The sequence below is a fragment of the Nymphaea colorata genome, chromosome 10 (assembly GCF_008831285.2).
Source record: "Nymphaea colorata isolate Beijing-Zhang1983 chromosome 10, ASM883128v2, whole genome shotgun sequence".
Taxonomy (NCBI): domain Eukaryota; kingdom Viridiplantae; phylum Streptophyta; class Magnoliopsida; order Nymphaeales; family Nymphaeaceae; genus Nymphaea; species Nymphaea colorata.
In genome coordinates, this window is record NC_045147.1 from 4,243,669 (window position 1) to 4,309,988 (window position 66,320).

Below are 66,320 nucleotides of genomic sequence, written 5' to 3' on the forward strand. Positions count from 1 at the left end.
TTCAGGATAGTTGAAATCTTTGACAATTTTTGAAAATTGTATCTTGGCATTGGTAGAAATTGAAATTTTGGATTTGAAGATAGTTTTGATTTAGAAATTCCTTTGAGCGCTAGCAATTTCAGTGATTTGAATTGGGATTTGAACTTGGATTTGAAAATTTTGATAGTTGAATTTGGGCAATTTGGAAAAATTGATTTGATTAGTTTTGATCTTGATATAGAAATTGGTGAAATTGAATTAATTTTGAAATTGAAATTGAATTCGATTTAAGGAGGCTCAAATTCTAAACTAGTTCGATGATTTTGTAATTCTATCAGATTTTGAGTTTTCTTTTGGAAACTGATTTTGGAATCCCTTTTGGGAGAGTTTGACCTTTGACATGAAACTTACTTTTAGAAAATTCTGATTTCTTTGAAATATTTAAATCATCTTGGAATTGATTCTTTTTTGTGTTTTCACCATAAAATAAACGGGGGACCCAAATTTTTGTCGCAATATGGCTTGGTCACAGTATCCACACCAATTTGACTCACTTAGATCTTGATGATAGTGATTTATGTGCTTGTGAAGTGATTCTATGTATGACTTCATGAAGTAAACTATATGTTTGCTCTCTTCTCTCCATGCATAATTTGATTGGATTCCATAGAGGTATAGGCATTGACTGGTTTTGGGGGGATACAGAATGTCCAACGACCTCCAAACCCATTCTTGGTATGATAAAGAATGTACTTTTAGAGTGTATCTGTGAGCTTGGTTGGACTTTGGAAACATTTGAGGTCTTGGTTTCAAAAAAATGATAAGAGTTTCAAGACTCTTTGGATCAACTTGAACCAAGTCGTGAGAAATTAGGAGAGCCTTGATGAGCTCTTGTTTACCATTCTTTTGAGCATGGACTTGACCCATGTTGATTAAAACATAGATGTTTTGAAGATTACTCCAGTCCCTTAAAATCCAATGTTTGATAATTTAGGGACCGAGCCTATGTAATTGGCAAACTTTCTTTTGAGTAAAGGTTTATGGATTTGATTTTCAGATTTTCTTGAGACAAACCAGTCTCTCTTGATAATTGTTTTTTTTTGGGGGGTGGATATTTGATTTTTTTAGAAAGTTGATAGACTTGGGTTTTGGAATAGCTGATTTTAGGATCTGAAAATAAGTATTTTCAGATTTTCATGTACTTGCTTAAAATAGGAAGATGAGTAGAAATATGATTATTTCTCATGGCTACCGATTTCAACTATCAATTAGGCAAAAGTTCTTGTATTTAAATAAGAGAAATTCTTGAACCCAAATAGATTAGGCATTGGGTTTTCATTAATCTTGGTAAACCGGATGTTGAAAATCACAGGAATTTCTGGAATTTTTGGAAATATATATATTTATTGAATAAGAGATGACTCGCTTAAAAAATAAGCTCATTTTGATTATTAAAAGGTGGACTAAACTCAAGATTTGAGTGAGTCCAATCATTAATGGACTGGGTTTGATGGGCTATAGAACTTGATTCGCGACACGTTTGTGGAGTAGAGTCACCATTCATCCATCTCTCTCTCTCTCTCTCTCTCTCTCTCTCTCTCTCATATCATGACATTAACAAGAATATCAAATACTTAAACAAGTGATCCAATCATCATCTCGTGACTTTGGAGTTTCTCTTACCATGGGTTCACACAACTTAGGATTTTTCAAGATTGGGCATTGGTCCATCAGTGAGCTGGTTTAGAAAATATATAGCTTTTAGCTTCCAAAACAAAGGTTTTGGTTTGGGATAGTTGCTGAAATGGCAAGAAGCATGCACACATGCTTTATTTAACATGTACATGTTATGCATGACGACCCAGCTGGACCTCATTCGCAACTTTAATGAAATGAATGAAAAATCCCAGCCCGCATGTTGGCTCGTCCTTTCATCATTCACAAGATAATAAAAATAAAATCACATAAAATGTTTACCTTGTTTTTGATGAAAAGAAACTGAGCAAACTCACCTATGACCAAGATTATCAAGTCTGATTTTAAGTGAGATAAAGCTGAGCTGCTGCTGGTTATGAAATGATAAAAGCTAAAGCTTGAAGATAAACCTAACTGCCAGTCTAGTCCTAAGGACAACAAAGAAAAACCGCAGGCTCGGAGGTAGAGTCGCACTTAGTTTTGGTCAAGAGTGTCCGGGTTGGAAGATGATAATTCTTAATCTGGATCAGCGGGTAAATTGTTGTGAATTTTCTGGTTGGAACAGCCGATCGAATGGTGTAGATTGGAAATGGCTACCACGGTCCCCAATCAGGATCAACGCTAATGGTTGGAAATTAAACATGGTAGCTCGGCTACGACATTGGGCGTAACCTAAGAACGCCTTAAAGGAACAGCGAGACTACTAGTTGGGACTCGCACCCTTGGGTTGTGATTGAAGGAACAGCGATCATGGCTGCTCTGGTAGAAGGCAGTAAATCTGTCAATGTGAGCAGCGGGGCTGCTAATTAGGACGTCTGAAGCATGTTTGAACCCTACGGTAGTGAATAGCAGGGATTACGACTTGACAAAATTGTTATGATTGTAGAAGCCAAAACTAAGCTACTGGCCAAAACGATAGAATCACAGCTGGAAAACAACCAGCGGATGGGACACTCAGGTTTCTTTCTTTCTTCTTCTTCTTCTCTTTTTTTTCTTTTTTTGAATCAAAAGCAGTAATGGCACCAGCTCAAATAGGATTAAAGTTGAAATTGCAATTGATTCCTAGTCTCACGTCTAGGATTGGATTGGATAGGCATGAAAGTGGATTACTTCAAAATTTGCCTAAAATATTTTGTAAAACTTTCAAAAATTGCAACCTGTAAAATTTGAGAAAATTTGGAGTGTTAATAGATGCCCCTTTTTGCTGCTGAGCAAGCTTTGAGATTGCTTTGTGGTAAAGACACACACTAAATTTTTGCAAATTTTCTCAAATTTGATTTGAAAGTTTGCCATTCGGTATTGAGTTCCATTACACTTGCAAATGCAAAGAGCGATAGTTGAGGGCGAGGGTTTGAATAGAGTTTTTCCTCCATTTCACAGGGAGCACTATAAAGGAATAGATATTGATTAGGAAATCATGCAATTGTAGTAAGCTTTCACACTTCATGCTTTAGAGGAATTTGCACTTCATACATTGCATCCCTTGGCAAGTGTCTGTTTTTCTTTTGTTCTTGCTGCCTTTTTGGCTTTTCATTTGAATATTGGTTTGCCTTTTGAACCACCCTTCACTTTTGAAAGAAATTCCTCACCACCCCAAGGGCTACTACAGGGTTCCACAGCCCTGGTCGTGCTGTGTAGTTTTATTTGTGCAACACCATGCCTATCAGGCTTCCTTCAGAATCCATGTGGGAAGTTTAGCAGCTCTAGGTTTGTTTTCAGGTGGAAGATTATGCGATCTTATGAGTTTGATAATATGAATAATGTTCAACATGGATTTCTGTTTGTTTATCTGCTGATTCTTTTGAACTTATGGAAGGAGCTTATCCGTGTGGACTTTCTTTATAAGAGTTTTTAAATTTTCTTTGTGCCATAGAGATTTGTGCATGTAGGATGCATATTCTTTTTCCAAATTGAGTTCAATTTTTTTGCTGCCAAATTCCAGATGTCATGCCTGGTATCAATGTTTTGTTTCACGAAATTCAGGGTCTTTAAAATTCACAATATTTTGAGTTATAGTTAAGTGCCTAATGGTTTGGAGCTCCAAAAAGCCAATGTATGTTGAATCAGCCCAAGCTCTTTTAGCTTGGTTATTGATATTCTTGAAAATCAAGCTTCTTATTTTGTTGTTTCAGTTCAAAATTCCTCTTTGACTGATTATATTTGTTCCCATGTTTCCTTGTTGTTATGTTTGTTTTTCATTCTCTTGTTCTTCCTTGTTTGGTTGTGAGTTTCTAATCTTTTCCTTTGTTTGTCCTTCTCTGTATATTTCACATGCTTCTCCTTAAAACCTCTTTTCATTTGTTTTAATCATAAGGGCTATTATTAAGATCCTTATATAATCCATTTTTCTTATTTTTCTTGTGCAACGTTTGAGTCATCTCTGATTGGAAACATTTTGCCCATTGTGCTTATTCAGAAGTACAAATGAGTAGTCAACATGTGAAGTATGAAGCAACTAAGAATCCATGCTATTCATGTTCTGTTTTTTGGTATTCATTTAAACCACTCAAAATTTCTTAATTTTCATAAAATGCTGAATTATTTTAATTTTTTGAATGGCACTGGCATCATCCATCTTATGGTTATATTTGTTGGTTGGTTGAGAATTTTTCAAGTTTTTCAATAAGTGAAAAATAAAATCCAAAGGATTGTGCTTGTAAAACAAACCTAAGATGCAGCTCAAGCTTCATTCCCATGATTGCTGAACCTAGTTCCAGTGCTTCACTAAAGTTTTGGATACCATAATAGAATTTAAGGGAAAAGAGTTTGCGAAATGCAAACATTGTGGTGAACGATTTGCTGCACATAGTAGCAGTGGTACGAGCCACTTAAAACGACATAGAGATACATGTGTCAGAAAACAAATACTTGATGAAAAACAACAAACTTTGTCATTTAGAGTTGGTGAATCTGGTACCACAAATTTAGGTCTACATAAATTTGATATGGACACTATAAGAAAAGGTATGGCGAAGTTGACAATAATGCATTCTCTTCCTTTCAGTATTGCATAATATGAATATCTTAACGATCTTCTAAAGTCATGCAATCCAAGGTTTGTGTCAATTTCTATGAAAACACTTACAAAAGAGGTACAATCAATGTTCTTGACTGAAAAAAAAGAGATATCAAGAAGTTTTAAATAACCAAGGGCAACGAGTTTCATTGACATTTGATATGCGGTCCTCACAACAGACATTTGGGTACTTATGCTTGACCGCCTCTTATATTGATACAGATTGACAATTACACTCTCATATACTTAATTTTAGACATGTGCCTCCACCACATAATGCAAGTTGTATATGTGACATTTTATCGGATTGCATTACTACTACGTGGGAAATTCAATTGAAGTTGTTTTTCATCACTGCTGATAATTGTTCAACAAATGATAGTAGAATAAGTTTATTGAAAATGACCATAAAAAGAAAAAATAATATTTCATTTCCATTGAGAGGAGAGTACTTTCATATTCGTTGTGGTGCACATATCATCAATCTGATAGTTAAAGATAGTATGAATGATATGGATGATACAATTTCAAGAATTCGTGACAGATTATTATTCAAAGATGTCTTTCAATATTTGGCATCGTGTGATCCTAGCTATACATGTTCGCCTTCTGAGAATGAGTGGTATCATGCATCTGATTTATGTCAGTTCTTAAAGATCTTCTACGATGCAACAAATCTTTTCGCTACCACTAAGCATGTAACAGCTAATCTTGTTTTTGAAGAAATCGTAACAATTTACCATCATTTGTATATGCATCGTGGAACTGATAATGATAATGTAAGGGCATTGGCATGCAAAATGCAGAAAAAGTTTGACAAATACTTTAAGGGCTACAATATTCTTTTTGCAATTGCAGCTGTTTTGGATCCTAGGTTCAAGTTGTCATACTTGAAGTATTTGCTTGACAATTTAAATAAACCTGATACAATAGTGAAATATGAAATCATAGAGAGCACTCTTCATAAATTGTATGCTGAGTACAAAAATATGTATGAGGATAGTGACACGTGTAATATGCAAAGGACCAATGCATCCACTAGCACCACGATTGCAACAAAAAAGTATAAAAGTTTGTCTAGATATGAGTTTAAAGCATATGTCAACTTTGCATCTCCTGTAGTGATTCACATAGATCTAGACAAATATTTGATTGATCCAATGGAAGAAATTACATCTACTGTATAGTTCAACATATTATCTTGGTGGAAAACACATGAAAGCAAATATCAAATTCTAACAAAGATGGCTTGAGATGTGTTAGCTATTCCTGTATCTACAATTGCTTCAGAATCTGCATCAGTATATCAAGAAGAATTCTTAATGATTATCGATGTTCAACTACCCCTGAACATGTTGAATCATTAATCTGCACAGAAAGTTGGATTCGTGATGCAAACAACTTGTGTAAAAGGTAAGATGTTCATGCTTCATAGTTTATACATATTAACATAATAATGTGCTTAAATTAATAAGTGTCTTTGTTACAGTTCTGATGATGCAGAGCACCATTTTGACGAGGAATGTTAATCAAGTGCATGATTATTATGGTAATTTTTTTTAAGTAATGCTTCATATTCTATGCTGAGAAGTACATGTTAATTTTTATTAACATTTCTTTTTCATGTTCAACTGTAGATGGACATTTCAAGCTACAACCATGAACTCTCTACTGACATGATCATTTCTTTGTTGCTCTCAGATAATAGATATGCGTGTAGCATCTTTGTCTAAGATCTTGTGCAGAGACTTGACGTTCATGCTTGCAGATTAGTTTTGTTGTCTCCTCTCTTAAGCAGTTGTCCCTTTTTGTATTCTTGGTTTGTTGATTCGACCAAAAACTGTTGTAATCTTTACATACTCTGAGATTATTCCTTATGATGAATTGGCGATGCTGCTGGTGCTTTTGATGAAGTAGTTTGGCCAAAGGAAAAATGTATATTATTGATCTCGCTTAAATTTAATAGATATTTGAGTTAAGTTGATTTTGATATGGGGCCTTCATCTGCGTCTTTGTTTTCCTTGTTCTTGGTTTTATATAACATCCTCTCTATTGCTTGTGCTTATACTACTTGTGTAATTCAATCTTTTATAACTGCACTTTATGTTATTTGGTTTATATTATTTGTTTTTCTGCATATGTGCTCCAATGGAAGAGGTAGTTGAGTTGTTTGGTATTGTCATCATGTGTTTTTGATGACAGGGCCAAATGTAAGAGCAAATAGCTTACATCTGCTCTGAACTCAGGTATGTTTATATGGACTTCATCTATTGTGGTAGTAGTATAGGTCATTTTTGGGGGCCAATCTCCCTAAGAACATAGTTTGCTTTTTCTGTTTTTTCTCCTTTTTCTGTTTTGGGTGAAGTTGTCATCATCATTTCCACTGCCCAATCTCTATTGGGAGATAATGTTTCCTTAGAAAAGTTTTTGATGGTTGGAAGTACCGAAGGTAGGCTCAGTGATCTTGTAGATTGCAACTGTAACTGGGACTACGTGTGGGCATGTTTCTCTGGATATTTTGAAAATAGTATGATCTTCCAGGACTTTCTTTCTTTGTACTTTTGATGTTGCAAAAAGTCTTCAGTCGCCAAATATCCTTGTAGAAATCCTTCGTTTGAAATCTCCATTTTGACTTGCATGATATTTTTATTCATGGACAGAGGAAAGTTTATTCCATAGTCCATTTTGAAGCTAGTGATTGTGCTTTGAAGAAGATTGAAAGTGCACATTGAGGCAATGGCAGCATATATTGACTTAGCAACCAAATTTACCTCTTTGATCTGGACGCAAAGGACGAAAGCTTGCAGGAGGCGGGGATCTTGCAGTGACAACGTTAAGTTTGGTTGTACACAACATAATCCATCTTTTGAGAGTTCTCTCATAAACTGATATATGAGGGCTTGCTTCCAATCAACGTGGCGAACATCAAGGATGAGATTAAGTACAGAGCATTTAATTCGTACTTAAAAAATGTGGTTTTATGAGGACATCGATTTGCCCTAGATGGACAAACTTGTAACATTTGCCTATTCACCCTTGTACATCTTTGGTGAAGAATGGGAGAAATACTGGCCGGATGTCGTTTCCTTGGATGGAAAGCAATACTTCTGTCTGCTTGACAGATCGCTAGATTTTCATAAGATGGTCAGGCAAAAGATAAAGGTCATTTTTCTTTATTCCTAAAAATGAAGCTTCTTGGTTTTCATCAGACAATTCTATCTCATGTTCTATGAGAGCAGAGTGGATCTTAGAAATTTTTGTGAATGGTCTTGGTTGAGAAATAGAATGTTTGCATGACTGGACACATGATAGCATCTTCATCAGTAAAGGTTTGGGTTCTTTCCAGCTATAACAAGATTCATCTACCATGATTTTTTTTGTGTGGATTTTTTGAAGCAGATGACATGTGGCGTGAGTACATGAAGAATCATTGTCACAGTTTGGATGACCATGTATGTGCTCATGCTCTTCGTCACTGTCTAGTACTGTGTGCTCCACAAGTTTTGGGTCATGGTGTTCGATTCCTTCGATGTCATGATCCGAATCAGTCCATTTTGATATGTAGTCTCATTTGATTCACTCGTTTAGGGCTGCCTTTATATGAATTTCAAATCCAAACTTGTGTGGCACCTTGTTGAGATTACAAAGAACGGTGACAAACAGATTATCATCGTTCGGGTGCGGTACTATGTATTTGAGGCCAAAGAAAAAAGTTTCTTTGTTCGTCAATGACATAAAGTATCATCCTCAGCCTGTAATGTTTTGAATGCAACAAGTTGGCCCTTGCCATTCTTCAAGCGGAGCTGAATCGTTCCATGAGAGAAGCATAGTTTTGTTTAGGGTAAACAAAACTTTGCATTTGGTCTACGCTTCTTCTAGACAACTTTGAGATAACTAGGAGACTTCTATGCATTTGTAGTTGAGGGTTCGGTCTCGCACTCCCTTAGAATAGTGATCCCTAAAGCTCCAAAATTCTGCTCCTTGTATATAGCCTTGTTCCAGAAGATCAACTACTTTGTTGTATATAGGTTGTTGGTCAGGTTTTATAGGATCTACAATGTAACATTCGTTGTAGTGTTTAACAAACTGAGAGGTTTTTGGCTGAAGTTGGGAATGGAAGTTTGGTGGGTGAAATATCAACTGAGTAAATTGGTAGATTTGAACGACGAGACCATGGCTCTGATACCAAAAAAGGGGCGGAGATGGAGATGGGAGGATGGGAGGCGAAAACAAAGGACACTGAATGAAACAGGGATGAGCGACTGCAGTTGCGCAATTCCACCGAAAGCTTGCTTCTGGATAATGAAACCCAAAGTTTGCAAAGACGATACACTCAGACTTCTGTCTTTCTTTGCTCATAGCAAAGGAAGGTTTGAAGTTCTGCACAAGGCAAGAAGGATGGTAAAAGACTGATGCCTTCTCCGGCTACTTCTATTTAAACAAACAAAGTCAAGATAATTTAACGAATATATTCGCCTCTCAAAAGTAACAAGCACTCATCACCCAATGATTGACTCAATCCCTAATACTACATGAAATAAAAGTAACTTCACAAGATTCACCAGATTTTGGCGAGGACAATGATCAAAGGGAAACAAATGACTCATCGGTCCACTTTCGGTGTCGAATATATTATTGTCAGTGTTTTGTCTTCATTCTTTTGTTTCACTGCTTTCTACATCGGATTCTAGTATTCTTCGTACAACAATTTCATGGTGAGAGCAGAAACCTTTTGTCTGGACTTGACAATGCCGACACTTGTGCATTTCTTTGGTGATTTGTTCAAATGACGTGCAACTTTCTTCAAATTCTTTTGTTCTTGGAATATTTTTGTAAACTAGCTCTTCGTTTTGGAAGATTGCAATTTCTGGATAATCGACGAAGTTAATCCTCTAAAATTTCCTGCAAAGTGCTTCTTCCAATCTTGGTCATGCAACAAAATTAAAAAAATTTCTGGAAACATTGTTACCATACAGTTGCCGTCGATAGAGCATGAAGTTATCTAGAATGCTTTGCTCAATGGCCCATGATAATATTTCGGTTTCAAATAGCATCCATTTGAGATTGTTTACAATGCATGTCATCCTTTCTGCTGCAGTGTAATAGAAATCCAGACTTAGATATCTCCATTCTATTGTATTTGTACATTATGGATATAACTTTCTAATTTTCTGACAAGTTTTCCATTTGCGATCAGGAGTATCTACCTGCCAATCTTCCCATTGCCTTCTTGTAGATCTCATCATTTCGCATTTTCTGGTGAGTGCATCTAGTAAAGAGTGTTGTACACTTTTGACAAGATCAACAGTAAAATCATACTAAGATAGCAAAAATTGTAACCAGGCAAATTTTTGTAATTTTGGGTTGCTGGTGATTTTCCTTTTTAGGAGGACAGCCAGATTTTGTAAATCTGTTCTTAAGATAAACTTTTCTCCAATCAAATAAGGATGAATTTTTTCTAATCGTCTAATTGTCGCGAGGATTTCTTTTTCAACAGGCCAGTAATTGATTTCATTTGATTTGAACTGTTCGTGGGTATAGAAGCATACATTTTCTTGATTGTGACTTTTTTGAGAAGAACATCTGCCTATGCATCATTTGAAGCATTTGTTGATAGGACAAAATGTTCGACAAAGGTTGGTTCTAAATTTGGCAATCTCTGGCATTCTTCTTTTGATGAGATTACCGCTTCAGTGGCAGCCTTAGTTCATTTGTATGACTATTGCTTCATCACTTTTTGGATTGCTTTGACAGATTTTTAATATAACTTTCAACGTAATTGAAGCATTCGAGAAACCTTTGGCACTACAACTTATCTTCCAGATTCAAAAATTGTTCAATTTTCTTCAAAACATGATCTTGCATCGTGCTTTGTCCTTCTTTGATTTTGATGCTAAGAAATTCTATTTCTCATTTTGCCGTTTGAAATTTGTCTTCTGATTTTGATAATCTGATGTCGTGTTTGACACATATGACAGCGAAGATCTTGAGGTGCTACAAATGTTCTTCCACTGTTTGTGAAACTATTAAAAAATCATCAATATAATTTATTATGAAATCGTAGCCTCTAAAGATTTCATTCATTCGCCTTCAGAATTGTGATGGCGCATTCTTGAGACCGAATGACATAACTAGCCATTCATACAATCGAGTGGAGTGCACAATGTTGTTTTATGCATGTTTTGTTCTGCAACCTTAATCTGGCGATACCTAGATTTGCAATCAAACTTCGAGAAGGTTTTTCCTTGGGCAGCCCTTTGTATTAAACTTTCTTTGTTGGATAAAGATCATTTTATGTCTACTGGCTCTTCAGAAGAATATAGTTGATAATCATTCTTGTTTTTTCTTTTTTTATCTTTGCATGGTTTCTTACTATGAAGCTTTTTTTTCTCAATAAAAAATTCACATATGACAAAAAAAAAATATTTCAAAAAACATTAAAAATACAAACAAATAGAAATATTCACTCTCTCTTTCTTTTTTCTCTTTATACATGAGAGACTTAAAATCAACATATAATAAAAAAACAACAAAATATGTAAAAAAATATCTAAGATAACAAAAAGCACTCTCTCACTCTTTCTATCTCTACAAATACAAGCAACCTAAATATACTAACCAACATAATATTCTCTTTGTCTTTTCTCATGTTCTCTCTCTCTCTCGCTTTCTCTCTTTTCCCTCTCTCCTATAAATGACACAAAATTCATATACTATAAAAGAATACATCATCACTATTTCAATAACAATTTATAAACAAAAACCACAATCACTATACACATTGTAACAATAAAAAATAATAGTAAAACCTTAGAATTATAAAATTACTTACTATTGCACCAAACATTACACATATCATTTGTTATTGCATCCCTAAGCACATTATTACTTCTTTTCAAGCTTGTGTTTGTAGTAGACTTTCATCATCATTCTCAAAGTGTGAATCGATTGTCAACGAGTTCTTCTTCAGATTGCAGTGCATTTGGATTGTTTTTTATTATAAAGTTATGAAGAATACTGACAACATATATAATTTTGACTTGTGTGTCAATTGAATATTGCACATGGTTTTTAAAAATTGAGAATCTTTCCTTCAACAAAACAAATACTTGTTCTACTACTGTAGTACATAGAGATAAATGTCTATGGTTGAATAATTCATATTTATGGATTAGTCATGCACCAAAAGCATTGTATTTAGATAAATGATATTGATATCGACGATAAAGAGTAAAAAAACCCACAATGTTAGCATATCCAACATCTACAGGACAATATTTTCCTACAAAGACAAAAAAGTATCTTTAATTATTATGACAAATTATAAATCATATAACTTATTTAAGATTCAAATCCCACCCTGAGGTATTTGTAAATGATTATGTTCATTATCCAATGCACTATATAACATTTGCATTTGTTGAGCTTCCTTCCCAACCAGCAAGGACATAACGTAAGCTCATGTTGAAGCCTACAACAGCAAGGACATTCTGCAATAGAAAACCTTTTTGTTTCTCAAACGACATTGATTCTCTCTTCTCACATATGCAGGAATATGGGTCTCATCTATTGTATTATTTATATAAAAAGACATTAATTACATAAAACCAAATTAAAACATTAATTATATAAAAAGACATTATTTAACAAATTAAACTTTGTAGATTCAAATACATTAAAATATGGGTAAAAAGTGGTTCTCCTCTAATCTTTGGAGGTGTGTCTTCATCATGTCGCCCCATATTCATGACCAATGAAAAGTAATTTTTGTAAGACCAAATTAAAATATCTCTGCTGATTGTTTCTCTTGAATGTTGAAAATCATACTGAATTCTTCGGTTTCGTGAATCAATAATTAGTAAAAACATAATAACTTGTTCTCCAATTGATATATGACACAAATCGTTTAGTAATCCTCTAACTCAAAATATCTCACACAATGTTATATAGGTTTCTTGTTCCATTCGCAAAAGATCATAAGAGTTTCGTGGGTGATCATAAATATAATCATAGACAAATCGTTGACTAGCATTTCTCCTACAATGGACCATGACCCTAGGTAGCTGCCTCATGCAAATAAGTACAAGAACTATTGCCACTTGAAAAATAATCATTTCTTGCTCGAGTTCTTATTTCTGGTACTATATATGAGAAATCAATAATAAATGATCCATAAACTTAATGAATAAACAAAAAATACCATGAAGTCAACTTACATAAAACATGCTAATGATAACATAAATTAATACACATAAGATGAGAAGAAAACATATTAACTCAACTAACAAGTATACTAAAAAACGAACTAACATAAATATATCAACTCAACTACTCACTATACATGCTTAATAGAAATTATACCTAAACATGCATAAAACAAATAATATGAAATAAAAAAATGTCAAACCAACAAAATTAACTTTAGCATGTGTAATGACAAAATAAACATACCTAATATCCTCTAATTCTGCAAAGCAACCACCCAATCCTCAACTTTGGTGGAACACAAAGGAATGTGGTTGCATGTTGTGAATCTGACACAAATTTGATCACTTTCAAACAAGTAGATGAATCAATTTCATCATTTATGAATAACTCTGATACAATGTCACTAGCTTGCTTTGTCAAATGATATGGAGTAGCGTCATTAAAAGTTTGTACTTGTTCAGTTAGACTACTTATCACATCACATATGGAAGCATCCCCTTATGACTTTCTCTTTTTGCATGTTCCTCTTGACGATGAAGTTTGGTTGTCTAATGAGTTACTCATGGGATCATCAAAATTATGTGTTTGAGATATTTCCTCATCCAACAGAGTAATAGGTGGGACTTTTGTTGATGGTATTGGTATATTTGAATATGCATTTCTATGATTACCTATAGCAATAGCTTTACCCTATATTTCTACTACATGCTCATAAAATTTCCATGAAGATGACCTTCTGTACTTCTTTCTATATAGATATTTTTTTACATACTCATCCCACACATTCTTGTGAGCCAAAACCATCTTATTGTTTGCATCCCATCAAAATCCACTAGCATTTAAAATTTCACCCATAACAGTTGTATTTGGTCTAGCACGCTTTAATTTGTTTTTTTATTTTCTCTATTGTATATTCTTCACCATATTTTCTTATCATCGATATCTCCACTTCCTTCATGACTGCATCTCTTAACCCTCCATTAATTTTCATACTGGGTATACAAGATTGTTCTAAGCAATCAAATAAAAATTGTTCTTGATCATCATTTCACACTAATCTGCCTTTGTCTTTTTCAATTGTACTTTGGTTGTCTCCCATCACTATATAAATTTAGTAATGACTGTATTAGAAAAATAAGTGTATTACCACAAACAAAACAAGTAACCATCATCAATAAAACAAACATACAAGTAACCACAAATTAAAAAAATATATAAAGAATGCATTCATGAAATGATCTATTATAAGATATGCAGAGGACGTAAATAGAACTTAAAAGCTAGTAAGAGACAGGTAGGGATCCACCAAACTAGAAGCTGAGCTTAATGTGGGAGTGGGCTGAGTTGTTACCATGCTATGAAAATAAATGTTAATTATTCTTTACAGGCTTGTTTTCTACCTGCAGCTTGGAGTCTAATAACATATTTCTCTGCATTGGGGGGTTCTACTAAAGGCACCTTAATTAGTACTTAGTAGATCCTCTGTTAAGCTTCAATTTTATTCAGCACTTGGGAGGTTAATTTATAAGCACAAGTATATCATCAATGGCTTTGACAAATCAATGTTTCTAATAAGCCGGCAAAATCAGTTTCTCGGTTTCTGGTGGTGATCTTGGGAGAAGCCGGATCTGTGCAGGAGCGTGTTAAAGATCACATCAAACTTAAGCAAAAACTAGCATACACAAAAAGCCAAAGCACCAATAACAATAATAATAACAAGAACTCAAGTGTTGCATGGTAAATTAAAAAACTTCAACAGATGCATGGGAAAGGAAAATATGAAGATGTACCAATGAAGGGTGATATTATACAGCACTTTGTTGTAGGTTTTCATGACCACTATGCCCCCTTTATTGGCATATATGATTGGTCGAAGGAACTGCCTGTTTACTGTCAAGATCTTCTTGGTGCTGCATAGTGTAGTGTAAGGAGTTGATCTTACCTGCACGACCAAAACGAAGAAAATATATAATATTACTAATTAACATATATATCCTTCTATCTTCTAGTTACTATAATCATATTATGCTACTAAACATAGACCATTAAAATGCACTCAAGAAAAATGCAGAAAAGAAATTGAAGTTTCGCAAATGGAAAGTGTTGTTCTGCTAAAATGGTCTCTTTACAAACATTGTTCGGTGGCTTAGACTCTGCTTTTCTTATTCCCACGAAGAAGGAAGGCACAATGAAGATGGTGGTCTTTGGCATCAGCAGGAAAGGGCAGGAGGCCGCTACATATATGTGTGTGTCTGTTGCAGTCTCGTCACCTTTTCACATACAGCAACCATATGGCAGACATTTAACAATAGCCTTTGGAGTAAAAACAAGTGGAAATTCACTGTACATAATTTAGATGGCATGCACATTTCAAGACACATTAACTCCTGCAATGTGCGCCCAAGTTTTAGGGTTTTAATCCAAGTATTATTCAAAATTGTTGTACTACTTGTCAGTGCTTAATGGGCAGTTTCTGTTGATGATTATCAACTGGTGAACAAGGGAAGGAAGCCAGAAAAGGTTACATAATTATCATGCATGCATTGTTGAGATAAAACATGAAATCTATAGCAAAAGCCATCACAATTTTCATGCTTTTAGTCGGGTGAAAAAGAATCTATTACCCTTTCATTTCCTTTCTTCCTTGATGTGTAATATTTATCCCACCAATTTATTTAGGATAAGAAGGTGCATTTTTCTCAAAGTTGATAGTATATATATATATATATATATATATATATATATATCATAGTCACAAATAACGTCTCTGAGTTTTAAATGGCGAGGTTTTTCTTAGGTACAATACGGCGAGCTCGAAAAAAAAGAAAAAAATGGAAAAAATATGGTAAATTTTTTAAAAAAATTAAAAACTAAAAATGAGAGAAAAATAAAATAAGTGAAAAATTAATAACACAAACATAAAAAAATTAGTAGATTTGTAACAAATAAATAATATAAAAATAAAAAAAAAACTGTCTGGCATTAAAAACCGAAAAAATGAAAAAAGTGAAAAAGCGTGTTAAAAACGGGTTAAACACATTTTTTTCGTTTTTAACGTTTTTTTCAAAGAAACTTTTTTTAACGGCCATTTAATTTATCACATTTTTTTTGGTTGTTTTCCAAAAAAACGCATTTTCTGTGACTATTATATATATATATATATATATATATATATGCACTTTTGTTTCATTACTTTAAAGAATGAGAAAACTGGAGAGCAGCATATAAATACAAGAGCTCCTTGATGAAGTTATTTTCTACGTCATCTAAACGGGCACAGAGAGCAGAGCAGATCTTAGACTCTGAGTTTCACTGTTTGTGACCCCCTGCCTCTCTCTAGCTTACGGAATAGATCCAAATAAAGGATTGGGAGAAAGGAGAGAGAAAGGGGCGGAGGAAGAGGAGGAGCCCTGCAAATAGTAGAAAACCCATCAGTTTCAGAGGGCTTGCAGGAGGCCTTAACAAACGCGCCAATGACTCACACGCCTTCCCATGTACCAAAAGCAGAAGGCTCTTGGAAATTCATTGTACATATATGTGTTCCAGAATTGAGGTGCTAAATCCTTGCTCTTTTTTTTCTTTTCTTTTTTTTTTTTTGAAAAATCAAGGGCAATCGGAACACCCGGTATGACCTTAAGGATATATAACCTTCAGTTAACTTGCAATAAGATCTCAAGAAGAAGATACCTACAAACCCATTCTGGCAGCCAGGCCATTGCCGATGAACATCAGTATCCGAAAAACAAAAACAGCCATGTTCAACTTTGCAGAAGATTGTAATACAAACATAATTCAGTTACCCATAAAGGGTATATGAATTTTTTTAAAGCACAAAAAGTGTAAATGAATATCACAGGAGGAAATTTAAAGGTTACCACCAGTGGCGGAGCCAGCGTGGGGCTGGTGTGGGCGCCAGCCCATCGTTCCCCTCCCAACACCTTACTCCCACTACCTCCAAAAGCAAACCGGGAAAGAGAAACTAATTCCTCTGTTTCCCTAGGCACCCATGCCAGCCCATCGTTCCCCTCCCAACACCTTACTCCCACTACCTCCAAAAGCAAACTGGGAAAGAGAAACTAATTCCTCTGTTTCCCTCTCAAATTCCCAACGAAATCTGCGTGAAAGGCAGCAACAAAGGGGAAAAGGACTTAGAACTTTCCTTACAGAGAGACAGAGGAGGAGAAGGGGAAAAAAGAAAAAGGAGTCAGATGTGTAGCTTTTTCACCAGACCTCGGTAGGAGAAAGAGAACGACACAGACACTGTCGAAGAAACCAACCTTTCATAGGCTAGTCGTTTATTTTCTTGCTTCCAGGTTCCCTTCGGCTGTTGCATCTGTTACTATGTACTAGTGCCCCATAGCCAAAAGAAAAAAATTTCACATTCTATGTACTAGTGCCCATAGCCAAAAATTTCTGGCTCCGCCACTGGTTATCACTATCCAAATGTGCAAGGGGTACATGCACAGATCATACCCCCTCCAGTTTTTGGAAACAATGATCCTAGAAACAATGATCCTAGAATTAGTCAAAGGATATACAGTATACACACATAAATGTTCAAAGGTGGCAACATAGGCAAATAGGGACTACTTCTGTATTCATCAGAGAAGATACATGCTATGCACATGATAATGCATGAAATCAATTAAGTTGTCGGTTGCAGGGCAGCAGATGAAATATGTGAAATATCTGAACTAAGTATTGGAATCCCTCAACCGAATCCTAGTATGGACTAAACAGCCATACAATGTGATTCTGAGATCTCAACACCTTGTGTTTGGAGGAAATTCCGAGAGCAGAATCATGGTTGAAAAAACAGAGAATTGCAAAGTGATGGTCTGCAGACTAGAAGGACATTTTAGAAAAATTAAAAAAAAAATTATCTGAAACCCGTAGATGACAGAGGTGATCATGAGCAAGCCGCCATTGTCGATTTAGAAAATCCGGCGAATATTGCCGAAGACAAACCAGTCGCGGGGACGGTTGCTGGAGCGAAGCAAACGAATGCAGCTACCCGGAGTGTCCATGATATACTTAAAGAAAAGAACGATAATACTTGAAAGAAAAGAACAACGATAACAGATTAAGGCAGAAAACAGGCAGTCAAAACAAGCAACCAAAAATCAAGCGCCAAACCAATCACAAAAATTAGGCAAAATGGGTCTCGAAGATCCTTAATCAGGAAAGCAAAATAACAATAGAGCAAAAGATGGAAGAGGAGGAGCATAAGCAGATGATCCCTGATTTGTCGTTTGAGCACCCAAAAACACGGTTGTCATCCAATAGACAAAAAGAGCAATAGATTACCACAAGGAGAAAGACGGTCTCCACTGCTAGGACGACAGAGAGAAAGTTGTTGAAGGACCTTCTTTCAGAAATCGAAAGCCCTCACCTGATTGCTTTTTAGCCCTTGCAACGAGTTGACAATGTTTCCCGTGGCAACTCAAGCAGCTCCACCGAGTGAGGTGGTTTGTGTTATGGCGGAAGAGGGAGGGAAAGCAGAGTCGGCCGATCACCAGAGAGAGAAGGGGGGGGGGATTACCTGCACAACAGGAGAGTGAGACGGGGAGTGCGTAGGAAATTGACACAGCGACAGCGAGAAAGATGACAAGGGTTTTCACTTTTCAGTGTGAGGGTCTCGAGCGAGAGAGCGAGAGTTTTGAGCGAGAGTTTTGAGCGAGAGCAGATTCGACAAAATGGAATGCCTTTTGTTCCGTGGGGGTGGCCATTTCACGTAAGAAGGCAAAAATGCCTGCTTCAAGGACGTTTTTTTTTTTGTCCGATGGTTGGTGATGTTACAATTTTTTTAGGACATTGCATGTTACTCAATCCAACCGCCCTCGGAAGGGCCATACTGATCCCTATTTTCCAAGAGTAAGCCTGTTTGGACAAGGTTCATTTTAGGTTTAAACTGTGACCATTTATGGTCCTCCTAATCAAGCAGATCGTTCAAAGTTTTCGCAATATAGCTTAAGAAAACATTTGATTTGGTAAAATCATTTTGGAAAAACATCAATGCAATTAAGCAACAAAATATCTTAATTAGATTTGAGCAAATCTAGATTAATAAAAATTATAGTGGGTGTAACAATGCTCTAAGTATGCATGTTTCGAATATAATGCCTGCCTAATTTAAGAGAGTTTATTCAAGCATACGGTTAGCCATTTCTTAAACCAGGTTTAATAACATAACTTAGTGGTTCAATCATCACCTAAGCTCGATTAAGTGTGTGCATTAAGTAAAATAGCCCTTGGAGGTGTCAGGTGTGTGTCGAGGAAGAGGAAGGGGCGGGGCTTCCTTTATGAGGTAACATATAACCTTCTCGGAGGTATAATGACCAATAAAAGAATTTGAAAACTTTGAGGCACTTTTCAGAATTACGAGTAGAAGAAAAAAACCCAAAGGAAAGTTTCTAAAAAATAAAAGAAATAGCGAACGACGATTGAGTTGAAATTTAATAATAACCCACCACGAAAAGGGTGTATTATCAAATCCGTACCCGGTTGAGGTCCAGCGGAGCCGGTCTCTTTTTTCAACCCTACCTGCTGGCTTTCGAAGCCATAGAGAGGGCGAGAGAGGCAGAGAAAGCGAGGAAGCAGAGGGGCATCGGGGAAAGGGCGGCTGTTCGTTATAGGGGATTAGGGATTCAACAAGTTTTTTGGGGCTTTTGGGGGCTTTTGGTTTCTTTGAGGGAGGCAGGAGGAAGAAGAAGGAGAAGAAAGTAGCTGCGGGGAGGTGAAGAGAAGAGAATGGGGAGGAGCAGAAGAGGCAGATTAGGGAAAGGAGGAGGAGGCGGAAAGGGAGAGGGAAAGGCTCGAGTAGGATGAGGAAGGGTCTCTGGCGGCCGTCGTTGCTAGGAGGCAGGGTTTCAACGGTGAAGGAAGAGATATCACCAGCACCAGCACCGCCACTACCATCATCATCGACGTCTTGTTTTCTTTCCCGACCGCTTTCCAAATTCATCCTCCTAGTCACTGGCTGTATACTCTCTCTCTCTCTCTCTCTCTCTCTCTCTCCCTCTCTCCGTGGCATGATTCCACACAATTGGCATATGGTTATGTTTTGTTACTTCAGTTTCTGGGTATCTCTCCCCTGAGGATGTCACAAACTTGCCTTGAATTTATCTCGATGAAGATATTGCTTTTCTCAATTCAATTTCTTAATTCGCGACTTTTTTTTGTTTGTTTGCAACAACCCTCTCTCTCTCTCTTTCTGATTCTGGAGTTATTGAGTTGCAGATTTTTTTGGTGGAATTGCATCGAGAAGGAAGAGAAGTTTGGCTGCTACTTGTTCCGTTTGTCGTGTACGTTACAAGAAATCTTTATGCTATTTCTTGCTCCTTTACCTCGTGCTGATTTCATTCAGGGGTACTTTTGGGTTGGTCTTTGAGATCTTTTATGCTTCTGACTGCTTTGGCTCTCCTTTGCTTTTGGCCTTATTTTTTTGTTCATTATGTTGTGAACCGCAGGGACATGCTTTTCCCATTACTTCTAGTTTGTTCTAGCTATTTCTGTTGATTGTGCTACTGGAGTTTGGTAGTAGCTTTGTTGAGAATGGTGGATAAAGTTGTGTCAGAAGTACAAAACTGGATTATAGAAAGTACATTTCCATTCTATGGTCTCTAGAATTTGGTTATTTTCAGCCTCAGGCCCTGAACGAATTTTTTTTCCTTTAGCACCCAGGGGATAAAGCTGGCAAAATAGTGCAGCTCATTGCTTGGCTTGGATCAGTTTGCTGAAAGTTTCTTTTTGATCCAGTTGAAGACATCATTTTGGAGATAAGCTCATTCATATTCATAATTCATAAACAAGTTTACTAGGAACACAAGTGTTCGCCTCAGGCTTGCTATAACTGGCTCATTTATGAATCTTTTGTATAAGTTAGTATATATAACATTATGTCCTATCTTGTACATTCAAAAATTTAAGTAGCTGAAAACGTATTTCTGGTAAAAGCCATACCCTTTCTTTGCCATGGACAACATCTCACTTTGTTCAAGGTCTTGAGGGAATTGATTGTCATTTCATCTTGGTGTTTCATCTCAGAAGCTTGAGCAAAGGAGAATTGCATGTTTTTGTCCTTGTGGGGTGAATAATACCATGCCACGTTTCTAGGCACGACAAGACCATATTCTAAGTAGCAATATATGTTTTTTCAGATGAAAGGTTCCAGTATGATCCATGTAAATATTGGCTTGATTGGTCATGTTTTGTGTCTCATAACCCATCCAATCAGTGTTGTACGTATCATACGATACGGAGCCGTATAGTTTACAAAACACGATACGATACACCCCCTGTATTGTAAATAGGGGGTGTATCATACCTGTATCGCACGTATCCAACTCCCTTGAGCATTTGTTACGTGCAAATAATAGAACACTCTTTTGCATATTTTCTTTTCCACTGCTGGTTCCACTTTTAGGTTTTCTTATATGTAATGTTTTAAAGTTTTAATGTGAAAACTGAAAAGCTTAAAATAGTTCTACACTTGTTCCTAGTATTTTTTTTTCAAAAATTTGAAGTCAGTTCAATTAGAATGCAAGTAGATACGATCTATAGTCATACTCAATCTAAGATAATTTGTATAGTTGAAAGTTGCACAAGCATGCTGGCGAAATCTCATAATTGCCAATATTAGTATTCTCAAATTGAGATCTTAAAATCATACAAGTAGACATAGTAGTTTAATTAGTTGTAAAGTTAAATTGTTCTCAATTGTATTGTTCTTTGTTTTCAAGGTAGTTCCATGTGAAAAGAAGGCTTACCATGCTGGAAGAAATGCTCAAGTAACTAAATATGCTTCTGCATTTGAAATTTGGAAAATGCTCAAGTGTTTATTATGTAAAAAACTATTCTTGTTCTAAAGCCAGATTCCTTTTTTGTCTGCAGTTAGATTCTTGATTTCAAAATGCTTTGGAATCATGTTATGGGCAAACGTATGTGAGATCCGTAGTCTATTGTGTATACATCTTGCCACAAGCATATCCTACTATTGGCTCTTCATTTTTCTTCCTCTCCCTTTCCCTCTCTCCCTCCTCATATATATATATATATATATATAACATCACAATTTTGTGGATTCTTCACGAGTATGTTTGAGTTATCTTATCCATAGTCACAAATAACGTTTTGGAGCTTTAAACGGCGCGGGTTTTCTCAGGTATAATGCGGCAAGCTTCAAAAAAATGGGAAAAATACGGTAAATTTTTGAAAATTTAAAAAAACTAAAAATGGGTGAAAAATAAAAGAAGTGAGAAACTAATAAGTAATAACACAAACATCAAAAGATAAGTAGATTTGCAACAAATAAAAAATATAAAATGAAAAAAAAAAACTGTTTGGCATTAAAAAAAATAAAAAAATAAAAACGTGTTTTTTTTCGTTTTAAACGTTTTTTAAAAAAAAACGTGTTTTTTTAAGTTTTAAACGGCAACTTAATTTATCACATTTTTTCAAAAAAAAAACACTTTTTTTTTGTGTCCTATCTTAATACAGTTCACCATAAACATGTGTTGCTACCAGATCTCCAGAACTTTCTTCTAAATCAATTATATTTCCATGATTCCTTTTCACTATATGTATGTACATTAAACAGTTCTAAATAGGTGATTTACAGTCATTTGTCCATGGCAACTGTGAAAAATTTAAGAAACCCTAATTATTTGAACAGGGTGGCTGTCTCGGAATATATGAAATTGTTGCATAATAGAAGTTAGAAGTTCTTTATTCATTTATATATTCCTTGAATACCAGATACTGTGGATTGTTTGTTAGAGTGGTTCCTCCTTATGAGCAGTATTGTGTAGGACCTTGTATAAAGGTTGTACAGTACGAAGGCTGTATGCCTTTTAGCTTTCTTGATTCCTTACTTAGGCCCTTATTTTATTCTATACAGTATGTACATTTCTACTCATCATTATCCATATTGTATGATACAAACCTGTATTGTACGATACTGATGATATAGATCAAATTTCAAAGCATAGTGACAAATAGCATTTTGGTGTTTTCTTCTCGGGTATAATATGGGGAGATTTAAAAAAAAGGGAAAAAATATGGTAAATTTTTGAAAATTCAAAAAAAACTTAAAAAATCCTAAAAATTAGGAAAAAAATAAAACAAATGAGAAACAAATAAAACAACATAAAAAAGTACATAACAAAATAAAGAAAATGAACAAACAATAAGTGAATCAGATTGTTAAAAGAATCAGAAATAAACAAACGTATTAACTATTAAGTACTTAATTATTAAGTATTAAGTTATAAACTGAAAAAAAAAACCAATGATACACACGTCTGTATATATGTGCACAAAATATTAACCCCTTATGCAGAATCAAACTAAAAAATAGGATTCAAAAGAAACAAAGTAAGAAATGAGAAATGAACAAAACCTATTTAGTAAGTACTAAAATTACTAGCTGTTAACAAATCAATTGATAAATCAAAAGAAAAACCAAAGCAAAACACATTTTCATAAAAAAACGAAGGCACAAACGGAGTAGGACTGAAAAATTCAATGCAAGTCCTACCTGATCGCTGTATAGAGTGAAGTTAGACTGTCAGATGTTTTTTGGATGCCGGAAAACGCGTTTGTTGTAAATGACGCTTGCTGGAAGTCACCCAAGGTTGGTCTCGCCAGTGACAAAAGAGGCATACACGATTGCCGTGTTGCTGCGCGACGTTGAAGGTTTCGCCAGTGAGTTTGCAGGTTGGAAACTCACTGGAAGTCAGAAATCCGGTTGGTTTTGAGTTTCCCCAATTCCAAAAATTGTAAACCCTAAAACTTTTGTCTATTTGTTTTCCCCTTTTGTCGATAAGTGTTTTAACTTTTTGTTTTATTGAACTTTTTCAAAATTTACCATTTACAATTTTCAAAAATTACAATTCATGCCATCTCCAAAAAAAAAAAAAATCACACTTCAAATTGATCTCTATTTTATTTTGGCATGGCTAATGATAATATTCTACTATTGCCTACATTGGTTGACCTTTGCTTGAAAAACAATTCTGTGCCCATGTTACGTGGACACTGGGCACCGTAGCCATGTTGCCATGGCTGAACACAGGAGTGGGGCACAAGACATGGCTTGGACACAGCAGGGCTCATATTTTGTATTTTGTTGGGTATATCTTTTGTTTAGTGAGTTATAGTTTATGAATGTCAACCATGAACATGTGTTTGCTTAAATTCTTATTGTTGTGAACGCTCGTGTCAGTGTGTGCACCCATGCTTGGGCTCATGTGACATAGTCCTATAATGATCTGAGGCTTCCTTTGATATACATAGTGTTTGGTAAATTGGTTGGTTCTTGTAATTTATAGTCCTGTACAATTCTGAAGGCCATTGTAGCACATGAAGGCACAAGGCATCAATATGAAGGATGTCTGTTTCACATCCTTAATTGTTTTCTGACCCTCGTATATGTTCTTGAGTGTATCTATGTAGAATATACACAAAGGGAGTTATGTAGAATATACACAAAGGGAGTATGCACTTTAGAGCTGGAAAGAAATCAGACTCGAATCAAATACTACATGGAGGTTCAAAGTTAGAGTGGCCTTAATCGTGGACATATATACTTATAGTGTTTATCAACACAGTATATCTAGCAGCTATTCTCTTTGTACTTCTCTTTCTACTTCTCAAGTTTTACATATTGTCCTTGTGGCCAATGATGATGTTAAAATGATGCCTACATTGGTTGATTATTTGCATGAGAACATAATCATTTTGTTCTGAGGCCATTGTTCTTCACATAGTTTCAAAATTAAATGCAGAAAGAAGTTACCCTAGTGAGTTGCTTGAGCCAAATGTCACTTTACTAGGTCTTCTTGGTTAACGTGGTTTTTATTCTTTTGCCTTCCTGGGATGACCTTTTAGTAGGCTTGGACATGAAAGCCAAGTATGCTGTAAGTGATGTTTCTTCCAATCATGAATCAATCAGGGGAGGTAATATGTCCTAAGATGCTATCTAAACTTAGAATCGCAGTTCAGTGACTATATATATATAAAAGCTGATGACTGACATGCAGTGCAATGCGATAATAACAGAACTGGTTAATGAAGCTTATGCACATTATACATATAGGAAACGTGTTCACAAATCAAGACAACTTATAAACAGCAACAACATGTATGACCATATGACTAGGGCTGCAGATGAATCGAGTTCTAGCAGGCCCAGCTCGAGCTCGACTCAGGAAGCTCAAACTCGAGTTGATCTCCAAAGAACAGGCTTGAGCTCGACTCGACAAGACAGTGTTGAGCTCAAGCTCTACTTGTTTCCCTCATTGCTATTAAGTTTTTATTGTTTCTTCTAACTCGTTTAACTATTCTTTCATCATTTCAGCATTCATTATGTAATCGAGCCGAGTCCCTTTCCTACAACTTGAACTCTACTCATTTAACATTTCTAGTATACATTTGAACTCGAGCTCTACTCGTTTATAAACGAGTCGAGTTTTGATGAGCAAGTTTAAGCCCAGCTTGGCTCGTTGTGCATCCTACATATGGCATACATAGTATGTGAAGTTATAAGCATCATATAATATCCAATATTGAACTGCAAAAGTATGCAATGAAATACTAAAAACAGTATAACAAATGCTGCAAAACAGAAAAAAATTGGAAAGAGGACAAAAATGACCTCCATGCGATTTGATTGCACCTTGTACCCTATCGGAGCTGAACCTGCATCCGGGTCCTGTCAACTCGAGTGCAGCTGGTATTTTGGTGATTCTATGTGACATAGGTGTGAGCTTGGTTGGATGTAGGTGCTATTACTGGGCTCAGCTTGGACACAACAAAATAGGAGTGTGTGTATATATATATATTTTCTATTTTGGTAATTCTTATTATTAGTTTATATTCATAATTCAAGGAATATGAATATATTCTTTGCTTGCTTAAATCTTGATATATGTATCCTTGGATTTGTCCGTCTCGGTTGGGACGGGGAAATCTTCCGGCCTCTCACAGCTTACTGTCCAATGCATTGCATCATGCAATGTTTTTAATCACGTTTGTTATATATATATATATATATATATATATATATATATATATATATATATATATATATATGTTTATGTATGTATGTATATATACAAAAAGACTTGAAAATCCACATGTATACACACACACACACACACACATATATATACATAATTCAGTGTCACATATGTCGCGATATTTTCAAAAATATCACGATATTAACGTTGAAAGTAAGACAAACGAAAAAAAGGGAAAAAATTGTGATATTTTGAAAAAAGGGAAAAAATATTTATTCAAGTTTTTTGTTTTTGCGATTCTTTTGCAATTTACTGAGTTTTCTATTTTTTAGCATTGATATCACCATCAATTCAAATTTTAAACTAAATTTGTTTTCATCATTTTTTTATCACTTTTGTACAGTTTTATACTTTTATTTGTGTTTTCCTATTAGTTTCTGATTTATTTCATTTATACCTATGTTTTTATTTTTTAAAGTTTTCCGAGATTTTCCCCCCAAAAAAAAAAACTTTGCCATTGAAATCCCGAGAAAAATCTCGCTGTTAAAAACGCGAGAATGTTATTTGTGACACTGATAGTCTGATATATATATATATATATATATATATATATATATATATATATATATATATATATATATATATATATATATGTAATAGTCACAAAAAACGCGTTTTTTTTTGAAAAAAATGCGAAAAATGTGCTAAATTAACTAGCCATTTAAAAAGTTAAAAAACGTGTTTTTCTTTTTAAAGAAACGTTAAAAACGAAAAAAAAATTCATGTTTTTTTCATTTTTTTCAGTTTTTAATATCAATCCTTTTTTTTCTTTTTCTATTTTTTATTTGTTGCAAATCTACTTATCTTTTGATGTTTGTGTTATTAGTTTCTTACTTATTTTAGTTTTTTAAAATTTTTAAAAATTTACTGTATTTTTCCTGTTTTTTTCCCTTTTTTTTCAAGCTTACCGTATTATACCCGAGAAAAACCTCGCCAGAAAAACCTCGCCGTTTAAAACTCCGAGACGTTATTTATGACATTGATATATATATATATATATATATATATATATATATATTTGTATGTATGTATTTATAATGTTATGGAGTGTTGGAATGCTATGGCCAAAATGGCTATAGCATTCCTATGGCCCCTCACAGCATGACCCCCAGTGTAAGTTGCATGGGTACATGTATGGGGATTTTAGAAAATAGGGGTATGGGGGTACGGGAGAGCGTATATGTAAATATATACATTATATATATAATATCCACAAGAATTCTCAAAATTAGATAAAATTAGAGGAAACTATATAATCTTGCTGGAAGGGAAATATAAAAGCTTGGAAAAATAAAAATTAAAGAAAGAATTAAGTATGAAAATATAAATTTTTAACTTTCAAAATACAGCCATACCTAGCTGTACCTGTGTTTCCATACCACGTACCATCACGAGTACATGGGTAGATCACAAATATCTTGTGACTTGGCCCCAGCGAAGCCCTGCTATGAGGATACCTGCCTTATGAGAACTCATCGGTTGGGTGAAAGGAGAGTGACTCCCCATGATGCCATGGGGATTCACCCACTTCCTAATATATATATATCGCCACACCCATATGATTATATGAAGGTTTTGTATCATAAAAAGAGCAAGTTTACAATTTAATATAATTGCTTTTGCAATGTTTTAGTGCATGCAGAATTTTCTGATTTCTTAAATGCCAATTAATAAATCATTTATTCTAATTTTGAAGTATGAAAACCTACACTAAAAATTAAAGTGACTAATTACTTTAGAAAAAGAAGAGGGAACATAAATCTTCATGATAATGACATTGTCCATCTTAGTCTTGCTTTTTGTGAAGCAATCTTCTGTAATCCTAATAAACTAGAAAAAGTAGTAGGTATATATATTTAAACAAAATATGAATATCGTAGACTGATATAATAGCTAATTTAACATAAAACAACTCTTAATTCAAGTTGTTTTTATGATATATATATATATATATATATATATATATGCATTTAAAATGCAACAAATCTCCTGGTTATTGAAAGCATTCCCTATGGTGCTTGTGATAATTCCCTGGCTTGTTCGAATTTTGCTTTTTTCTTCTGAAAATATCAAAGGTCCATTTGTCTTCCGAACTGCTATGCCTATGCTGGTTAATTGATTATTTGCATTGTATTAGCTTATGAATATTTTTTAGTGCTGACTAGAAGTTTGCCACTCTGGTTCTTGCATTCTTTCAATGGTTTGCCTGCAAGTTGATGATGATTAATACTTTACTGCTTGATTATTTATTAAGTATCATTTCTCTTGGTTTATTCATGTGGCAACTTTGGAATTTCTGGAACTCATTCTTCTATGACCATAGGTGGCTGCTGGAGCACCATGACTAGTGAGAAGGTGCTGGTCTGTGTGATACACTTTGGTGGTACACTCGTGCAAAACAGTGATGGGTCCAATTCATATACTGGTGGAGAAGCGCACCTCTTGGATGTTGATCGTAATATGACACTTGATCAATTTAGATCTGAAATTGCAGAGATGTGCAATAGTGATGCATCTACATTGTCATTTAGATATCCTCTTCCAACAAACAAACAAACTCTTATAACAATTTCAAATGACAAGGATTTGAGACGGATGGTCGATTTTCAACATCAATCTCCTGAAGTTTATGTTCTAGCTACTGAAGCTCCTCCTCCCAAAGTAAATGCTCCCAAAGCAAATGCTTCCAAGGCGAATGCATCGAAGGCAAATGCTTCGAAGGCAAATGCTCCAAAGGCAAATGCTCCAAAGGCAAATTCTGCTCCTAATACGAATGTCTCAAGCAGGTACTGGTCAATAACGTTGATTGTAGAGTTGTAATGTTGATTTGAACATCTCAAGCAGGTAATTGGCAATGCTGTGGCTTGTAGCTGTTTCTAATAGGAAAAGCATTTATTTCTTGGTGTCTTCATGCAAAAAGTATTTGGTTATAACAGGAAGAAACATTTGTGATTTCAGGGCTGCAACACCCAAAAAAAATGTTTCTCATGCTGTAGTGCCTAGTAAAAGAAAAGCCTCTGAGGACCCAAGTAATGCTGTAAGCGGGTCAGCAATACTACCTGTTTCCACTGATGATAGTTTGAAGAGGCCAGCCATTTTTGGAGAGAATACCATTATTGGTGTGGGTCAGTTATTTAAAGATGCTCATGAATTTCGTGATGCATTACGCAAGTATGCTATTGATAAGCGTTTTGCATATGAATTTGTAAAAAATGACGGTTCTCGTGTCACTGCAAAATGTAAAGCAGAGGGTTGTCAATGGCGGATACATGCTTCTAAGATATCACGGACAAAAATTTTTAAGATCAAAACAATAAATGGTGAGCATACCTGTCAAGGAGATTCGAGAGCGGAGAGTTATCTGTCTCCAACTAAGCATTTGGTTGCAAGTTTGATAAAAGAAAAGCTTAGGAACTCTCCAGACTATAAGACAAAAGAGATTGTGAATGACATTCAACGTGATTATGGATTGAAGATAAATTACATGCAAGCATGGCGTGGCAAGGAATTTGCAAGGGAGCAGCTTCTTGGTAAAGATGTCGACTCATTGAAGGAGTTATCCCAGTACTGTGAGAAGGTACTTGAAACTAATCCAGGTAGCAGGGCTATATTAGCAACTGTGATTGAAGGACAGTTTCATCGTCTTTTCATAGCCTTCCATGCATGCCTTCATGGATTTGAGCAAGGTTGCCGGCCTTTGCTGTTTTTACATAGTGCTTCTTTAAAGTTGAAGCACCAAGGGGTCTTATTGGCTGCAACTTCAATTGATGGAGATGATGGAGTTTTTCCAGTTGCTTTTGCAATAGTAGAGCAGGAAACATATGATACTTGGCAGTGGTTCCTAGTAGAGTTGAAGAATGTATTATCGGCTCGGTCGCTTACCTTCGTCTCTGATGGATTAAAGGGTCTGAAGGAAGTTGTACCAGAAATATTTATCAACAGCGAACATGCTTTTTGCTTAAGCTACTTGGCGGAGAAATTGAAGAAAGAAATGAAAGGGTCGTGGTCAGAAGCAATGGAGGACGCATTGGCTGATCTTGTTTATACTGCTGCCAGGGCACGAGAAAATGATGAATTTCTTGCTTGCATTGAAAGCATAAGGTCTATACTGCCTGAGGCTGCTGTCTGGATGATGGGTATTGAGCCTGGACAGTGGGCAAATGTATTCTTCAAGGGGTCATGGTACAGCCAAATCACATCTGATATTGTGGAATGTTTTGATAATTGGATATCGAAGGTAGATGATTTACCTGTCCTGAAGTTGGTAGATGCCCTTAGGCGAAGGGTAATGGAGTTAATTTATGCCCGTCGAGAGCTCTCTAACCAATGGCAGACAAGACTTACACCCAAATCAGAGGCAAGACTTCAGAGGGAGATGGATTATGCACGTTCTCTTTCTGTTTCTGTCTTCTCAGGAACCAAGTTCAAAGTGATTGATGATCATGTTAATGTGGTGGACCTTGATATCTGTGAGTGTACATGCCGCAATTGGAAGCTTACTGGTTTGCCATGCAGACATGTAATCGTGTCCCTGAATTGCATTGGCAGAGATGTTTATGATTATTGTGAAAGGTACCTCACTGCTGACAGTTACAGATTAGCATACTCTGAGCCTATAAATCCAATTCTGGATGTTGATATAGTTGTGAACTCGACCCCGGGAATAACACGATACCGCATGCCAAGTCGACCAGGAGAGTGTCGCCCTAAGAAAAAGCGTGATGAACTGCAACCAAATGGGAAAAGACCATTCCATTGTAGCAGATGTAAAGGTCTGGGTCACAACAGGGCCACATGCAAAATGCCTATATAGCTTGTAATAAGGAAAATGTTCTAGAGGTTGTTCCCTGCATTAGTGGAAGAGAAGGCATAGTTCTTGGTCAGTTCGTACGTTTAGCTGCATTTCATGTATTGACTGCATCCATTTCGAGCTGTAAACAATAGAACAAGTTTATCGTTGCAAGTGCATTTGCTTTTGCCTTCTCATTTTTCACTTTTGATATTACATGGCGCAAAACTGGTTTAGGCCTTGTCCTTTTTCTTGTTTGGGTGGCTTCTTTGCAAGTGCATAATGCCCATATTGTACCTTTCAACTTAAATAAATGCATCAAAGTTGATCGCTCATATGAAATCTTGTAGGCACTATGAGGCTGGTACTCCGTACAAGTAAAATTAGTGTTCGTTTGTAATTGTTTTATGAATGTACTCCAAAGATTGAAGGTATCCCAGTTTTTGAGGTAATATTTATCGAACAGTTACAAACTGTTGTCATTGCCAAAGAACTTCATAATAGACATATCCTTGGTTCTTTAGTTTGTATCTCACCTCACTTCATGAAGCCATTGGCATATTTATTCTTGCCTTCCCGGCGATACAGGGTATTGTATTCTTGACCTTGATTTGGCGGCCTTTGAAGAGAAGCGACCGTGCGCATTGCACAGTTTGCGTAGAAGTAATTTTTTTTCAATAATGTGAAGCACTTTTGCTGTTTTATAAATTATAAGTAGCTGCAAATTATGGATAAATCTGCAAGAGCGTGACGTATTTTGAAGTGTAAATAAAATTGGCAAAGCATAACTGGAGAAAGATATCCTGTCAGTTTAGGTCGGGTGAATTAAAAAAAAAAAGAGAAAAAAGAGAACCCCAAAAAAGAAGAACACTCAGAAGAGTATGATGAGAATTTTTCCGTGGAAGGTTTCTATTAAACGGAGAAACTGTAAAAGTTGACTTCTCAAAGAGTTAGGACTGTCAATTGAACAAGTCATAGCTACTCTTATCACCCTCATTTTCAGTCAATTCAACAAGTTGATATGCTGAACGAAGTAGTCTTATATATATATATGTATATATATATATATATATATTGTTTCGGACATAAATTTTCTTATTTAACCCCATGCTCCATATAAAACTTAGAGACTTGAGACATCTTGCTTGTGAATGCGGCAGATGTTGATGTCCCTGTTGTTCTTCATGCCTTTAGAAGGTGCCTGTTGCTCCTTCTTTTTCTTCCTTTTTTTTTTTTCCGGTCCCGGATCTGCGTAACCCTTGCTACTCCTGTGCCTCACTCGTTCTCTAATCCAGCCTCCGACCAACCACCGCTTGCTCCCACAACCTAGCCGCGGCAATGTGCTCATCACTTCTCGAGCAGAGGGACACTGCCTTCTCCGTCTCTCTTAGCCAACACCTCCCTCGTTCGACCCCTGAGCCACCATTCAACGCCGCCATCTCTGATCTCTTCTGTAACAGAACCACCGTCATTCACCTTCATCACCGGCAGGTAAACCCAGTCCCGATCCCTCCATCCACACCCTCACACTTCTTTGTTTCGCCTTTCATTTCTTTTCTGCGCGTTTGCTGTCTGTCTCTCTTTCCATGGCATATCTCCAACGCTCGTAGGCAGCAAGTCGTCTAGGTAATTCTCGAACCTCGCCTGCATCTTCATTTAATTTTATAAGGCCTGCTAAATTCCATATTTGGTTGATTGTTGTGACTCAAGTGGGGTCATGCTTTCAATTCTATTGTGTTTTACCGTTTTAAATGTATGGAGCATGCTTCGTTTCGGCCTTTGGTCATATGTATAGATTCTCGTTCATGATGGTTTCAATTCTGTTGTGTTTTACCGTTTTACGTATGTTTTACATATAGGGAGCATGCTTCATTTCTCCTTGTTAATACATGGTTAACCTCTCTTCTTGCAATGCCTCTTTAGCCTGAAGCTCATTCTCTTGATAGTTTCGACCCGAACTTGAGGCCACATTAACAACGTTTTCAAATGGATTTCGAGTCCAAAAACTCAATTCTTAAATCCAAATCTGGCTTTCAAAGTTGTATCCAATTTCAAATCCATATCACAAGTCCATTTCTTCAGTCCATGTTAAAAAGGACCCATTTTCAATAAATTTTTATATTTCAATATATTGGTTTTAACTTAAATGAAAATGGATTTTATATTTGGATAAAATTTTAATCAAGTTATATTTGGACCCAAGTAAACTAGATTTCAGATTTATATCCAAGATCACAGATTTTCAAATCCAAATGATTTTGATTCGGATATAAATCCAATAAAAATTTTATTCTCATATCCAGAACCCTTTCAATAAAATCAGATTTCAAATGGAGATCCAAAATGACCGATCCAAGATAATACGATTTCCAAATGAATTTCCAAAACCAAAGGTTAAGTGTGAGGGTCTCGCTCGCGTCTGCCTCAAGCAACTTACATCTCTTTTAACATGTTCTTCCGGTTTTCGAATTAGAATTCAAGTCTCGAGGGAGTCTACTATCTGCATCCTCGTCATGGTTTGTTTTTCTCCGTTTTCTCAATTTCAGTTTCAATTATATAATTCTTTGTCTTTTGCATCGTGCATGTTGTTCATATTTCTATTACTCTTTATTTAGTCATGCATCGCACATTTATTTTAACATGCAGCGAATCACCTTGCACCCACATGTACCTCTTGTCCGAAAGAGATTGAGTCAGCTTAGTAGCATACCCTGTATGCTAAGCTGAGGTATGTGAAAATTTGTATCTAGTTTGGTATTCATGCAAGAACTATTTCCAAATCATAGTTTTCTAAAATCTTTTCAAAATCAATTTCTTTAAAATGATTTCAAAATCCCTAAGTCATGTAGGCATGGAGTCTAATCTTAGTTCAGTTCTCTAAGACCTAAACCTAGACCGTCTTAGAGCCCATCATTTATATACCCATCCCATAGCCTAGATCTAGAGAACTTCCCTAACATCCACATGAGATGAATGAAGACCATATCGAGAATCATTTGATTTGAATAAGACCGAATACTCCAATCAAGTACATTCCTAGGTAGGTTCAAACCTAGCTTAGGCAAAGACTGAACCTGGTTCTTTGACCGACGTCATCAAAATCTTGGAGTTCAATCAGATTTTATCTTAAGCATGATATGATCATGGTTTCAGATTAAGACTTCAAGAGTCACCATGACAAATTATGAATTTCAGATTTCAGATCTCGGATTATAGATCTTGAATTTGAATTTATGAATTTTAGATTATGAATCCCAGGTTATGGGTCTTAACACATATGGTTTTGAAAGATATGATTGTCTTCCCATCTGCCTACGCCGTACAAGAACTCTCCTGAATATGCCCGTATCAAACCCGCTGCTGTTCATTGTCCAAAGAAAAAAGTGCTATTATCATTTTAAAATTTTATAGTGTTTTTTTCCATTTACATGCAAGTGTTTCTTAAAAATTTAAAATTATGTAACTATTGCCTCTTAAGTTCTGGCTCGGCTCATACATGCTAATCAAGGTCAGCCCTTTTCCTTTAAACAGTACTCGGCGGCCCCATTATATAAGTTCATCAATATTCAAACGTTAGTAATGGTGAATTTTCGAATTCTTCCCACTGGGTCCTAGGCCGTAAGTGTTCCCAATCCATTCATTTGCGTTTAGTAAAGGCGTTCGGTTACCTGAGTTTTGATATCAACGGATCCGGGGAATCTCACCAGTGTCCAGTCACGGAGCCCCCTTCATATTTAAAAAAATAAAAAATTTATATATCAATTTTAAAAATTTAGTTGAACCTATATTAAAAAATTTAGAAAATTATATTTGTATTTTGGTCCTCCTTAAAATTTTGAAACTATAGTTAAACTTTTACAACTAAATATTCCTAGCTGTGCCACCACCTGGATGTTTTTTTCTTCACTTTCACCAACGTCTGGTGCTAGCCGTTGGTAAGGGGTTCAACTTTCAGCGACACAATTACTCCATGCATCAGTAAAGGTTGCTTTTAACTGATGTCCTGTGCTGGACGTTGGTGAAAATTCATACTTACCAACATTTGGTTAAGAATGTCGATAAAAATCAACTTTAACAGGTGTTACATTTTCCACGTGTCGATGAAAGCATTTTTTTTTTTTTTTTTGTAGTGTGCAATGAAAATCATGCAATAGTACTGAGGTCCTAGTCTTGCATGTTGAGCACCTGACTACTTGTTGCTGCACCAGTTAGCAATTTTATGCACTAATCTGCCCAACCAATTCAATATTATTTCTATTACTTTGCTCAACAAGTTCTCTAGAAGAATTTAATTGCTTTTCTACATCATTGTCACTTGCACATTTTTTACAACATAATTTTCTATGAATTTACATCTTGATGAACAAGTTCCTATAGTTGATCTTGATAATCTTAATTACATGTGTGCCTTCCATAAAACTGTCATCTCCGAATGGCATAGGAACGACAGGTGAAGAAAGAATGTTTTGCATGTGTTTAAAAGGAAATTCAAACTTAACAAATATAATATCCCTGCTTGTAAAGGTCTTACTCATTGCTAAGTCGTATACTATCATCTCGTTTGACCAAAATCATACGAAAGAAACATGCAGCAATGGGCGCTTTGATCTAATTCTGTTTCTGAATGAATATTTGTTGCAAAACGCAAACGTCAAACACATGTAAATGAGAATATAAGGTTTTTCTTTTTGAAAGGGTTTGTCATATGGTGTCCTGTCTTGTAAGACTCTATTTAGTGTTCCACTGATCAAATATATTACAATCAGCACACACTCACCCCAAAGATGTAATGGCAGCTGAACTGGATTCTCCAAGCTCTAACAACATCAAGTAGATGTTGATGTTTCTTTTCCACTATGCCATTTTGTTGTGGCTTGCGAACACAAAAGTGTTAATGTTTTGTACCTCTCTTTAAAAAAAAAATGTTGATGTCATGCGATAAGAACTTTGCACTTTTGTTTCTTTCTTAATTTTAACACTGCTATATTATATTGTTTCTCAACGGTAAGTATGAATAAGTTGTTTTGTTCTTGAATTTCATCAAATACCCGCATCTTGCTCTACTAAAAATATCCACAATGGTCACAAAATATTGTGAACTTGTCTTCACACCTTTGAGTATGCAACAATTTAAAAGTAGTTGTAGACCGTGTTTCTTGAATAAAAAGGAAGTCCACAACTCCACACTTTTTTGAAATTTTACCAATTTTACAAAGCATGTTTGTCATTCTAATGCTACAGTCACACCTTAAAAACACACTTGATTTTTAAAATGAGATGGATGACCAAGTCTTCCATCTCATTTTACTTATTCAGAACTATTCGAAGCAAAGAACGCACAACAATTATTTTGTTCTATTAGTTTACTTATTGATATATAGACTAAACCTAAAGCTTTGCATAATACACATTCTTCAGTGCCAAGTTAGGCATCAGTAACTTGGCAACTTGTGTAGCATATACTACGTTTTTATCTGGTAGTCTAATGGAAAAAGAACATACCGGTTTTCTAGCACTTGTCAAAAACATTTAAGGAAGATGACATGGTCACTCGCTCCATTGTCAACTATCCAAGTGTTTGAACGTAAGCAAGTCCTACTTGCAAAACCAGATGATAATCTATCTTTAAATAGCTGTTTGATTTAATTAGTCAAAACAACAACCGAACCGTCGTCGTTTTCTTTATTTAGAGAAGATGAGACAGATGCAGCTGGACTCTGTTTAACTTCTTCTATGAGATTATTGTTATTTTTTTTCTGTTCTTTGCATGTCTCCACAGAAATTGGCTGGATATCCATTTAATTAGCTTGAAGCACTTGTCTCATGTTTGCCATGAAACATGTCATTATCTGCAATAAGGCTGAAGGCTGTTTGGCCTTTTTTCCTTTGTTGAACCAAGAACCTATGAATGACTTGGTCTTCTTACTATTTTTCAACAATTACTGTCAACGCTTCACTATAAATAACGCCCTTGTAAGACATTGCATGAGGCTATTCACCCCCGTATGCCTTCAATTCCGTATAATAAGTATCAATAGATATTATTTCTTGCAACAATATGTTGTTCGCTGTACTGATAGATACTTGCAAGAAGCAGTCTTACTTTGCATGAAACATTCCCTTAAATAATACAAAGAGGAGCATATGATCATAGTGTCACCATTGCTTGACTCCTCGTACCATAATTTTCTCGTCAAGATTTGCAAAACCAAGGCTGCTCCTCAATTGTCCAAATGATGAAGAAAGAAAGGATTTGAGAAATCTGCAACCTTTGACTAAGATGAGGTCTCTGTTCCCGAAGAAACTGAATTTGCAGCATTAGATGGACAATCTATGGGAACTTTAGGCCTTGTAAAAACTAAGATCAAATGGTTGAGGTCAGAAAAGAGCAGCACTCTAGATTAGCTTTCTTTACTCTCTCTCTCTCTCTCTCTCTCTCTCTCTCTCTCTCCACACACACACACACACACATATATATATATATATATAGATGACTAGTTCAGGGACAAAAACCAGACCGTATAGATGCAATGATTTTGTCTTTTTCTTTTTCTTTTTGCAATCTAACTTCACGGATATGATGTCAAGAAGAAGTTGATGGAAAGCATATATTAATTTAATCATATTCTGATAATACAGAAAATTAGAACTGCTCATATAACATAAAAATTCTGTTTAAACTTTCTTTTTAACAAACATTTAAAAGGTCAAATATCACTAACATTAACTCTGTTCTGCGTTAATTCCGTTCTGCTGCATAGACAGTCCGTACTTTGTAGCACAACCAACTGAGCTTCACACTCTCCATCTTCAAAATTTCATCACCAAGCAGGGTACTACTGCATCTACGACCTTAGGAATGGATGTGAGAAGCTCCTCAACGATGACAATTTTGGTTCGGTGACCGTCTTCTCGAAGGTTGCAATGAAAAAGAAGAGGGACAAATAATTTTAACGTGGTCCACAAAAATTCTTCCTGCATCGATGTACGAATTCTCGTTCATCAGATTTTCGACGATGTGTTTCCTTTCAATCTGTTTCTCGTTTTACGCAGATATCCATGTGGCAGGTCAGTTACGATATCTGAATTCAATTCTGGTCCTGCATTCTCATTTTGGATGTGTTCGTCAATAGAATGGCAGCTGCCTGTGATTCTTGTGGTTGCAGTTTTCATTGCGCTGATTTCTTTACATTTGCATCATATTCTGAATATGAAATTCTACTAAGCTATTGTAATGGTGGCATTATATTTATCAGATTTTACGACCACATGGAGGAGCTATTGTGACGGTGGAAAGATGCTCGTCAGATTGACGTCCACCTGGTGCGATGCATTGATTATACGTGCAAAAATAAGAAGTTCCCATCTTTATGTCTAACTGTAGTAAACTTCAGAGAGTTTCGGTAGTGCACCGGGAAAATGTGCAACCACAGCATTCTTGGACCGCGGACTGTAGTTATGACCAAAGTACTTCATGAAGCACGCTATGACGGTTGTTATCCTTCATTCCTTTGGAAATAGTTTCGAAGGATGATATACACTTTTACCGTCAATTTCACTGCTAAATGCGTTTTGTAAACTTATGTTGATCACTTTGAAGATAGGGGATAGGGAAGAAACTAATAAAAATAATGCAAATTGTTTAAAATGGTTCAGTTCTTTTGGTCAAAAACCTACATCCACGCGACAAAACACTTCTAGATTTAATTCTTTGAAGCATTAAGTGATAGTGTGAAGATTTTTTAGCTGAAAAGGACTTGAGTCACTAGCTAGTTACCCGTGTAATTTTTGACTTATCATATTATAATATTTTAGTTTTTTTTCAGTAAAACTTTTAATGGGATCTACACCAGCACTCCTGTATCTCTGCACTGATTTCATTCTTCATTCAAACCCAATGAACTGAATGCAATGGGAAAATGTAAACACATAGTCTTTTATGCGTAGCAAGTGCTATATAACTTACAGAAAAATAGTCATTATGAAATATGTTATTCTTAAGCATGTTAAGACAATTTATTGACTTCTTTCTTTCCATTTTACTTGTGGAAACCACCTTTTAGGGTGCGTTTGATGCACCGGGTGAACCCCGTTTTTTCGGAAAAATTCGTATGGGCAGGTAAGATTGTATCAAACGGGGTGAAATTCACCCCGTTTAACACATAACTGGAGCGGGTGGAATTCCACCCGCTCGAAAGTCCGAGGTCACCCGCTCGATGCCCTACCCCGCACTCGACACCCTACCCCCCCCCCCCCCGACACAACTTCATTTCACCCCATCGCCCTCTCCCGCAGCTCTTCCTCGCTCGAAAGATGCTCGAACAGGTCCCGCAGCTCCTCCTCGCTCTGTCGCCTTCCCACCGTCGCAGTAGAGGTCGCTCCAACCGTTGCCGCTCCGCCGTCGCCGCCTTGACCATCGCCGTTTCTCTGCTGGTGATCTTTCCCCCCTTCTCTCTTGCTCTCTGTGCCCTCTTCTTCTCCCAAAATAGTACCCTAATCACAGCCTTCTCAGAAATCGTGGTCTCGCTCGCAGGTTATATGGCATCTCCCTTTCTCTCCTGCTCTCTCTGATGCCCTTCTGTTCTCCCTTTCTCTATTGCCCTAATATATTTTGATATGGCATCTTACCGGCAGGGAAGACAGGGCATAGAAGGCTGCATTCTCCGATCGCCGGTCGCTCTGTTGCTATTGCCCTCGTTTTGTCAACTTTTGGTATATCTCAAATCCCCTAAGTTGCGATATTAGCCTCTGTATAGTGAAGACAGCGAACTCCTTCATGATCTGTTGCTATTTCCCTCGTTTTGTTTTTCAATATGATTTAGTCCAGGTATTCCTTTTCTACAACATTTGTATATTTTCTGTATTTGTTTTGGATTGGGAACAATCCACACATTGTCACATTTTATCCTGAGTGTATATAGTGGCAGGACTATATGTCTGTGTTACTGTGCATTCTTTAATTCCATGTAAAATGTGTGATTATATAAATGAGATCAGGGCACACCTACTTCTGAGGCTGCTGTTGTATTGTTGAAAGAATCCCTTTTCTTTCTGTCATCACTTCTTCACATGGATGAATTTGGAATTTTGGACATTTAGGGAGCGATGCTGGAGATGCCTTGTCTGTTGCATGTCAGGCAGTTCTGGTTAATGTTCTTCCCATCAGTTTCAGTCATTTCTTTTTCTTTCACTTTGATCTGTACTTGATTTCTGATTGAAATCCAAAATCTGAAACGTTTTTCTGATGCATCTGCAATCTCAAATCTGTCTGCAAATTGAAATTTGAAAATCGTTTTTCACTAGCCAAGTTTGTGCATCTCGTTACCATCATTTCACTTCTTTTCTTCATTATCTGCTACTATTTCCTTCTTAACTGCTTATCTCACTCTGTGTTTCTGTTCAGCCATATCATACTTGTTTTTCTTCTCTTTTTTTGTTTGCATCTCGTTACCATCAATAAAATCAGTCGTCTGAGATCATAACACATCTGATGCTGACCTGGAAACAGATCAAATTTAATGCCTTCTTATTGAAGAAAGATGCTAGAAACTGATTGATAAAATCAGAAAAGGAAATCAGGACCAGCTTTCTATTTTGCCATAATATCTGAATCTAGTTGGTTGTACCAGTTGAAGTGCAGCCAAGTTTGGCAGCAGGTGGGCTCTCTTTCAAAATAGAAAGAAAGGAAACTCAAAGAAGAGATAGACCTCATTTTTGCTAGTTTTTATCAACTATGAAGAGTATTAATTGATTGTGATTAGTGCATTCCCAAGCTGTCTTTAGCAACTAAATTGTGAGGGTTTGCCTGCAATACATCTAACTCCCTTCCTTGTGTTGTTTCATTTGTTTCTCATGTCATCAAGTTTACTTCTTTCTGATCAGCAGCTATTGAACTCTACTAGCTTGTGCTATTGTTTTTTAGTTATGACATTATGTACATGAACAACTTTTTCTCTTGTATTGTAGCACTTCCAGAAAATCATAAGCTCTTGATACACTGTTGTTGCAAACTGAAAATGTCTTTCCCTAGTTGTAATGTTGTTGCAACTGAAAATGTGTTTCCCTAGTTGTACAAGTTATTATTACCATGAAAGACAGCGGTCCATCGAGGGAGAATCTTACGTGGACATCAGAGCAAATGGACTATTTAGTCCAACTTCTTGTGGAGCAATCCCGCATCCCTGGTATGAAATCTGGTGGAGGATTGAAGTCCAAAGCGTATACAACAATTGAAAAAGGCATGATACACAAATTTGGTCCAGAATTCAAATTTGGTACCGACTTACTCCGTATGGATCAACACACATATCAGACATTATGTAACACTCTTAGAAGTAGAAAATTATTGGAGGATGCTCGTGACATTAGCATCGAAGAACAAGTAGCTATTTTTTTGTTGACAATTGGACACAATGAACGGAATCGTGCCACGTAGAATACTTTTCAGCATTCTAGACAAACAATAAGTAAGTATGTCAGTTGTGTACTACGAGTAATATGTATAATGGGTAAAGATTTTGTCAATCGGCCCAACGATGACGTCCCAACTAAAATTCGGAGATCGAAGCGATTCAATCCATATTTCCAGGTATTTTCGAAATTGTAAAGTAAACAAAATGCATCCCACATCCAACATACAACATGACTAACTTGCACATATGGATCTAGGATTGTTTAGGAGCAATTGATGGCACTCATGTACCTGCATGGGTCGCAGCATCAGAGCAAGCAAGATTTCGCAATAGAAAAGGTTTTATTTCGCAAAATGTCATGGCTGTAGTTGGATTCGATAGTCGATTCCACTACGTTTTGGCAGGATGGGAAGGAAGTGCGACAGACTCAAGGGTATTATACAATGCACTTGATCATCCAACGGACCCATTTGTGGTCCCCGAAGGTACGTACTTCAACCAACCAACCCATTACTTTTTCAAAAAAGGTGCAAATGTTTACGTAATGTGTGTTCAATTGTAGGCAAATACTATCTTGCTGATGGGGGTTATCCGAACGTTGTTGGTTTCCTAACACCTTATCGAGGACATCGTTATCATATGTCAGAATTTGACACCCCGGGGGCACGCAGACCTAGAACTCCACAAGAATTATTCAACCATAGGCATTCATCACTTCGAAATACAGTAGAAAGAACTTTTGGCATGTTGAAAGCACGTTTTCCAATATTGAAAATGTAAGTGCCGAATCCATTCAAAAAACAAGCTCAAATTGTGCTTGCTACATGTGTATTGCACAACTTCATACTTGACCACAATTCAAATGCCGAACAATTTGGTGATGAGGACGCACCTTCAATTGATAATTCTATCGTAAGCGAACCGGAAATTGCAAGCCAAACACACCAGCGAGGAAGCAACAATCCCTTGAGAACAACTATAACAAATCAAATGTTTGCAGATTATCAATTGAATAGTAAGTTTATTTTATCTATCTTTACCATTGTTGCATGTAGTTGTTTAACATTTGTTTTGTTTTCGACAGGACAACGAAGATGATTCCTCGTCAAAAGTACTATGTCGTCTTCGAAGGCAGGTCACGAGGAATATACAACAGTTGGGAGCAGTGCCAACCATTAGTGTATCGCTACAAGGGCGCCCTGTTCAGATCATTTCATACCTATGAAGCAGCTCAATATCACATGAATGAATATCTGCACAACAAATACGGTGTGCAATTTTGTAGGCCATTGGACATTGTCGATGTCAACGCAACGGAAGAGAAAGATGTGATGAAGACAAATGGACGGATCTACATTCCACTTTTCTGGATTGTTTTTTTTTGTTACTACTTGTTTTCTTTGTTGGATCTGTACTCGTTAAACTTATGTACTGAATGAGACACATATGTTATTTGGTGACTGCTTTAAACTTTATTGGATCTTTACTCGTTAAACTTTCATACAGGTTGTAGTCGTTAAACTTATGTACTGGATGGGACAACAAGTTGTGGTGAATGTTTTTAATTATAGGTTCCAGTGTTGGATGAATATCAGTTAATCATTGTCAGGTTGATTACTTGTTTATAGGCTGGATTTCCATTACATTGATTCCGCATGTTTATGATTTTTCCTAATATTCTTGAAGGCCGCAATGTTGTCATATAATTTATTTCATTTATGAAAAAAGTCTCTTAAATTATCTATCATGTGCATCAAACATGGTTAAATTTACCAGGTTAAATTTTTCATTATGCATCAAACACGGTTAAAATTAACAGGTTAAATTCTTCCAGTGAATCAAACATGACCTCAAATCGAAAGAGAGTTAAATTTCATCATGTTTTTTTTTCCAGAAAAATTTGCCAGGAAAATTTACCACGTTAATTTCTTACAGAAAAATAGTCATATGAAATATGTTATTCTTAAGCATGTTAAGACAATTTATTGACTTCTTTCTTTCCATTTTACTTGTGGAAACCACCTTTTAGGAAGAGAAACTTTGTTGCTTAGCTAGGGTGTAAAACCAGTGACTGTTAATGCTTTACTGCAGGAAATCTCATAAGCAAACCTTAACAATTTTCACAACATGATGGCCGCGATGGGGCCCGCGGTGCTCAATAATGCCCGGCAGATTTCATCCGCCAGCCTGTCGGACTCCTTAAAACCGAAGGCTGAACCGAACGTTTAGGTGGTGATGGGAAGGGATCCGAGACAAGCCAACTCGCAAGAACAGATGGTCTATTCCAAACCGTCCAAGTCCCACTGCTTGATGTCGCCAACGTCGCTCACTTAAAATAATCAATCAATGACATTATTAGAGAACAAAAGTTTATATATATATATATATATATATATATATATATATATATAAGAGAGAGAGAGAGAGAGAGAGAAATTGAAATATATTGGCCAACTTGAATTGCCGGATGGTTTTATTCTATGACTTTAAAACTATCACAAATTATGTATTTTATAGTTAGAAACGGTGACAAATGATTTATCATTACGGAAGCAGCATTGTATGGCACTATTTAACATCGCAAAATTTAAAATTACCTATTTGACAATGGACCTAAGAAAATTGAAATTAGTTGGACAACTTTATGGTCAGACAATTTATTTTAATTTTGTGTCGCTAAAAACCATTGCAAAATGTGTGTTCAATCAGTAAACACTTTGGCCAAACAATTAGCCATTGTAAATGTGTATTTTGTGCAATAGGTTTTAACGACTCAAAATAAAAAGATAACCATAAAGTAGTCGATTGATTTCAAATATATTTGTATATATATATATATATATATATATATATATATATGTATATAGTGAATAATAACTCTAGTTATCTAGAGGCTCCGGACCATTTAAGTAGGGTTGTTCATTTAAAACAAATGAATTGTTGAAAGAAAAATGAAAAGAAAATTATCTAAATTATTACTAAATGATAAAAATGTCTATCACATTTTTTCTTTGTTTTTCTTGCAACCAATCCATCATGTTGGACATTAATAGAGTTAGAAAACTTTGATATCCGGCAACGTAATTTATGGGAAGCATGTATTCTTTTATGAAAATTGATTTAATTGATCAGAAGACACGGCCCACAACACTCAAACGGAATCAAAACCAGCCGACTGCTAGTTAGACCCAAAGACTAATGCGGGCCCCATCCTTGCACAAGTCCCATCTTCCACCCGGAAAGGGTCAAAAACAAGGATGAGTAAACAAGGTGCTGGTGCGCCCCACGGAATGAAAGCACCAAACAAGACAAGATGGTTTTTCTTCCTCACCTTATCTTTCCTGAAAAATATCAATGGCATCTATTCAAGAAGTGGTTGTTGAGTCTCCATGTACTGTTCGTTGGAATGAATGTTTGCTTTTGGAAGGGAACAAGTTCCTTCATGTTGATCAACTTTAAATCGCCCATAGGGCTTTTAGCTGATTAGCACACGTTCTACAAAAAATTGTTGCTGACTTTCAGTCAAATAAAAAAACCTGCTAAATTAGAAGAAAGTTAATACAGCAGCCTGTTTTATGTGATGTACGTTTCAGTCCAAGTGCTTATTATATACAAGATATTTGAATATCACGGTCACTTTGTTATTTCGGGAAAAGCCAAAAGTGTTTTATTCAAGACTTCTTTGAAGCTTCTTTAGCGGCTACCCCTCTGTAAAATTGGAAAGGGTTATTCAAAAAAACCCAGTTTTAACAGAACCCATTTTCGACAAAGGTACCGAAAAACCTGCCCCCTCCTGGTTTTTCCGAGTTTTTTTGGTAGAAAATGAGCTTTTGACATGCCATCCGATCACCAAAACCAATATTAAAAACTATTTACACAATCATTTTTCTGAAAACTTAGCTTTTACAAAACAATGTTCTCAAAGGGTGGCATCTCAAAGGGTGGTTTCACACAACCTGCCGTTGATACAATGAAAAAGATCAAGATTACTGTTCAATCTTTCTCCAGGATCCTTTTTTTACAACTTGAAGAAAATAAGGCAATATACTTCTTAACATTTTTTTTTTAAAGACCCTGTTTGGCTGCCTAACATGATAAGCTGGATTTAGCACCTTCAAATTGATGGCAGTCAAAAATTAAATATATATCCTTAACCATGTGTTGGAGTAGTTTCAATAATCTGATGGTCAGAATCTGTCCAACCCTATATTGCCTATCATAGAACAATTTCACCTATTCCAACACCCTTTCACTATTTAGCTGTACAGTAGCGGAGCTAGAAATTTCTGGCGAAGGGGCACTCTTAGTTTAAGTTTCAAACATTAAGGTGCACTTATATGTAAAAGTAGTAGGAAAAGAAGTATCAATGTGCAAATAAAACAAATTTTTGGGCAAGTGCCCACAACAGCCACAACAACGTAGCTACGCCACTGGGCTGTATGACGTTAGGTCAGGATAGTCATGATAAAAACAGGTAAGTTACAATAAAAGGTGTACTTTTCAACTATATATAACGCATGGATAATGTCTACACCAACCTTCACAACTAGCTTGACATTTGACATTCGGGCCAATATGCTTTGGTGTCAAATCTACTCAATATATACCAGACTTTATAAGTTCCATGGTCAGTTTGGTCTTATCCTGTCGATGTAATGAGTACTAGTGCTTATCAAACTATACCATTGGTGGTCACATTAACAGTGATGTAAAGTATAATAAGCTCAATAACATTAAGAAATGTGTAAGAGTGTCGAGAATTGAGCCTTCACTGTCATACGGGCACTTAGGGTTCAACCTATGGAGGCCACTAAGCAAATTTGAGCAAAAATTCTGAAGTCGATAAGGTCTCAAAAGTGAAAAGCTAATTGACTTTATTATGTTGATCTCAGAATGCATAAAGAATATACGAATACAGTGGCTGGGTACATGAGTTAAAATAAACTAAGACTAAAAAATTTCAATTGCACAAGATGGTGACTTCAAAAAAAAAACAGAAAAAAAAAGACCGAAGATCTAATCAAGACACAAAACTCGCATTTGTAATCATTGATGATGACAATGATAATCATGTGCGCTTGATTATTGGATCTGATTTTGACACTCCCCTTTCAGATGGAGCTTTGAGATCCAATAAATCGTGTTGCTCAAATTTAGGAATTCATCACATGAAAACGTTTTTGTGAATAAGATCTGCAATATGATTCGTGGTGGAAATGAACTTTGGTAGATATCTAATTGTTTTTCTTTTTTTGTCCCTAACCATGTCAAAATCAATTTCTTTATGCTTAGTCCTTTCATGGGGAACTCGGTTTGCTACAATATGCACAGTAGAGTTGGCAGTGGTTTACACCAATGTCAACCACATTTTTTCCATGTGAACACACAAGTGACCATTTTGGCCATTGCAAGGGCTTGATACTCTGCTTCAACTGATAAGTGGTTTCTTTTTATGCTTTTAAATAAATTACACTATTTTCAATCATCAAACAAATCCCTGGAGTGCATCCTCTAATCACTGGACACAATCTGAAATGCAGTACTCTATCACTTGGACTACTAGATGACGGGAAGAATGATTTCATAAAGTCAGTATTGGGATAGTTGGGTCATAAATTGACTGAAAAATATGAATGTTATGAATGTACCCGGTCTCATAACAGTCAAATACAACTTCTGTGCAACAAGTTTTCCATAGATGATGGGTCTTCAATAAGATTTTTACTCATGGTCAAGATTGATTCATTCCATTGGGAGACCAATTTGTTTGGATCCTGTATACCCACCTAATTTCTTTTAATGTGTCCATAACATTTTTTTGGACATAAAAATTTTTGCGTTTGATGTTGCATCTTCAATTTCTAAAAAAAAGTATTTCAAGTCTATCAACTCTTTAGGATAGTTTGATAAGCCCTTTAGGATAGTTTGTGGCTTCAACATTGTCCCCTACTATGATGAATTGTTGACATATATTAGGATAAATATATTTGTTTTGTTTCCGATCTTGAAAAGAAATTAACTGTAATTGTTTGAAGACGTTTCTAAGCTTAAACAGCCAATTTCTTGAAGATTCTTCCAGTTTGTAGAGAGACTTGTTTAGGCAGCAAACTTGGCTATTTTGGCAATGCAAGAAGAAATTATTGAGACTGGCTTGTAGTGTCAATTCATGATGCATGGTAGCAACAGGTTGAATACAAAAAGCAATATCAATCTTGACAACTGGGCAAAAGTTTCATTGCAATCTATACCTTCAATAAGTGTGTCCTTCCATCAAAAGGTGCGTCTCATTGTTTTATGGATTTTTTTATGAAAACTACTTGCACTTGTTAGGTTGTTTGCAACTAAAAAAAAATTGTGATAATCCATTTATAGTTTTCTTTCAATGCCTAAAGTTATGCAGTCATAGGTCCTCCATATTTCTTGCTTTGCATATCCTCATAGGTTTTAGCTTTCTGCTTTTGAATGATGACTCCAAGAAAGGCTTAGCATGAGATTCATCTATTTTGAGGTAATTAGCCATAGGGTAGCATATGTTATGGGCATCCTTTCTTTGTTCTATGACACAGAATCCTCCTTTGATATGCTAGCTTAGGGTGCAAATGCATGTAAGAAGGGAAGCATACAATGTGGACAAGGATAAGGGGAGAAAAATTGGCAATATGTTGTTTCATTAGCATAAGAACACAAGGACATCAAGAATGAAGTAAGAAGACCTAAACTACACTTTGCTTACTGGTGTGCTTGAAGGTACATGCAAGAGTCTGCTTGCAAGCACCCAAAGAAAAGAAATTTCTAAGTACAGAAGATGATATTGACTGGTAGGAGGGTAGTCCCAAAAAAATGCAACTCATACACAAGTGAAAATATATACATAAGGAAAGTAGACACAACAGGTCAGGTTCTCTTTTCAAATCATATGTAGTCCTTAGTAGTGGCTTCTACATGACATGCCTTGACTTCCTCTAAGTCATGTTCTTTAATTTTGAACATACTCATATGTTGGCTTTACATCACCCTCCTTTTATATCAGATAGTTCAGCTCGCCTAAGTAGTTGATCATATGTCGACGAATCTGCTCCAGTTGCTTATTTGTTGCTAACTTGCTTGATGGGTCTTTTTACATATTTGGCTCTTTTTGTAGAGTGCTTCGGTTTGGGTCTTCTTATCTATATAGAATGGCTTCAAGTCCCAAACCTGGAACACAAGATGCACTTTGACATACAGTGGCATATTTAGATTATATGCTAACTTTTCCACCTTCTTGATCATCATGAATGACCCTTTATGTTTCTAGATTAACGCATGATGTTGCCCGCAAAAGATGTCTAGATGGCTTAGATAAAGATTCATGAGGGCTTCATCTTTTATGTGGAATCTAGCTAGACATTCCCTTTCATTTATTATTTTCTTCATCTTCTTTGCTTCCTTATAGAAGAATACTTTGAGTTTTATTTTCTCTTTCCAATCTTAGATGAATTGGTAGGGGAAGGTTAGCATTCTCATCTCCCATACAACAAGAGTGAGCAATATTTGTTGCACTATTCCCTCTTGAATGGACTATGCCTCAAATACTTTTTCCTCTAGTCTTGGATGAACTGCTAAATGAATGTAGGCCTTCTTGCTCCCATGCTGCAAGATAGTGCAAGATCAATGGTTGACATTCTGTTGTTATATTGAATGGACTATACCCTAAAGACTCACTTTTCTACATGTAGCAGAATTGGGCTATGTCAAGTAACATCATCCAATTGTTCTAGTTTGCATTGATGAAGTGTTCTGAATATTACTCAAGCAACCCATTGATATGTTTTGATCATCTATCTATGGGTGGAAGCTTATGAAAACCAATAAGTTTAAACCAAGCGGTTGAAATACTTTACATCAAAAATTTCATATGAAGGGAACATCACAATCACATGTAATTTTTTTCAATACTAACCAACACTTGACAATGTTCTTCACAAACAACTCCCTAATTTTCTTTGCAGCATTTTTTTGAGGTTGGAATAAGAGTAACACAATCCGAGAACCTATAAACAATAATGATGATTAAGCTAAAGACTTTGGGAAGCTCACAATGAAATTTAGATGCTTTAGAACTAAATGAGGCTCAAGGTGTTAGGTCGTCTTCTCATTAGTCCAATGAAGCACATTTTGATGTAAGATTCTACGGATGAATAATATAAGCATCAAATGGGTGCAAGAATCTACCTATTTCATGGATTGTTTTCTCATGATGTATCATGGAACCCTTAGTATGAATTTACACCTGCCTTTGGTGAGGAGAAGTTGTTCTCTCAACAAAAATCTACAATTACCCTTGCTTTAGCCATGGATACCAATTGTTATGTCATTGAATGATGTTGCTTCCCTTTGTGAATGTTTTGAAAGAAAGTACTGTATAAGTGCATATCAAAGGCCTCCGCATGAGTGGTCACAAGCTCTGCCTTTTGACTTGATTCATCAGCCAAGGTGTTGGTTTTTTCCTTTTTTTGGTCACGAGCAATGTTAAACTCGGCCAAAAATTCTTGACAATGAACTTATATTGGTATAACTTTTTGGAAATAGCTTGTGACCACATCATCCATTTTCACAAGTATGCACCTAGATGGTAGTGTTCCATGTGTGAAGATAGTGCATGATGTTCATCAGCAATCTTTCATGCATTGTGTAATGTTTGTCTATATTGTTAAGTGTCTATCTTACATGGGCAATTGGATGTCATCATATATTAGGACTCTGTCAATTGAAAAATTAGAGGCATCATTGTGGACTACAAAGGACTTTGAATAGTTAGGCAGTTTTAACACTGGCTTGCTTCATTCTATCAACAATAATATGGAAAAACTTTTTCTATGTCCAAACCTATTTTTCTTTAACAAGTTAGCAAGGAATGTCACGATCAAATAATATCTCATGCGAAAGTGTATGCAGGTTGTATTGTATGATGAATTCTCCATGTCACTATTGAGATTTTAAGTGACATTGCATAATTGTTGATAGCATTCACTTAGGCAATCTTCAGGTCATTGTTACTTGTTGCACATTATTATCCAGCTACCTTACTTGATATTTTTTCTAGAGCATTTATGGCACCTTTTCATGCCACTTAAGATGGTTCTTTGTTGTTGCATATGCATTTCACTAATAAATGATCAATGACATGACCTTTAGTGGTGCTTTTCTCCATGTTAGAATATTCAATAAATATCTTACTATTGTTCTCCTCCTCTCTTCTAATGTTCTTTTAGTGCTAGTGATTGGTGAAATTCTTACAGTGCGTGACAGTTCCTTTTGTCTACTTTTGTGATCAATTCTTGATACCACTCTAACTTTAGGTTACCTTTAAATAAAATAAGGCCAAGATATTTTATAGGTAATAATGATACTCTCCAATCCACAATATTTTGAATTTGTTGCATAACTGAATGATCAACACTAAAAGAGACTACCTTACATTTACTCGGATTTACCTTTAATCATGATTTTTTTATGTCTTCAAAAATTAATTAATTTGTCTTGCTACATGGATATCCTATCAGCTTCATAGAATAGCAAAGTATTATTGGAAAAAGACAAAAAAAAAAAAAGAAATCTCCTTTTTGTGCAAGATCTACAAACTTTGCTTCTGGTAATAATGTTTTCATTCAAGCACCTATAAAGTATCTCCATCACAATAATAAAAATTCTAAAATTGTTAGAAGGTAGTGGGTCATCTTGGCACAAGCCTCTTCTAATCTCATAAAATTCTTCAATCTCCATTAACCTATAAAACATAAGATATTATAGAAATTCATGTGATCACATGTTGAACCCAGTATGTAAAGCAACCCATCATGGGAAGAGCATTTTGAAAAAATCTTTAGTTTACTTCATCATATTACACAGATGTCTCAACCTCAAACTATCCATATCCTAAACTAATTCAAGGGTAAAAGTCACATTATTATATAAATTTCTTCTTAGTGGAAGGCTACAAGTTCATCCCCAATTATTTCTTCCTATGTTCAACAAAGAGTACAAAAATAACCTTATAGACCACATTGTACAAAGCAATGAAGCTATATTTTTAACATTCATAAAAGCTACTTCCTTTAGGTAGTGTTTGATGCACAGGAAAATTCATGTGCATCGGGGTAAAGTTCATGTTTTTGTACGGTTCTTCCGCTATGCATCAAATGCTGAAGTTTTTAACATGGAAAAATGGTATGACAAGGGTAAAGTTAACGCGGCAAAAAGTCAGACCTCCAGAGGTTCGACTTTTTTTTGTGTGGTTATTTTCAGTGGTTGTTATCTCTCGTCTCTCTTTCTCACTACTCATTTCCCTCTATTGAAACCCTCTTTTTCTCGCTACTCCCTCTGTCGAAGCCAGAACGTTATCTTCTTCCTCTTCCTCCTTCACGCTGCGTCCATGGGAATGTCAAGTAAAGTGGCCTTCCTCCTCCCCTCTCTCCCTCTGTTTATGCTTTGTGTTTGCCCTAATCCCTTTCTCCCGCTTCCCTTCCCCATTGTGTGGTTGGAAGAAGCTGTGTTCGCCCTAATCCCTTTTGATCTCTCCAGGTGAGTCTTTGTTAAGATTTTCCAACGAATGTTTGGTGAATTGAGGAAAAAGTTGTGTTTGTTCATGAATAGTCGATTTGCTGAAGCGATCTGTAGTTCTGCTTGACTTCTACAAGTTATATTTTTGCTTGTTGACTAAGCGATCTGCTAAAGCTGTGTTTATTCATGACTATCTTGTGTCCTTACAGAGCCCTTGCGAGCATGCTTTTTGCTTGGTTTGTGTGAAGAGTGATTCCAGTTGCAACAGACTGTAAGACTGTTTTTTCTATTTGTCAAAAAGTTCTAGATTGATTAATTCTCTGTAGTTTTACTCTTTTGACTGGTGTCTTTAAGCTTTGTGAGGTATGCAAACTCATGGTGGCTATTATATTCTGCAAATTTTACTTTGCCATTCATCCCTGGTGAAGTTTTGAGGTTGATCTTCCTTTCAAGTATTTGAGAGCATGTTTGTGCAAGTGAATACATGCACACATGCTTGCACTTAGAACAAACATTTGCATGTTTAAAGTATAACATTATTTTTGCTATACTACTGTTATAGGCTTCTTTATGCTTTCCTGCTTTTGGTCTTGCTCAAGTGCATAAACATGAGGTTTAAACGTATAAATGGAGGAGAACAACATATGAAGCTATCGTAGAGCCAAGCCACATTTTATACCCACGAGGTGGGAACACGGAGGAAGAACAATTTAATTTAAAATGAGGGAGAACAACTTAATTTAAAGGCACACAATGGTCACCTAAAAAGTCATTGCTTTATTTTACCCTGTGCACCAAACACAGTTGATTTTAACCCTGCAAAAAATCACCCTGCCATCAAACATGGCCTCAGATTGGAAGAAGGAAAATTTTCCTTCTGTATTTTTTCTCAGAATTTTTTTCCATGGTAAATTTACCATTCCAAATTCTTCCTTTTCATCAAACGGGGCCTTAGAATTAGAGCAATAATAGCTATTTATTTTATTCACAAATCTAACAATTTAAACAAAAACTTTGAATAACATTAAAGATATCTAAGCTAAAAAATTTGCCAATGTTGTGGGAAGAAACAAAGCAGAAAATTTGTCGAATTCTGGAGCACTTTTTCCATCTAAACTGAAACTAATTTACAAACTTATGCCAAAGAAGAATGTTTAATAGTTCAACAGTTTCACTATCCATGACCTATGACCTGTTTCATTATCCATGACCTTTGAGCCAGCTGGTAAATTATTCCATATTTCACTTGCCCCTTCTTTGATACTCAAGTGATCAAGAAAAAAATCATCATAAATTCTCTTAATCTCATACTAGTTAATGAATATTCTATGCAATTGTTTCAACTCATAAATTCGATTTTTAGCTCTTGCACCATTTGCCGAGACTTGAAAATATTTTGTAATTATATTGCCCTTGGCAACTCACTTTGTTTTCGATTTAATTCTCCAATGCTCCTCTTAGAATAAGGATTCTTCAAGTTCAATTCTTATAACAAAATTCAATTCAGATGCCCCTCTGTCACCATATTCCATTCTCATTTAAACTGCCTTAGTTTCTTTATGCAAATTCAAAATTCTATAATCGACATCGCCAACAATTAACTTTTTTCATTTGGATAGTTCATATCAAGTCCATGCCAAATTATAAATGACTCTAGTCATAGGTCCTTTGAAAAATATACTCTAAGCATAAAGACAATTTGATGGCACACCTTTTTTTGCTCCAAATGAAAAATATTTTACACAAAAACAACCATGGAATGCTTATTGAGAGCAAAGAGTAGTAAAAATTAATGCATTATAATTAGATACCAACCACTTTACTTGAATGTTGTAGTCCATTCTTTCATTCCAGAACTGGCTTATCAACCGCAAACTAACCTACACAACACAATACCATCACCCACTCTATTGCTTTAACATTTGTCTCTAAGGGGTGAGGTTTGTGCTGTAACACCCCATAAATTTAGTCATGTATTGAAGATTATGAGGGATCTTCAAAGGCTTATAAAGGGAGACCATTAATGAGATGATTGTCCTGGTTCCTAACCTTTTTCAGGTTAGGGCCGAAACTGCTAGGGTGCGGGTTGGGATCCATTGAACCAAGGGCCCGAGCCCAGGAGTGGGTCAGGTTGTTATATGTGCTAACTCTAGCTAAATGCTCATTTATAAGTTTTGGCTTCATCTTGTAGTTTGCTACATATGTACTTGTTGGACATGTTATATGCTTTTCAAAGAATATGAAATCATATTTGCTATGAGATTGTGCTTTCTTCCACAAAAAAAAATCAAGATGATGAATTAAGAGTTACAATTTTCATTGGGACATACTTTTAGCTTTTATTTGACACAAGATTGGGAAGTTACTCATGACTTATCTTAATGTACCAGGAACTATTTGCTTCCTGCCCTATATAGATTCTCCACCTTTATTTTTTAGTCTAATCCTTGTGCACTAATTATAGTGGAAAACTCTATAGAGCAGGCAATATCCTTCTTTATATAGCTATGCCCAAGCATCCAAGGCATGATAGACTCTGACGTTGAGCTAACTCCTTCAATAGGTTACCACTAGGAAAATTTAACAAGTCCATCAACATATTAAATTGAATAAGTGGGTAAAGTTGAGTTGCATAGGTTGAGTTATGATACTTCAAAATAACACAACACTTTACTTCCAAATACTTATATAATGTTGTTGAAAGCAAAGAAGCAATGGGATTAGCACCTATGAAATGTATAGCAAAAGAGTTAGGGATCTGTAATAACCTTTTTGTTTTTATATACTTTGGAATGTAATCCATGTGTTCCTTGTTGTCTGCCTTGCACATTTTGGTTTGAAATGTTCTTCCGTATCCTTATGAATTTGTTAGCAAGTGACTCATTTCTTTTGTGTGAATCATCAATATCACTATCTCATTCATTCTAGTTGGTGGCACATGTTGTCTACAATATTAGGAGAAATGTTACGAAACAAGATTGAGGGTGAATGTTTTTTAACTTGTAGAGAATGTAGTAAGAAAGGATAGTGAATTCTAAGATGAATTTCATATCAAGAACTCAAAAGAATGATGCAAGGAGTGATGTGGGCTTTAAATGGTTCATTTTTGTATAAATTGTGGTTATTTTGTGTGAGTATATATATATATATATATATATATATATATATATATATATATATATATATATATAGTGAGTGAATGGTAACTAGAGTCACCTAGCCATCCAATTAGGATTGTTCATCTAAGATAGATGGATGGTTGGGAGAAAAATAAGGAGAAAAAAGTTTGAAATAATATTAAATGATGAAAGTGTTTTTAAAAACTTTTTTTGTTGTTTTTCTCTTAATTGTCCATCATTGTTAATTACACTGACCTAATTAGAAGGATGGGTGACTCTAAAATGCTAGAGCCACCATATACACACACACACACACACACACACACACACACACACACACACACACATATATATATATGTATGTGTGAATGATGACTTTTGCTATTCAGAGTCACTCAACCATCTAACCAAGGCTGTCTATCTCAAGCATATAGATGATTGAAATAAAAACTAAGAGAAAAAAATGTAAACTAATACTAGATCATGAAAATGTCCAACACCTTTTTCTCTTTATTTTATTCTTAGCTTGCTATGTATAGTCACTCAACCATCTAACAAAGGCTGTCTATCTCAAGCATATAGATGATTGAAATAAAAACTAAGAGAAAAAGATGTAAACTAATACTAGATGATGAAAATGTCCAACACCTTTTTCTCTTTATTTTATTCTTAGCCATCCATTATGTTGAATCAAACTACTCTAATTAGATGGCCGGGCAACTCTTATATATATATATATATATATATATATATATATATACACACACACACACTCACTCTCACTCACTACATAGATGGAGGCAAAGAAATATGGTGGGATGTCCCCATAAGCTAAACGGCTATTGCCAGTAGCATTATGGACAACAACTCCTACCCTTGCTAATGGCTTTTTTCAATGCCACTAAGGGCAAGGGCAGCCTTGGCTATCTCTTGGGCATGAGTCACATTGTTGGCAACAACATTGAAGCTATTGCAAATAGCATAGGATTTGGTGAATATATAGTATAGTTCATTGTAGTGAAACATCAAACATAACAATGACAATCCTTGTGAGAGTTTTTATCTATCCTTGTGTGGATAGGGTTTTTCCCCTCCTTCTTGTCACTTATTTTGTTTTCATCGTTCTCTCTTTCTATATGGTTCAGTCTAGGAATTAGAGGTTGTAGAGTCCTCCCATCGGTAAGCCTCCTATTCCTAAGGCAAATGGGTGTGAGGTGGGCATCACGGAGGCAGGGAAGGCACTGAGATCCAGATCCTTCATGACTCCAATGGAGATCGAGTTAGGGTAGAGATGGGGAGACTCTCGATTATCAAGGCAAAGGGCATCACTAGCAGATTGAGGAGGACAAGGAAGAGCTGGAAGTTGTACAAGATGGGGGAAGAGCTTGTATAGAAGTCCCAAGTTTGTTGTAGACGCATTGAAGAAGCAATGGAAAACGCCGTCCCCTTCCCTCTTCACTGCCCTTGGAAGAGGTGGATTCCTGATTTAGTTTGCTCAGACAAATGAGGGTGTAGCCCTCAAACAGCGACCTTGGAGAGTGCTGGGAATGGTCAATCAATAGATCCCATCATTGAATAAGGAGGTGGAATCTTTGTTCAAAATTCGTATTTGGATTCAATTACTGAAGATGACATCTCTTCTCGGGAACAAGTCCATGTTCATGGTTGTAGCTATAGCATTAAATAGGAAGTTTATTGCAGTTGATCCGTCCACAATTAACATTCATCGTGAAAAGTATACATATATATGTGTTGAGGTTCTTTTAAATTTCCAACATGTCTGTGAAGTTGAGATTCTGTTGGAAGAGGGTATAGAAATTGTTCAACAGATTCATTATGAAGGTAGAATTAAATCTTGTGTTCAAATAACAATTAAAGTGAAGCAGGGTCAGGAATAACTAATCTCTTTATGATAAACATATCCATTCTGCAAATTTGTTATTACGGGTAGTTCCTACAAAGGATTAGACTAATGACATATTAAATCCTTTCAGCCGAAGTGTGTCAAGAATCTTTGCATGTAATCCTATTGTCGACACTGAGTTCCCTCCAAGTTTCAAATTCCAAGCCATGAAAAGGATTTCCTCTCTAGTTGGTAGCGACTCTCAGGCCAATTCTACTAATTCTCTCAAATCTTCTAGACTCAACAGAAATAAATCCTCCAAGTTTAAAGATCTCTATAAATCTCCTTCCAGAAAGTCCTAAACATCATTAGTAGATATGCAGAACACTCTATCCATTGCTCAACATCTTTCTCAGTTGCGTAATAAGAGATGTGTAGAGGTTAATAAGTTGGGACAAACTGCAAAATGAAAACTGATAAAGAGCATGAGAAAACTGACGAAGTTTTTCAACTGGTTTTTCCTGGTGCAGACAATAAGGTCCAACCTTATCCTGAGCCTTAGTTATTTGATGTATCTTAGAATCTCAGCTTGGAATGTGTGAGGTCTAGTGTGGAGTGCAGCCAGGTGTGCTCTTAGGATAACTATACAAAATAAAACTGCTGATATGTTATATTTATATGATACTATACTTTCTGATTGGCATTACAATCATTTTATTAGACATCATCCTAATTTTGGTTGGTCTCATAATGATAATCATAGTGGCTTATTGGGAAGGATTGTGGGGGCTTGACAACCTAATTCTACTAAGATTCTATCACTTGTTCATTTTGAATTTTGTTCTTTTTTTATATTTGAAAGTAAAGAGGACCACCTTCAGTTTGTTGTGGTGGAAATTTATATGAGCCCTAACCCTCTTATTAAAGCCAATCAGTTCATTCTCTTTCATCTAATCATTTCATTAGTTAATCTCCATTGAATCATTTGTGATTTCAATGGACTTAGAAATGCAGGGGATAAAATAGAGGGATCTCCCAACCACAATTGCTTTCAATGCTTTCCTAGCATATTGTAATCTCACAATCTTGGAGGATAGGAGGATTCAATATACTTAGTCTAACAACAAGGTGGGTTTAGAGAGGATTCTGTGCATATTAGACTAGTGTCTCCTAAATTCGCAATGAATGGATTCTTTTAGTGGCAGACCTCAACTTCATATTCAATGTTGCACAGTTTTTGAGCATAGCCTACTCTCTATGACAGTTGGGGATCCTTCATCTTGCTATTTTGGCAAAAAACTGACTAAGTACACATTCTTTTGGGGTAAAAAAGAGAGTTGTCTTCAAATAGTGGTAGAGATATAGAATACGGTACTCCATGGATGCCCAAGATCCAAGTCCTTGCTAAACTTGAGGTGTAAGAATTGGTCTTGCTAACTGGAACAGAACTCATGGCGGTAATGTTTCAAAAAAATTAAGTCTTTGACTATTGAGCTGGAATTAGTGTAAGGTGCAAGCGGGAGAGATTATTTGGCTTTGTCTGACTACAAAATCACCCTCTGAAAAGAACTTCTTGATGCTTTGGGTGAAGAGGAATTACTTTGGAAGCAAAAATTGAGATTCAAATGGAACAAAGAGGGTGACTGCAATACAATATTTTATACATATTGTCCTTTGGAAGATATGTTCTTAAGGAATGAAGCAGTCCATAATGATCTGTCTCTTACTTTACGTCAATTCTTAATTTGGTTTGCCTGTTTGGAATTCTTTTTTGGCCTATGAATGGACTAAGCATGATAGAGAGTTTTAGCTTTGGCTTAAACATGGAATATCGTCGGATCCTTGGCCTCCTGATAGTACCTATTACTGGTATATTCATCTTCTTACTATGAAGTTTGAGAACCATAGTATGGTGGGAGTTGCTTTGAACTGAAGTGCTAGTGACTTAGTTTGGATTGAACTTTTGAGAGATGTGGAGGACCACATCCTTTCAGAATTCAAGCTGCTCTCAGGCTGTGTGCAAAGAATTAGTAACATCCATGACAGCATCGACATATTTGCCAACAATATTAAATAGAAGAAATTACTTCAAAATGCTCTTGAAGGCAGGAATTAAATTTTGTCCACATTTCTTGACATGCTGAGCAGATCGACACAATTATTTGCTGCTGATATGGGCATTCACATGTAGATAGTAGATCAGATTTTGTTCTGATGCAAGGAGTCGTAGACTTTTCAGGTTTTTTGGTGGAATTTCGTTTAAGGATCTGAGTGATACTGTTCTATTCCATTTTTTAGTACTACATGTATTGAGTGCTTATTCTTGGTAGCACTATGGTATTGGTGATGGTTTTGTATATGTGTACTGCTCAATTTTGTTATGAATAAAAGGTTAAGGGGACCTCCTTCCCTCATAGGTTTGCATCGGAATGATAATCCTTGTAGTGAAACATCAAACATAACAATGACAAACCACATGAACTTGACTCATGATCATGATTGCAATTAAAAATTTTAAATAAAAAAGTATGTGGATGTCTTCATTCTCCAGCTTTTCACAACATACTATCTGATGCATTGCATTGGACTGTGTCTAGTTACAACTATCCGATGCAATCTATTGAATGATTATGGTTGGCCGAAACTTAAGAAGGTCATAGGATTTCTCTCTCTCTCTCTCTCTCTCTCTATATATATATATATATATATATATATATATATATATATATATATATATATATATATATATATATATATATATATATATATATATATATATATAGAGTCTACTGTTGATGTTGCAGTCGTAAAGATGGTGCCACCGCCAATGGTTTTGCAGGCGAATTGTCGCCTGCTGCCCTCTTTTGAAGGAAATAGTAGCACCCAACCGACCTGGAGTTTGAGCATGTTTTCCTACCCGAAAAGGTTTTCATTGCCTTTCTGTTAAAAGCAAGGCCTTCTTCGACATTAGAGGCAAAGGATTAGTTCCCGCATAAAATGTCCGCTCTATTTATTGGCTCAATGGGACGTGGTCACCGTCGTAGCCCGCGTCAGCCGATACCCCAGCGAGACACCGGACGCTAATCGTCAGAGAGAGTGCGAGAGAAGAAGGCGAAGAAGAGAGATGGGCGTGGTGGTGATAGACGGATCAACGGTGCGGGACTTCGTGCAGGATGAAGCGGCGTTCACGAAGAGCGTGGACGAGGCGTTCGTGAAGCTCGACGTCAACGGCGACGGGGTTCTGTCCCGGGCGGAGCTGCGTAAAGCCTTCGAGTCGCTGCGGCTGATAGAGTCCCACTTCGGCATCGATGTTTCCACCACTCCCGAGGAGCTCACCTCCCTCTACAACTCCATCTTCGACAAATTCGACACCGACCACAGCGGCACCGTCGATCACAAGGAGTTCCACGACGAGATGCGGCTCATTATGCTCGCGCTCGCCGATGGCCTCGGCAACTTCCCTATCCAGATGGCCATCGATGACTCCGACAGCCTCCTTCAGAAGGCTGTCGATCTCGAGACCTCCAAAACCACCTCTTCTCCATAGATATTAACGTCTCAACGCTTTCCCAGACACCGGTTTGTTTTGCATTTCTGTTGTTGAAAACAGGGTAACCTCCTCCCCAAGTAATTTGGGGATTCCTCCTTTTTCTTTCGTTTGTTCGGAATATCTGCAGATGTTGCTTCTCTTGCTGTTTTCTGTTGCTCCTGACTGTCGATCAGGGTTAATTATTAAGTTTGTGGCTTGTTGTTGTTCTTCTTCTTAAATGGCTGATTTGGTGTCGGTTGTTTGCATCATAAATTGGTAGTCTTGTTAAATTGGGTGAAGGCTTTCCCTGACAAACTTGTATTTTACTTTCCATCAAGTTAGAAAACGAGTGTCTATTTAGATTGGGTGCAGGTTTTCTCTAGGAGCTTGTTTCAATTGTGGAGGGTTTGAGGACTCCAACCACTGAGGAGGCCCTTGGCAGTAGAGAACTGGTGATGATCTCAAAATTTTTTGTGTCCTTCTGTGGGAATCACACTCTTCCCTGGGGTAAAGTTCTTTCTTAGAATAGGAATCATGGCAGCTTTTTGATAAGGTATATGCCAAGATTATGCGATCTGTTCTTGAGATGGTCGTTGAGAAGACTTGATTAAATGGATTATTGGCACCCTTTGGGCTTTAAAATGAAGAAAATATTTCTTCCAAGAAATTTAGCAACCATCTATGGATAATTTCAAAATAATGATCTGTATGGGATTTTTTTCGGTTTTCTGATAGGCAGTCGAGAGGGATTTTTTGCTGTTGCCATGACCCCACCATATCTGTTCACTCCCTGATTGTATTATTGCTTCTGTTCGCTCCCCAATTGACTTAGCAGACTGGCTTTTCTCTTTGCCAAAATTGCTTCCCCTTCGTCTACTCGTTGACGTGGTTGGCACATTGGCCCAGGCAACTTGAATAAGAAAATAGGAAACGAACGTTCTCCTCTGTTCCCATCACCACTTTCATGAACATGTTCAAGCCACAACGTGAATAAGTGAAGGCTTTTGGTACTTATTCCAGCTCAAAACAGGGCCTTAATGCGAAAATTCAGTGCCCATTCCTATAACGTTCTTTGTTCTCAATAGATTGTGTAGGAATTACAGAGAATTCACGAGCCCTATAATATAATACATATGTATACATTAAATAATAAGAGTCGGTGCTTAGAGTTGCTCAAAAGCATCGCAAAATATCAAATAACAAGGAAAAGATATCCCAAACAAGGTGCCACTGACTTCCATTAAAATATGCGGACCGCCATTAAAAATTTAAACAGGTGGACGAGTAGAAAATACTTTTGATTGGTAAATAAAATACAGCCACATGGTTCTGAGATAATTGACATGAACGAATGCCAAATTGGTTCTGCCTGCCATTTTTTACTCGTTCTAAGGCAAGGAAAAACAGGAACCCCACCAACCCAACTGCAAGGATCACGAGGTGAAAACGAAAATAGGTGGTACCTCTCGTGATCAGTGAGTACTTGCTGTTCCCATGAGGGCTTACAAATCATAGGATCTTGTTTCATGGAAACCACAGAGGAAATTCAAGGTATCCATAATATTCTCCAATATTAGACGATATTCTGGTTTTAAGTATCCTACAACTTTCATGAAAATAATCAGCTAGTAATTCTTCTTACCCACTGTGGGTTTCCCCAAAAATATTGGTTTCTTGACGGTGCCGCTGCGGCTCTGAAGTGATTTAATCAACTAATTCCTTGATGTGCTGGTGCTCCACAAAAAAAAAGAAAAAAAAAAAAAAGAAAACTATAAGTTGGAATGAAAAATTTAGTGGCGTAAGGTGTGGTTTCTATTAAGAGGGTTCCCGTCTTTGTGGGCTCTTAACCTACATAGAGTAAAGGCCTCTGTAGGAAGGCCATGGAGCAAGTAGACAAAGGGAGAGGTGGGACAGTTTATGAAGATGAAGAGGGGCCTCCGGCAGGGAAACTCAATGTCGCCTGGTCTGTTTGCTATTATCATGGAAATTTTTTCAAGGTATCTTTGTGGGCAGGTATCTGAGAGATGCAAAGGCTTCCGAAGGTGCCTAAAGGAGGTTATTTTCCTGCGATTCTTGGTTTTGCTTATGATATCCTGATTTTTTGTAGAGCTGAAAGAGATTCTGTAGAGGCCCTTATGGAAGTCCTCAAGCTATTCAAAGAGAGTGCAGGTTTGGAAGCTAGTTCTTCCAAGTCATCTACAATCCCTTTCAACGTGGCCCCTAACAAGCTCCAAGAGATTGAATCTATTCCGAGATGACCAACCATGAGTCTTCCAATCAAATATTTAGGATTACCTATTTTCAGTGGGAGGTTGAAATCTAACATGTGCTCTGAGCTGATCTCCAAGGTAGATAAAAAGCTTGCTGGCTAGAAGTTTTCATATGTAGGCAGACTTCCTCCTAAAGAGCGTTCTCCTTCACGTGGTTCGATATTGGTGTAGCATATTTAGACTACCTCCAGATATCGTGAGTAAGGTCAATTTGATAATGTGTCTGTTATAGCGTGGAAGAAGATCTGTCAACCTAGTCTGGAAGGAGGGACTGGAACGATTAATGTGGCATATCTCAACAAGGCTGCTCTAGCCAGATTTGCTCTGCAAGTATGCTATCTTAACTCTAACTGGGCTAAGGTAATCAGAAGCAAGTATTTGACGTTTCATAGCTTGTGGACAAAATATTGCAAATCCTCTTCGTGGTTCTTTAATGGTGTGAGGTGGAGTTGGGGGAGTATTTCCAAACACACCCGATGGGCTGTAGGAACATCTGAAGCTAAGTTCTGGCAGGATAGATGAGCTGAAGTTTGTCTCCATCAGCAGCTATCTTCTCACGAGTTAATGATTTTTCAAACTAGCCTTCGTCTCTCTGTCGAGGATCTGCTCCAATCTGATTTAATACTTGACCCTGCATTCAAGTACTGTCTCGGAAGAGCAGGTGTCGAGCGCCCTTGTCTCTCAAGGGTTGAGGATGTTCTTCTGGGGAATATAGAGGCAAAAAATCTGAAACTAGTGGATGTTGATCATTAGAAAGAAACAAACAGTCGAAAATTGGATGAAGTGGGTCTGGCTCAAGGAATGCGTTCCAAGATCTAATTGGTTTGTCTTTGTCGCTTCCTATGGAGGACTCCCCACTCTTAATAGATTCAAAAAACGGGGTATGAGCATCGCCAACAGGTGTTTTATTTGTAGATGTGAGGAAGAAACAACGTCATCTATTATTTAAGTGCAAACTAGTTGCCAGCGTTTGGAAACTTGTATGCCATAAGTTTGGAAGAAAAGGAGTCATTCTAATTTCTTACAAGAGTTCAGGTTGTAGTTTTCTTGTAAGTTTAAATGCGACTGGTTAGGACTAAGCTGGAAAGTCACCTTTCATACTATCATTTGGTGTCTATGGAGCTCTCGAAATAAATTTCAATTTCAGGACATCAAGTTGAAGAGTAATGCTGAAGCGAATAGGATATGGAACATTTGTTTAGAGCAATATCTGACATTATTGAAAAATAAGCCTAAGCAATTACAGGCTTGCAAACTATGTATCAAAACAGGTATTGTGTCAGGCTCATGGCCGGGTCTGCAGCTGAAGGTTGTGTGTATCCAACCAAGATCAAGCATCCCCAAGAGCGGGAATTGGTGTTGGTGGGGTAACCAGTGGCAAATGGTCTACCCCTTCCCAAAAGTCAGGAGGTTTGGCCAATTTGAAGAAACTATGTGCTTGGAATCTATATTAAACCAACTTCACCTGACACAGATGGAGCCAAATGAACTTCCTGCCAAGATTATTCTGATAGCTAACAGGAATGAGTTGCTTAAGTGGCTCAAAGCAGTGCTGGAGGGCAGGAAAGTTCTTCAGGACGAGTTTCCGACAGTTAAGAAATGGAGGCATTTACTTGAGGTTTAGTGAATTTACCCACCCACTGAGGTTGCTGCTAATTTGTTACCTGTTACTTAAGCAGGTTTTTCTTTCATATTCTTTGACTTGATTCTTGGAGTAATAATGGTAGGAGGCTAAACCTCCAGCAGTATGGTTTCAGAGTAGATAGAAGGATGTGGGCTTCCTCAATGAGACTGATAAGAATGATGTGATCCATGGTGAAAAATGGGAATACAAGAAAACCGTAGATTATGAGTCACTCATATGAAATCAATAACTATTGTTGGATCCATACCCAATGGAAATGCTCTTAATGAAGACAATTATGAGGCTCCTCATAACCTTCTCTCCAAGTTCATGATGACAACTCTTCCCATTAACGTGACCCTTCTTCCCAAAGTAATGATGACTGCTATTCTCAAGATCCATCTCTTCCAAGTGCATCATTACACCTTAGCCTTCGTGCATAACGAAGGGTTTAGAATATCTAGATGCTGATAGTCAAGTATATACATAATTTGTACCTGAAGAAAGAATTCAATGAGATATGTTTGTGATCATTCGTAATGTTAAGTAAAAGTGAATGTATGAATGCATTGATCCTACATGATTAGAAGGAAATCATTCATTCCTACCATGACATTTACTTAAAAGCATTCTTACCACCACATGCACCCAAGTTTCTCATTTTTATTTATAAGATTGTCATAAATATTGTTAGGGAAAGAGAAAAATATTTGAAAATGGAATGAGGTTGTAAACTATCAAGCATGATTTCAATATTGGGTCATTACTTGATTTTTGGTCTTGGTGAAGTCAGCAAGTAGGAAGTTAAAACTTTAGAACTTGAAAGAAAAATATTCAAAAGAATGAAAAAGAGAAAATACTTTAATCCGAGAGGAATAGAAAAAAAGAGGAAGAGAATAAGATTTTAAAATCACAAAATAAAAGATTTTTTTAAAAAGAAAGAGAGAGAGGTATGTCTGCATATATATATATATACACACACACACACACATACACGTATATGAAAGTTTGTGAAAAGAACATATTAACTCAAGTGGAGAGGGAGAATAAGATTTTAGAAAAAGAGACTTTTAGAGAAAATGAGACTCTAGAGAGAGAAAGATTCTATAGAGGGAGATAAAGAGAGAGAGGGATACACATATATATATATATATATTCATATGTACGTATATGAGAATTTGTAAAAGAATGAAAGAGAGAAAGGAATACATGTACATATATTCATACGTATGTGTATGAGAATTTGTAAAAGAATGTATTAAATCATAAAAAAAGAATGATAAAGAGAGATAGTCATGTGCACATATATGTATATAACTTGTATATAAGTATATGTCTTCATGAGAGTTAAAATCAAGAAATGACTTGAAAATATCCGACTTCAATTTTTCTATGTAGAAAGGAAATGAACTTGGACTCATGCAAGAGCCTAGGCCAAGTATCCAAGGCCTCATTAAAGAGGGTTCCTGTTTTGAAAGTCTTTTGAAAACATGATTCCAAATATTTTTATATGTAAACATAAAAGCATTATTATTTCATTTATTACAAGAGAATATATTTCTTCTACCATTGGGTTTGAAAGAAAATCAAACAATGTCACTAAACACTCATTGGGATCCCTAATCAGATTATTAAAAGAGAAACTAAGCATGATAATTGCATGAAAATACATTTTAATGCGTACATTTTCGTGAAGGGTTTTCTCGGGTTGGAAAAATCACAACCTCAAAAAACAACATAATAATGACAAGATCCCAACTGCAACACTCATTCTTGTTGTGCATTTGCTCGTTGATTAAAAAAATTAATACATTATGCATAAGTAGCTCTCGACTCCCGATAAGAAGTCCTTAGAGCCTTCTTGCATGGCCATGGGGAAGTAGCAAGGGGAAACAAAAAATAAAAATAAGAAAAGGACTAATACCTCTAATTTCTTCTTGTACTCTCTTGAAGAGTCAAAACTTGAAGAAGATAAAGAAGAAAAGAAAAAATACGTGGAAGGAGAGCTAAAGGGAAAACTCAAAGTCTTCAAGTAAGAAAGTACTAAAAGTTCCCAATGGATTAGCCCATGCTCAATGGAGAAGATTGTGGGGTATTTATAAAGAGTTTTGGAGCTAAGTTTTAAAGATTTTTTTTTTTTAATTTAACAAGATTTTCATGCGAATTGCAAGCATTTTTTGAATAATTTTTAAATTTTTTTCTTTTAAAATAGGCTTTG

At 36.2% G+C, this 66,320-nt stretch overlaps 3 protein-coding genes, 1 long non-coding RNA gene and 2 other non-coding genes across 8 annotated transcripts; 5 read left to right on the forward strand and 1 right to left on the reverse strand.

Annotated features, from left to right (window-relative positions):
• Positions 1–5,455: 5,455 nt before the first annotated feature.
• Positions 5,456–18,585, reverse strand: LOC116262719 (uncharacterized). Of its 2 annotated transcripts, none has more exons than XR_004174519.2 (3): positions 18,291–18,585; positions 13,142–14,840; positions 5,456–5,983 (listed from the first exon to the last, which is right to left on the reverse strand). It is a non-coding gene; the product is annotated as an uncharacterized LOC116262719 (long non-coding RNA). The 2 variants fall into 2 exon arrangements; XR_004174521.2 differs by having other exon boundaries at positions 5,456–11,378.
• Positions 18,586–19,436: 851 nt separating this feature from the next.
• LOC116262301 (uncharacterized) lies at positions 19,437–31,007 on the forward strand. Its single transcript, XM_031641536.2, has 4 exons — positions 19,437–19,879; positions 20,138–20,202; positions 28,301–28,763; positions 28,936–31,007. The coding sequence occupies exons 3-4, from the start codon at positions 28,318–28,320 to the stop codon at positions 30,788–30,790; spliced, it is 2,301 nt and encodes a 766-aa protein (XP_031497396.1). The 5' UTR covers positions 19,437–19,879; positions 20,138–20,202; positions 28,301–28,317; the 3' UTR covers positions 30,791–31,007.
• On the forward strand, positions 23,852–23,924 carry LOC116263461 (small nucleolar RNA SNORD34). Its single transcript, XR_004174668.1, has one exon. It is a non-coding gene; the product is annotated as a small nucleolar RNA SNORD34 (small nucleolar RNA).
• Positions 24,571–24,653, forward strand: LOC116263460 (small nucleolar RNA SNORD34). Its single transcript, XR_004174667.1, has one exon. It is a non-coding gene; the product is annotated as a small nucleolar RNA SNORD34 (small nucleolar RNA).
• Positions 31,008–41,131: 10,124 nt separating the features above from the next.
• Positions 41,132–42,625, forward strand: LOC116263089 (protein ALP1-like). 2 transcript variants are annotated; one of them, XM_050080238.1, is made up of 4 exons: positions 41,132–41,354; positions 41,435–41,663; positions 41,741–42,193; positions 42,263–42,625. In XM_050080238.1, the coding sequence occupies exons 1-3, from the start codon at positions 41,271–41,273 to the stop codon at positions 41,956–41,958; spliced, it is 531 nt and encodes a 176-aa protein (XP_049936195.1). In that variant the 5' UTR covers positions 41,132–41,270; the 3' UTR covers positions 41,959–42,193; positions 42,263–42,625. The 2 variants fall into 2 exon arrangements, with proteins under 2 accessions (XP_049936195.1, XP_031498540.1); XM_031642680.2 differs by lacking the exon at positions 41,741–42,193.
• A 17,080-nt stretch (positions 42,626–59,705) lies between these two features.
• Positions 59,706–60,447, forward strand: LOC116262770 (uncharacterized). Its single transcript, XM_031642263.2, has one exon. The coding sequence runs from the start codon at positions 59,804–59,806 to the stop codon at positions 60,224–60,226; it is 423 nt and encodes a 140-aa protein (XP_031498123.1). The 5' UTR covers positions 59,706–59,803; the 3' UTR covers positions 60,227–60,447.
• The last annotated feature ends 5,873 nt before the right edge of the window (positions 60,448–66,320 follow it).

Coding starts and splice junctions, on each gene's coding strand:
- LOC116262301 (XM_031641536.2), top strand. CDS start 28,318: ATGACTAGTGAGAAGGTGCTGGTCTGTGTGATACACTTTGGTGGTACA. Junction 28,764..28,935: donor AATACGAATGTCTCAAGCAG/GTACTGGTCAAT, acceptor TTGTGATTTCAG/GGCTGCAACACCCAAAAAAA.
- LOC116263089 (XM_050080238.1), top strand. CDS start 41,271: ATGGGTAAAGATTTTGTCAATCGGCCCAACGATGACGTCCCAACTAAA. Junction 41,355..41,434: donor GATTCAATCCATATTTCCAG/GTATTTTCGAAA, acceptor ATATGGATCTAG/GATTGTTTAGGAGCAATTGA. Junction 41,664..41,740: donor CCCATTTGTGGTCCCCGAAG/GTACGTACTTCA, acceptor GTTCAATTGTAG/GCAAATACTATCTTGCTGAT.
- LOC116262770 (XM_031642263.2), top strand. CDS start 59,804: ATGGGCGTGGTGGTGATAGACGGATCAACGGTGCGGGACTTCGTGCAG.